The 64,143-nt window shown below is 40.6% G+C and overlaps 2 protein-coding genes across 4 annotated transcripts; one reads left to right on the plus strand and one right to left on the minus strand.

The window, feature by feature from the left end:
- Positions 1-20,163: 20,163 nt before the first annotated feature.
- On the plus strand, positions 20,164-39,738 carry fam110d (family with sequence similarity 110 member D). The gene is made up of 2 exons (XM_084944039.1): positions 20,164-20,342; positions 35,851-39,738. The coding sequence occupies exon 2, from the start codon at positions 36,575-36,577 to the stop codon at positions 37,916-37,918; it is 1,344 nt and encodes a 447-aa protein (XP_084800165.1). The 5' UTR covers positions 20,164-20,342; positions 35,851-36,574; the 3' UTR covers positions 37,919-39,738.
- Positions 39,739-40,265: 527 nt separating this feature from the next.
- On the minus strand, positions 40,266-47,065 carry LOC146378089 (sterile alpha motif domain-containing protein 3-like). 3 transcript variants are annotated; one of them, XM_084944037.1, is made up of 8 exons: positions 46,786-46,943; positions 45,644-45,770; positions 45,316-45,474; positions 45,079-45,166; positions 44,063-44,269; positions 43,628-43,799; positions 43,379-43,458; positions 40,266-43,274 (listed from the first exon to the last, which is right to left on the minus strand). In XM_084944037.1, exons 1-8 carry the CDS (start codon positions 46,901-46,903, stop codon positions 42,978-42,980), a joined length of 1,248 nt encoding a protein of 415 aa, XP_084800163.1. In that variant the 5' UTR covers positions 46,904-46,943; the 3' UTR covers positions 40,266-42,977. The 3 variants fall into 3 exon arrangements, with proteins under 3 accessions (XP_084800163.1, XP_084800164.1, XP_084800162.1); XM_084944036.1 differs by having other exon boundaries at positions 40,270-43,274; positions 45,644-45,839; positions 46,786-47,065; XM_084944038.1 differs by lacking the exons at positions 45,079-45,166; positions 45,316-45,474; positions 45,644-45,770; positions 46,786-46,943 and adding an exon at positions 44,736-45,067.
- Between the last annotated feature and the right edge of the window lie 17,078 nt (positions 47,066-64,143).

Consider the following 64,143-nt stretch of genomic DNA (forward strand, 5'->3'; position numbering starts at 1 on the left):
TACTAGAGTATTATCCACTAAACTGAAGAACAAACTTATTGTAGAGCAAATGCGGTCAGGTTTTGATATTCAGATAATTCCATTAAAAATGCTGCTAAAAGCCCAACAAACATGGTGGAAAGGTCAGTTTCAGTAACTGTAATTAGCCGAGGCCTTGCAGATCAGGGGCAGACCAGGGGCATGACTAGAAGGGCGGACCATCACCCCCCAGGAAATGTACTCATGTACCCACAGTATTTCCTTTAGGAACTTTAAGTATATTTGAATATACAACTTATTAAAACTATTAAGCTACTAAAGTAAGATTATTATTTTTACTTAAAGTAAAAATAAAAACTCTAAATACTTTTAGCACTTTGCAGAATAACTGCCCATTAAAATGTTGTGTTTATATTCTTATGCAGCTCCACTTTTCACATTATATATCTGCAATAGCATGCAGCGCTACACATGAGCTGGAAAATCATGGTTTGTATATCAGTTTTCTAGATTTATTAGATATTTCTGACTGACCACTTCTGCTACATTTTTGGTCTGCTCTGTAAAATCCTGGAAACACCAATTTGATGTTTTAGACACCAAATTGTTACAGCTATGAGTCAAATTAGCCACACCCCTTATTCCAGTATCGGGATGGATGAGTTATAAAACAAAAGATTTTCCATCCCAGGGAGTAAATGAGGCCAGTCTCAAATCGCCACTAGAGGAACTGCAGTACTCGTCACTCTCAGTTTCATTTTTCAGTCCTTGAGGTTGTTGTTTGATGCAGACTGAGTGTAGAAGACAACTGAACACCTAGATACCTGATACTGGGTAGGACTGAGCATATACTAAAGCTTCCTAACACACTAGCATATGTACTGCTGCAAATGTTAGCTTGTAATTGGAACTAAATTAGTGAGTTGATGTAAACATGTAAAGTAAACACTTTTTGCTGATAATGCAAAGACTTCGACAGGAATAAAAGCTAATTTTATATCTTTGGACACTTTTTATGCTATGTCGTATCATACCACAGAAAAGCAGTGTAATGCCTTGGCTTCACTCGCTCCTTTCCCAGAGGCATTTAGTTTTAGTCCTGCCCTACATGACATGCTTTCTGAGTGGGTAGAAAAGGCTGTAATTTACATAGTGATGAGACTTTTTATGACTGAATGTATCTCGCTCATATACAGACTTGGGTTTTTGGGCCACTGCAGCATGATACCATATATTTCTTTCTAAATACCGTTCCTCTTATGTAAACTGTCATTTACTGTTTCTTTGCTAAATATGCCACCATGCTCCATCAGCCTCTTTAATCAGTGCAAAGGTTCTCAGTTTTAAACAGTGCCACTGTAAAGACTCAGCTCCAGAGGTCACTGCCACTGTGTCCTGTGCTGAAACCACATGAAGACAAACACAATGACCGTCAAGTCTATAAAAGGAGCAGCTCATTGTACAGACAGAACCACAAACTTTATCTTTACCCTATTTTCAGTGCAGGAATGACAAAAATATAGCTGTTCATAAAATATGCAGGAAGGTATTGTAGTTCTCTGAAAGTTTCTATTTAAGGGAGCTGTGGGACTTATTGGGGCATGCTCAAACTGAATTATAAACTCACTGATACAATGTGACGACTTGTTTTATGAGCTAGGGAGAATATGGAATAGTGTAACCCTGCCTGTGAACATATATAGTACATAGACAGAGCCAGGAAGAGCCAGCACAGCATAGGCCAAGCCACATCCTTCCTGGCTATCTTTGTCCACTTCACTATAGATCAGAATTCTGCTTCCTGAGCAGTTATTATGTGGGAATCACCACAGAGCATTAATGCATGTTGTCCATTTATTTCAAATAAGATGCATATAAGCAGGAGAGCTCTAAATAGTTGCTTCCATGCTGAAGTAACTGTAATAAAAATTCAAATACAGTGAATGTAATTTCACTTAACTGTAACAGACACAGGAACTGATATCAATGTGATTGTGGTGTTTTTATTGTAGAAAGCATATCATGACCAGAAAGATCAGTCAAGGTCATGACACAGCATTCTCAGAAACACACAGCTTTGGTTTCACTGCATTACAGGCCTAAGAAAAAAAAACTTTCCATGGCCGACAATCATTAACATTATTCACTGTTTAAAAATATAATCAGCCAAAGAATTGTAATTTATCAATTTTTTAAGAGTGTACAGAGTGTTATATGAACTCCATTGCCATATGTAGAGGCCCCTGTACACTAACTTTTCTTGTTCACTTTCCAGTTTGAACATGTATGGTATGGAGGGATTATTGTCATGGGAAAAAAGCTACTTTAAATGATTGTATTCATAAAGAGTGATTTTTAGGGCTTTGACCATCCAGGAGAGGAGCTTAAAAGAGTGATAATGAAATCATCTGCAGCCATCTCTGGTTAATTTGTTATGCTGATGAAATAACAATGAGGGTAGATCTGAAGGGAGACATTGAAATCATTGTCTCAGCACATGAATTAACTAATGCTTTTAAAAACTATCACTAGCAATCCAACATGAGTAACCTACATTTGGTTAACAGCGAACCTAACTTAATAATAAATTTATTATTGTATATATTTTTCTTCTCTTTTTTTGAACCTTTTTCTAGAAAGGGATGGTTGTGCTGGAAAATTCCAGTAGATCAATAGTTAAAAAAAACAAACTCTGACCTCAACAGCCATGCCAGGTTCAAAGTCACCTTACTTCTGCTGCTCAGTTTCAATTCATTCATTATCATGTGTGCATATCTAAATGCACTGAGATGCTGCCATCTAACTGACTGATTACATATTTGCGTTAATGCTTTGAGGAGCGTGAACCATTCACACTAGAGTGCGTTTGCTGTCACATTTTATTTCTAGTGTGAACAACCAGACAAAAAATCGGATTGATAAAAAAAATCGGAACTGAGCATTAAGACCTGCAGTGTGAACGTAGCCTTAGTCTTACAAGAATGGAAAAAGGGTTTTATTGATTGGTCAAAGTGACTGACTTTTCATATTTTGACACGTTAAATGTATGTCTGTGAAGGTTCTCACTCATCCAGGTCATCATAGTCTAAGGAGCTTGGAAAGAAAAGCGTCTGGACTTAAAGAAATCCAAATGCTTTTCTTTCCAAGCTCCTTAGAACACGTTAAAAGTGTTTTGATTATTTTAGCATCTTTTGCACATGTGAATCTGTTATAAGAAATGCCTTAACTGTTTTTAGAAGCGCATTAATGGTGGTCAGAAAAGATGTTCTTGATGTGCAAAGTGCATCGAAGTAATTGAGAAAAACAGCAAGCACAGGTTGATTTAAATGTAAACATGGATCTATATGCTCATCACTGTTATGACCACGTAGACTGAATATCTTCCAAAACCACACATCTAACTCCGCACGAGTCCAAATATGTGCATGTGTTGCTGTATAGACCATGTTCTTACTTATCTACAGCTCTCCAAGCACATGGGTGCATGCATTTCTATTTGCCCGTCTTTTCACATGCGTGCTCACCCCTGCTGCCCTCGAGCAGAACCAAGAATGTCAAGAGGCTGTGGAGGCAGTGGCTGCGTGGGGAGCGTGACTCAGCGTGGACAATGATAAGGAAGGACAGCTTTGCAGCAGCTGGGCACACTGCAACATCAGACACAGGCTCGATTTGAATATTGCATTAGAGCAGGGGAGCTGTTTTCTCTAACCCCCAAGGATCCGGGGCATTCTATTCCAGGCCAATGTCTCATTCTGGGCTAACTCAGCCACAGTTTGCTCATGCTTGTCTGTCTGTATAAATGTGATGACATGTTAGGTAGGTGCTACTGTGAGGAGAGGGAAACTGAGCTCCTGTTTCATTCAGTCTTCCTAAGTAGTGGCTGACCACAGAGTTGTATTCTGGACCAAACCCAAAACCACAGAGCCCCATGTGTAAAGAGCAGAGAGGGGAGGGCATACAGGCATAAACTAGGCTGAATTCTGCAGGATTGCAGAGCAGAAATAAGGATATAAATATCAAAAAAATGAAGACAGTATTAATTCCTGAGGGAGCTACAAAATTAGCAAATTATACCCAGATGCAAAAACTCCCGAATTTAAACTTAGCATGTTTTTTGTGGCCTATAGCATATAATGTTTCTTGCTTTCTCCTTTTAAATGGTAATACAGAGATGCTTCGGGGGGATCTGGCAGCTCAGCTCAGCATCATCTAACAAGACAAAAAAACAAGACCACAAAACACGCGGAGCCCCATACTACAGCAGATTTAACCATCAACCACATCAGGGATCGTAAAGATAAAGTGCTACAGTCACACATGATAAAGCTTCTAAAACAACATTGTGCTGGGTTTCCATCTGAGTCACAGCCACTAACAATGCCCACTGAAGAGTCAGACACGTTGGCAACCATGGGAACAATACAGTAGACAAACAGTTCTCTGTAATCAGCCCTGCCCACTGATGGATTCCAAGTGAAGATGTAATTTGCTACACACTTCTATGTGGAAACAACAGGAACTTAGTCTGGTGCAAAAACAAAAAATAAAGGGGGGAAATGTAGGATTAAAGGGCGAAGAAATAGACTTGTGACTGGAATGCCTACAGGTGACTCAGTCTGGACAGGGAAAGTAGATGATTAATAAACCAGAACCTTAAAGGTATAGCTTGTGTAAAGTGCTAAGCCTTAAAACAAACTGTTGGACTCTGGAGTATAAAAAGCATAATGTTTAGCAAAATCCTGGCCATCCAGATGTGTCCAATCACTGCTGCACTAACACTGAAACCCTTCTTTTGACTTGACCACACTCACAGGGCCCTTTCTGAATGAGCCATTGTCTTGTGTTTGGTCCACAGAGACAAGAAAGAAAGATGGCAGAAAACAACTAACAATTGTTGGTCTTTTGGAATAGGAGCAAAAAGTGGAGTTGGTTGAGTTTCCCCACACCAGCGACTATAAGAAAAAAGGGGGATGGGGCAGAGAAACAAAGAAACATGTCATGATGCTTGTTTGGGAACCGCAGCCCCTAATATCGAAGAGAACAAGGGGATTGTCTGATGTGGCGTGTGTGCATGTGTGTGTTCCTTGGTGGGTATGCATGTGATCTTCATTATATTGTACGGTAACACAAATGTGCACATAATATGCACATTTAGAGTTCTGTGTTTGTGTTAGAAAAAAGATAACCGACACACACGAATGTATTTCTATCCAAAGATGCTTCTCTAATACGATAATGTCCAAACTAAGATCACTCCAGTGTGCATAACATGCTTTACTGAGCTCTCGCCAAAGCTGAATCTCTCCAACTCAAACCCTTTAACTAATATACATACGTGGCCATTAAAGTTATAAGTAGACCTGCTGTGTATGTGTCATAGCAGCGTTTTACAGAATTCACTTCAAACTACAATCAGTAAATATTTGAAGCTGCTCAGAGTGCTTTTATTGGCCACTCGACGAATCAAACTTGACACAGTAAAAGTAGATAAATAACGACTGCTTTGATATATTATTAATCAGTAATTTGTTGATTTTTCCACCCTGTTACAAAGCTCATTTAATAGGTTACCTGAATAATTTACCAGCATGAAATTTTTTATACAAGTTTATGTTATTAAACGATAAATCTTCTACGGAAGCTTCTGGAGTTTATTTGGGTTCATGTGTTGTCCTCACATTACTGCTCGGCTGAATGTAACAAAAGCCTCCACCTAGCACAGTCTAACACCACCAGATATAAAATTAGTGCACAAAGTGGGAGTCTGTGTAGGAGCAGGCTCAGTTTCTCCTTGTTTGCCAGAGTGAGCACTTTAATAATGTTTCCACTTCAGCAAATGCTGTGTTTATGTTTTTTCACTTACATATCTCGATTTTCTTGATTGTTGTATGAAAAATCTCAACGAGAGTTTGATTGATTTTAGCAGAAAAACAAAGGTACCCTTTTAATGTTTTAGTTAAAATTAAAGCCTAACCCGCTGCAACGTTCCTTGTTCTTTGATGCAGAGTTTTACAGTGTTTAACTTAATTGCCTAATGGATCACTGATGGATGCATTTCTGGCATGTCAGTAATTTTGATTGACTTTGGTTGGCTGCAGTTTTCAGTTTTGCTTTGCAGTTTAAGCAGTTTCACAGTATAATTTCATAGCTTCTGTCAAACAGCAAAGTGCAATTGATTCAATATTATCAAACCACTAATTAGTAGGGGTCTTTTTCATTTGTTTAATCTGTCACTGGCATTAGAAAGGTGTTTTTTGTCACGGGTCGGCTGTGTAGCGGAGGCAGAATAGGACCCAAATGCAGACTCAAAGGCGAGATGTGAACTCAAACACACAGCTTTATTTGTTGGGAAAAGGTGATGTTAAACTAAACTGGAAAACCTAAGAATCTGAATACAGGGAGAGACACACAGCCAGGAGGGAGATCATGACGCTGGACAGAAGAAAAAAAAAAGGCTTAAATACACAGGGAAACACGAGGGAACAGGAAACTCGTGGGGAATGCAGCTGGGGCAAATTACACACAACGAGCCAGAGGACGCAAAGCTAAACGTAACACATGAGACATGGTGCCTTCAAAGTAAGAGAAGAAAAGCAAAACATGGTGCACACAGACAGGAGACTACCAAAGTAAAACAGGAAGTAATGGGAACACATGCACAGAGGCATTTTGGTATTTGCTGCTTTATTTGGTGAGAGAAAAATGATTACTATAGGGTGCAAAGTTTGATGAAGAAATATCACACATTGCATTAGCATTATAAAGATGTAAACAACTTTGATTACATCTTCATACTTCACACTCTTACCTAATAACAGCTCATCCAAGCTGTCATTAGGCAATAGGTGTGGTAAACCTTAGACAGACAGGCTTACATATCTCTAAAGTTGATTTTGCATCAGTAGTTATTAAGAAATTTACAGCGTGTTTAACATGCTGTCCTACTTTTTGTTTGTGGAGAATGCACTCGAGCAAACTTTCCCCCTTCACATATCAGAGTCAGTCAGAAGAGTTCTGAATCATCATTCTCAAATCTACCGATGACTGACAGTCCTAAAGCCCGTCTCAAATCAGGCCGACAGGCGTCTGTCAGTTATGAGCACTTCGGCTCCATTAGCGGTAACCTGCATATGCCGACTCAGTCATTACAGAACAAAGTGCAGATACAAAGACAGAGGAGGGCTTGATTCAATCAAACACCTAAACATTATGAAGACCAGACACATTCAACATGTGTCAAGTAGAACGCCAGGGACTGAAGGAAGGGGCGGGACAACACAAACACCCTCTTCTTATCTCTTCTGAGTCCCCTGCCTCGTTTTTTTTCTCCTTTTTTTTGTTTTCCTGCTGACACAGCTGCAAGTCAGTCAGGTTAGACTCCCACTCGGATGAGCCTCATCTGTATGTGGGCGTGCGTTTGTCCAAGTCATAGAGGCTGAAGAGTTAGGGTTTGTAAGAAAGGCATGGACAAATAATTCAAACGAAGCACATTATTGTGATCCATGAAGCAACTTTCCACAGGTTTCCAAAAACACTTGTAACCTTTCAAGGAAACATTTCCTGCTGATTAATAGACATTGTTTTTACTCAGGTTATTGTCCTGAGAGTCAAAAGATAACAAAACTCATGCTGCCTGAAATTCACAAGGAAGTGAAGTAAAAGCATGAATTCCTTATTTTCCAGTAATCGTGATTCACAAAATTTCCTCTAGAATTCCTCTCTTTCACATGCCTTCAGTGCAACAATGACGTATTTCTCCCATCCATGTGCATTTCCTTTCTGAATCCCATTACTTTTTCAAGCTAGATCGATGCTCTCATGAGTAAATTTCCACTCGCCATGTCAACAAGTGGAGGATTAAGGTGTCAAGTAGGTAAATAAAGCCTGATACGTAATAGATACTTAGGACCTTTGGTTTGTGTGTTCTGGGTTGTGTCACTCATTCTCCCAAATGAGGTTGTCTTACTCCAATGAGACAAACCCAGAGAGCGCTGCTGTTTCCTGTTTATAGCCTCTGTGGGTAATGCTTTGTCTCTGGAGACAGCTCAGAAACCTCCAGCTGATAAAAGAAAGAGTAGAAGGGTTAAGAATAACATGAGGACAAACACATTTGGAGTTGCAATGGTGTTTTTTTTTGCCACATCTAATCTCTTATTAGAGATATCAGGACAGTAATCTTGTTGTTCTATCCGAAACATGGTGCTACTTGTATACTAGAAACTTTTTTTAGACTTGTGTGTCTGTTTTGAAGAGTGAGTCCAGCTCCTTATTCACTTTTGAGCGCTTTAAACCAAATCAACGTGAGTGGGAAAGGGGGCAACACAAACATAGGTCAAATCAAGTGTGTTGTTTGTGAACTGGAAACTCACAGTTACGCAAGAAAAATGTGTATTAAGGTTTTAAAAGGCACTGGCATCTTCTGTGGATTTTAATGGAACAAAGTCCAACAACCCAAAACTGCAGAAGACACAGACCAAAGCAGACATGTGACCTTTGAAAACAACCTGTGACCAGAAACACAAGTCAAGCCTCATTCAACATTATTCTGAAGCACAAGGGTCTCCAACCAAGACTTAGCTATAGGCCAGCACACGCTGCTGAGTTTCCCCATAAAACTGGACAGCCCTGGATTTTAGCACAGACAGTCCCAGTGGGAACCAAATTCTTACCTCTCCCTGCTCAAAGATGAACAAAATTAATAACAAAAATAGTGTTTGCCAGACAGTTTTTATGGTGTACCCTTCATCAGCACTATTTGTTGTGATTTAGCTCAGCTGATTTAACCTTCTAAGACCCGAACTCTTTCATGTCATGCATGTTTAATTTCTCTTTACTATTTGGGCTGATTGGCACCTGATGAATGTAAAAACAAAGAATTACCTGATTTTTTTTTTTTTTTACATGATTTTTGTTTCTGAGAAAAATGAGATCCACATAAGAGGACATTCGTTTTAAATTTTGATAGAGCAGTGGCAGTTTAATGTCCTCGTAAGTGGATATCAGGCCCTTTAGAGCAAAATTTTGTATTTTGGTCTAGACAACCCAAAATGTGATTTCCACATATGTGGACGCCAGGTCCTAGGAAGTTAAATTATTTCTAAACTGGATGACAGTATTACTAATATCAAATCTGGCATACTGAACATTTTCCCCCATTCCCTTTCCTTAAGAATGGCTCTTTGACATACGCCCTTCCTCTGAGACCATTTCTGATGAAGTTTCAGTAAAATGTACATTAACTAAAGGGTCAGATGCATCTCTCAGGTCCTGGACGATTTTCTATTTCTTAAGGACATGACTTTCAGATACTGTTCATCTGCTGTAGATATTTTTTTCAGGCCTGTCACTTCTTTTTTTCCCTCTTCTCGTACCAATTTCCTCAATTTCCCTTTTTGCTAAAATATCGCATGCTCTTGACTAATAGCTCTTTGAGAATCACCCTGTTGGTGCAAATACAATTGTATGCCTGCGAAATTGTTATATTAGGCATTTTGGTAGAACTATAGAAATGTTTTTGTGACAAGCTGATGGCAACAAAGTGCCTAAAGATTCAATTTAAATTTGTTCTTTGCCTATTTTATGTGTCTGGTTCATCACTTAAATTAGGTGCCATTTTTACACATGAATGATTCATTGGCCAGTGTTAAGTAGTTAAACAAAAAGAAATAGTCACATATAAACAATGGACAAAAAGTTAGTGAAAAAGCAGCCAATGTCCAAAGAAAGAAAGACCTTCAGAAAGCCCGGAGAACAGAGAAGTTTACAAACTTCATAAACTCAAGACCATCTCAAAATCGAAAAGCAGCCTAAGGGTACATCTTTCACCATTTTACAGTGCGATGATTGCAGACATTCCCCAGCTCTCTGTGAATGGTACTCATGGCCATAGATCAGTGGTCCTGACAATTTGCATATTAATGATAAAGAAACTGACCTCATAGTCAGTGGGCTAGTTTCAGTCACTATGCAAATGTATAAGGCTGGGGAAACCTGCATTCAGCTGAGACTTAAGAAGTCACTTGGATGAGTGACGAAACCTTAACCCACTGAAAACGCCAAGTCCAGATGAACAGAATCAACAAGGGTTTTACCAAGAGCACTTTAGAAACTCACAAGAAAGTCTGGCTACAAGAGTTTTGCAAAGTACTGTTTGCCGTTGTGCAAAGCAGAGAAGCAGGTTTAAACTGCCATTTACAACTAACAGTTTAAAGGCTACTATGACTTTATTTTCTTCAAAAATTAAATATATTGATTTTTTAAACTGTGATTTTTTTTAATAGTTAGCTTCTGCGCTATCATTTTATATACATCCTGAGAAAAAATGGACTGTAATCTATACAAGATAATCTTTACAATATGGTATACTACGCCTCTGGTCAAGGAGCAGTGTTTTGTTAATTTATCACTGCCCTCAAGCACTGACAAACTTCCCTTATTGTTAACAATTGTGTGCTGGGCAATGGTCCCTGTAACGCTCACATAAAGAGTGTCAGTGTGTTAGATCTGGCATCAGAAGCAGTTGTGTCCACTTTAATGGAGGCTCCTTGATTTAATGACCATGTGACATTAGGCATAGGAGTACCCTGAGGTTATCCATGGTTGGAGCCAGACTGTGCGTCTGCCAATCTGGCCTTGTTTTCTCCTTTCAGTCTCACCCCTTAATGCTCACATTATGGGTCAGTGTTCTCTCTGCACCCCTCAGGGAAGCTTGGACTGGTCCATGCACTGCTGATTAGGGGTACTAAAGCTTCCTGCAAGAGGTCTAGTAGATCAAAGAGTAGAGTATGGTGGGCAACTCCATCCAACTCCAAAGACCCGGTCTAATCAAAGTTAAATTCAGGATAAACTTCCAAGTCTTACCACGGGCCAATTTCTGTAGACAATGTGATTTTGATTAAGGCTGATGTTACAGGGATTATCCATTCTCTTTCAAACTAAGACCACCTCTTGTGAATGACAGCCGTGAAATATGGGCCCTCACAGACGGCCAGCATCAGAATGAAATTTGCCCAACAGCAGAATCAAAGATCTGTGAGCATGGTGAGATCTTGCAAGGTTGCACACAGTTTCTGCCGAAAGCCCCACTGGGACACATGAAAAGCTGCCCTCTCTCTACCCACATGTTTGAGTTGAACAAATTAACATGAAACGTTTGTTAGGGTGGGGACACATCTTTAAGGCAACAGTAAATTTGTTTCCCTGGGGCCACAGACTCATTAGTGACAAACAGATATATTCTCTCAGTGGAACTGACATCATATAAAGCTGTAAATTCAGATGGTGTGTTTGATAAATGGCTGTCATTTAAAATCACGATCAACCAACAGAAGACTGCAACATTAAAGAGATCCATATCCATGCCCCTGGCTTTGATCCATGGCTTGTGGTTTCATGGTCATTTGGGCACCGGTTGAATTACAACCAAAGCTTGGCACAGATGCTGGTTGCCTGTTGCTGTCCTCGTCAAAACGACAACAAGCGCTCTGGCACCTGGGTGCAAAGCCTCTGGTCTGGCGGCAAGCTGCTGTGCTCCAACCCTCGTTAACTGGAGCAGCGTTTGGTGAACACATGGCCGATCCAAACAGTTGCAAGCCCTCTCTCATTAAAATTTGAACCTCGTTTAACTATACCACACGTTTCAAATTATATCATTCTGCTTACTTCTCGCTTTCATATCAAAAACCATTTGAGTATGCAGAGCTCTGCTCCAGCTTATGTATTAAAGTTTAAATCAAATCCATCAAAGATCTACTTGTGTGAGCCGGATCAGTAACAAACTAGAGGTCGGAAATTTGTGCCGCATTGTCACAGCTCACGTCCCTACAATGTACGCCCTCTTAGTCTCGTGTTTTGGGACAAGATAGGTGTTGACAAGCAGCTTTTTGTCTACATCCGACCACCTTGATGTTCAAAGAGCCGAGCTGCTCCACAAGGTAAGAGTGAGCCCACGCATGTCACCACAGGCTCAAACCCCTACATGGTAAAAGGAGTGTGTCTCCTGTTGAGGAGCAAGCACAAAGGTAGGGCAGATGTCCATCCCTAAGGGGACAATAGAGGCTTTTGACAGGGCCACTTATGCTCATCAACACCCTTTGCTAAGGGACACATGATGAGACCTCTGTCTTCCTGCTGAATGAGCATAAATCAGAGAGAACTATTGGACCACTGAGAGATAGACAACATCCTGTTTCAGCTGACTTCATCCAAGGGTGAATTACAACAAGAAAAGTTGTTGGAGCATTACTCTCTGTAGGTGAGGCTTTGTTTAGTTTATTCACTGACTGTGGGATTTGGACTCAATCTGCAAACCATCTTTTCCCAGATGACCCCTGTGCTCAGTGTAGCTCATTAGCAAGCATGGAGGAGCCATATATCACCAGAAACAAAAATACATATGGAAACCATTTTATTTTAACCTGGTTAATCTGCTGACGAAGTACAGTCAAGATGGAAGTGGCCTGTTTGAGATGTTGCACAATCCCTAATGTTCCTAATTGGTGGTGTAGATTTAGCATATAGACACAGGTTTATAGGTTTTCATTTGGGAAGAAGATTGCATTTGTTCAGACTGAGGTGATTAGCTTCAGCGAAATCTGCATCTGTTCTGTGTCAACTGTATGGCAGATTTTTGTTTTATTTGGGTGGCTGTTGATGACATCTTACATCTGTAATGAAAACCTTTTGAAGTATGTTTGCTCTGATTGTTTATTACTGGTACAAAATGAGCAAAAATGTATAAAAAGAAACAAAAAACAGCAAATACAGTCATTTGCAAAAGAAAGACCAGAAATAAGGTAAAACATTTTTACAGGATTCGAAATAACGTGCACCCTCACTTCCATAAGAATTAAGATGGTAAGTAGCAGCCAGGTGCTGCTGAACAACTGTACTTGATAAACTGATCATTGGCAGGTGTCACCACCTCTACAAAGCAGAATTTCTGTCAGTTTGTTGGACTGGAAAAGGTCACAATCTTCCCAGAAGTAGATATTCCAGCAAATTCACCCCAATGGTCAGAATGTGCAGTGATGTGGAAAAACCCAAAAGGCTAGCATGTTAAATACAAAAGTACAATTAGAAAGACTTACAAAAGAAAAGCAGGGCTTAGGTTTGCAAAATTACAACAGAGCAAACCACAAGAATCCTTCACCTTTGGACAGATGGCCCCAGATGGAGAGGTTTGGTCGTAATGCACAGTCCTACATCTAGTGAAAACCAAACACAGCATACCATACCAGCACAAACATATTCATACCAATTGTCAAAGCACAGTGTTGGAGGGGCGATGATTTGGGCTTGTTTTGCAGCCACGGGACCTGAGCACCTGCGTTCATGAAGTCTATGAACTCCTCTGTTTACCAAACTATTCTAGATCACGCAACAGGACAATGATCCCAACCAAAAAGACAAAAGCATCAAGGTGTTGCAGATGCTCAGACCTCAACCTGAAAGCACCTTAACAGAACTGTGCTTAAACAAAGGCCTACAAAACTCAACGGAGTGAAGCAACACTGTAAAGAAAAGTTGACCACAAAATTAAAAATGTGGCAAAATTCTTTAGAAACATTAAAAAGCTGCTACGTGAACACATTGCTTTCTAAAGGTGCAACAAATGCAGTAATATTCCATGCCTATCTAATATCAATCCCCTACAGTGGTGGGTTTAAGAGATTGTTTTTAACTTGTAAAATGCAGACATGATTAGCATAATGCTAACTGTACTCATAGTGTATGTAAAAGATGGACATACCTCTTTGGTATATCAAGGCCCGCTCTGAAGCCTGTATTTTAGCATTTTGTCAGCCGCCATGTTGGCGTTTTAATGAAACTAAAGTTACCATATTGTTGCAAGAAGGCGGCATGCTAAGTTAGCTAGTTTAACCAGACAAAGACACCTGCTTATTAGCACTAAATACAAATACATGTAACAGATACATATAAAACACCAGGATTTTACTCACCATGCCTGTTACTAAATGTGTGAATCTAGCCCATGTTTAGCTGTTATGAAGGGACCACAGCTGTATTTGTAGACTGTAAAAATTTCCATTGTAGCGTTAAATGGTAAATGGTAAATGGCCTGTATTTATATAGCGCTTTATTAGTCCCTAAGGACCCCAAAGCGCTTTACATATCCAGTCATCCACCCATTCACACACACATTCACACACTGGTGATGGCAAGCTACATTGTAGCCACAGCCACCCTGGGGCGCACTGACAGAGTATAATCTCAACTCTAAGCAGTTTAACATAAAAGCAGCTTCTACCGATGAAACTACAATTTCTTAGCACCTCCCCTTTGGCTTGATTTTCTACCTGGGGGATTCCTGTTTGGTTTTAGTAAATTCAGTATGTTTGACAGATAAGATGCTTCTATACCACATTACTAACACTACAGTTATCTCATGGGATTCAAGATAGACGGGTTTTGCTGTAAATGCTTTACAGATTATAAAGTTTCTGAGGCAAAGTTGTGATTTTGGATTAGAGTGCCACTTTAATATCAGGAATTATGGGGCTTTTAAACCAGCACACTGTCCTAATTTTCAGTCTTGTTCCAACAAATACCTCGACTTTTACAGTGTTAAGTATTATTGCAGGTGGCAGCGCTGCCATCCAGCCATGACATACTCTCTAGCGCTGCAGCTTAAAGACTCTGACCCGCATGCAAACCTTAAACCCTTACTTTCCAGTGTTTGTTTTCATAGACAGCTTGAATTTGTTAGTTCGAGCTGTTTATGTGGAGACCTTTTGGCTGATTGACCTCTAAGTCTCTCTGCAGCTTTTCATAATGCCACCTCCTCCTGTGGTGCAGCCATTCAACTACAGGAAGGGCATTCTGCCAAAGGCTATGAGTCCCCGAGCCAGCTGGAAATACAGGAGAATGTCTCCCTATGAGACACAACAAATAATAAGCTTTAATATAAGGGAATACTGCACCCTCTCCATCCCTGGCATTCTCATCATACACTTAAGAATTTCCAGTGCAGTGTTATGACTGCCCTCTTTAGTAAACAATATGATAGAGCTCTGAGCTGTCCACACCGTGCCAGCAGATGGCTACGATCCACAACACAGACCTCCACGGCTTGCCAGGATTCAGCCACGACCCAGACATCAATCAGAGCAACGGCACATTGGAGCTAAAGAAAAACAAGACTTCACGTACACCAAGCAGCTGTGGCACTCGATCAACAATTCTGACATGTTTAAGACTTTGTGAACATTGTCCTCTTCTTTTTTTTTACACCGCTGTCCGTCTTCTGTTAGCAAGATTGTGAGCACTAAAACAGAACAATGCTTGTGCATGGTATTCCTCCAACCAGATGTAAACTCCAAACAAAAGGTGTCGTAACTGGCAGAGGAGTGGTGGGGAGAGGGGTAAAGGTCAGCACAGAGAGTTAAATAAACACGAGGAGGACACGACGGTCTGAGCATGTTTAGGTTAACCAGCAGGTCTTAAGACAATACACTCATGAGTAGAAAACAGTGATTGCAAGATCTTATAGTGACTAAAATCTGTGTGTGGCAAAAGACGCTCAGCTGAAACTTCTTAAAAAGTTCTTTAGAGGTCAACAGAGCTGCAGAGTCTGGTGATATTTAAGTTCATTACTGTGCAAGACCCCAAAAGAAACGTACGTCTTAGGAATACACTGAAGATAGCTGTCTGTAAGTTAATCACAGCATGCATGTCTGGCCCATGCACATTTTTACATCTTAGACAATTTAAGCCAAATCATCTGCTCAGTCTCAGAGCTTTAACCCTGTGCCACTTATTGTTTAACTTAACCTGCAGAATGCAAAGTGCTGCTACATCAGCAGGCACCTCAGACAGATCACCTCTGTCCAAATAGCCACATGGCTCACGACGCCCTCGTCACCCACAGAGATGCCACCAAATGGGCCAAGATGGGCCAGGACAGGAAGCTGGCCACTGAGGAGCTTCCTCCCTTTGAAGTGTCATTAATCCTCAGTCCCACATTGTTTATGTGAGAGTGAGTTTGTGCTTTTATGTTTGCGAGGACCCATTTAACTGTTAAAGTGCATCCATTAATGCATCCATATGAAAATTAAAAGGTTGGGTTCAATCAGATGTTCCTTTATTAACCCGCAGGCCATAAAAAGCAGGCAACTTAAATGTAAATAAAGACAAACCTGGCAGTTGTGTTCTGCACATGTGCCACTTTTAACTATGAAGTGATGCTGTACACATACCCCAAAAATCTCACAACTTCACTGTTAATACCTCCTTGATTTTTCATGGGAGTTAAGCCTTCTTATGCTAGATAATACACGCAAGCAGAAGCTCCAAAGAGGGTCCTGAGGAAACGAGTTCAGAGCTGGCTTAAGGAAAGAGGTACATTCAAATAAGAAGACATAAAAAAGCATTTCAGCTGGGCATGACTCTGTCCATCAATCCTTTAAAGTGTGCTAAAGCAGACACGTCAAGAGTCTTGAGCATTAAAGTTTGTGGGAAAGTGCTTTTATAACCTCTTTCAGGCAGATATATGGGGATTTGACCAAATGCAACCTCTGATAAAAGCGCTCCCAAAAGATAGATTTAGTGTACGTTTTCCAGTGTAAACTGAAAAGTATTCAGTGTTATTGAGATAATTTTTTTTCATAAAGAGCCCTTTAGAAGTATTTCAGTCTTTTACAACAATTTTATTGATTTGAGAGGCTTTTTAATATAATTGTTGTTCTTCTGCGTGATATAAATTAGCATAAAGTATCACCTCTAAATTAAAAGAAATTTAAAATAAAGTTAGGCACAGATAGATATAACCACTGTGATGTTACTAACAGTTTAGTGAAGTCCTGTTGAGGCTCAGTGTTTTGGTCATCAGTGTCTCTGTTTTGATGATCGAAGGTTGGCATTGACTGAGAAACCGACACTACCGCGAAAAAAATATCCTACTTTACCATCTTTTTTTACTCTGGTGTGGACAATAATTTACAAAATGAACATCCTGTTGTATTCACAAAGATTATAACTGCTGAGTGAGCCCATAAACTAATCAGGCAAGTGTCTATGGAGCTCACAGAGTAAGGCCTGTTTTCTTATAAAGTGCTATGGAGCCAGACATATTTTTGCTACCACAGCCATTAAACCTTGTTGGCTATTACAAATGATGCAGATTTAACCCAATTATGCATTGGCTTCAGTTTTAAGAAGTTTTATCTTTTACCTACAACCTATAGTATAATCTCAATGCTTTCCTATAATCGTTTACTGACCACTCAATGCTTTTAGAGGGTCCCTGACTGCAGCTTCCTCTGTAAAGAACCATTGTTCAAACTAGTGTTAGTGTAAAGTTTTCCACCCATCGTTACACATTTCACTTGTTTTAAAAGCCTACAGAGACTCTGTCTACCTGAGTTACAACAGTCTTGTTTATTCCCTCATTTGAAATTTATTGAACATATCGAGAGTCTAAGGAGTTAAACTTCACCCACAGATCAGCTGATCTCAGTACCAACCAACTTCATAGCTCAGCTTACGCAGCCCTACGCAGCATATCAACAAATCTCACGTCTTCACACTACCGAGGTTGTTTTAGCCTGCCCACAGCTGTTGCACTCTGCAAGCTGCTTTTCAGCCCACCCCTGTGCTGTGTCAGAGTTAATCAGGCTCAGGTCTGCTGTGACTTGTGCAAAATGTAAATAACTACACATGAAACTATAAATCCTTTTATGAAAACAGCCTTCGATATAGTAGTTGCATCTGAAGAGTATTTCTATTTCCTCTCATGCAGTAGCTCTTCTAGCTGGATGAGCTTCGCTGAAAATAGGTGGTGACACATCTGGTGCAGCAATCAGGATGCATTAACCTTTGAATAAGAATCAGGAGACTGTTGGCGGGTAGTTCTGGTTGTTGTAGTTAAAATAAAAATGTTAAATGTTAAAATTGTCCTAAATGAACAATGCTTGAGTACATAATAATGCTGTTTTAAATGAATGGCTTTTAGAGAACAAGACTTTGGGGGCTCAAATAAAAATAAATAAATAAAAAAGTATGAGTACAACTGAGGATGAGAGACTCTCTCACTTCCACAAAGCTCCACCAAAAATAAAACCCACTTTTTCTCAGTTGAAACCTTACATCTCCTTTTTGAACCTGGACGCAACCCTGTTGTCTCAGTCACCCTCTCAGTACGTGATGTTTCACAGCTTTTGCAGGATTATCGCCTTGAGTTAACAGGGTCTTAAATAACTCACTGGCACCAGGAATCGTACTGGGAATTTGCCACCTGCTGCATCGGCCATCCACAACCACACAGCAGTGGAGAGAGATGGGTGAATGTACTCCTGGGTGCGAGGATAGCGTCAAACAAGGCTGAGGGTCACGCGCCACTTCACGCACCACGCTCAACAGGAAGTGTGGCTTCCTTGAGTCTTTGCCGTGAGGGCAGAGGTCAGAGAACAGGAATGGTAGATCGTGTTACGGCACCCAGATGTGGCAAACAAAAGCTACAGCTCCAATCTCAAGGTGCCCCAAATGTACTGTGCAAGCTTAGCTCTGCAGAAACTGGAACTTGTATTCTGGAAGTGTCTTTCCTTTATAATACAGATGTTTCTTGATCTCGTTTTAAAAGATATAACCTTCTAAGGCTTTGTTGAGCACTTTTGCTATTTTTATGGTTCACATTTGCATATTTTCCTATTTTAAAACATCAGTTTAACACTTACCCTGTAAGCTACATGGAAGCTTGACTGGACGAGTTTTGCTCTGTTGAATGTAAAGTGTAAAGTGTTTGCCAAAGCCAGCACAGCACAAATGACTGGAGGAGAGGAGACTCTGCGTATGATTTATACACTCTGGGTGGAGCCTTTTGCACGTCTGTGTTTCAGAGCCTGTTTATGTTCTCAGTAAAATATTTCCAGTGGCTCTCTGCTACACTGTGCTTCCTCACCGGCCTGTCCGCTCCGTCAAGAGTGATGAGCTCGGGAATGAGAAACAGGTGTGCGTGAAATGTGGAGATCACTCCTTTATCTCTCGCTCTCTTTCCCTCTCGCTTGACCTTTCTGAGCGAGTCATGTTGAGCTGCAGAACAAGCAACAAAAACACAGGAGGAGGGAGGATGATAAGAGGGAAAGAGCAACAGATCGATCAGCTTTTTAATTTGGTATCAACTGATCACAAACTGTCTACAGCCAAAACAACAAATAAATAAGTGGAACACAAGATGTAAAAACAACAAAAAAAAAGCAATGTGAATGCACTGAAAAGTAAATATTTCTGAAAATGTTTAAACTTAAGACAACAGGTCACATGTATTACATGGTAATTGCATGTATGTGTTAATTAGTCAGATCCATCTACAAGACAACAATAATGATTAAAGACTAAATCCAATCAAACGCTGGATTACTGATAACAGTTAACGAGTAGCACAACCAATCATCCTGAATAAAACAACTACTGGCAGTCTTAAGAACTAGTAATGAAAGTGAAGTGATTTAACAGTTTGATGAGATCATCTTAGGACAGGGTGGGGGTTCAGCAGATAACACCTCTCCCTGAAAATCTTTCATGTTCCTACCGCACAGATAACATAACTGTCTGAGTCACACTTCTGAGTCTGACATCAGAGGATTTTTTCTTCACGGTCTGCATGTAATGAACTATTATAACTGCGAATTGCAGAAGGTCACAATGTGAACTTCGTGCATGGCTCCTATTAACATATCGGCATCCACAAATCTGCTAGCATAGTCTCTTTTCATTGCAATATTTGTTAGTGTAAGTCAACTTATTAGCAGTTTGCAGGTAAATTAATAAACCGGTGATATTCTCCCTTATGGAAAATAAACTGTGGCCTAATTCTTAACCAGCCTTCCAAATGAAAGCACATAAATTCAGCAATGGAGGCTTTTTTTACATCTCTGTTTTATAATTCATATACCTATAACGTTGTTTACATGCCAGCCTCCACTCTTCTTGAAAAACACATCAAGCTAAACCTTAAAAGCTATAATTTTATTACTATTTTTCATGTTTCTGCACTTCTTTAATGTGGGTGGTTCTGTAAGTAAAGTTTACTAAAATAACTGCACGATGTCGCTATTTGTCACCATGAGCTTCACTGTAATCCACAACCTGACAGAGCACTGTTCCGCTCAGCTCCCCCAAATCCATTTTCGAACCGCCTCGTCATACCTGCCCACCCCCGCCGCTGTGGGGAGGTCGGGACTCCCTCTTTTACTGCCGCTGCCGTGCGTCTTCCCGTCAGTGAGCCAGCAGACCGCGCAGAGCGAACAGCGCAGCGCCACGCCGACCGTGTGTCCGTCACAGAGCTCCACACCTTCACTGGATTTCAAAGACAACAGCAGCAACAGTGGATAAACTGAGCGAATGTGGTGAGTGCGGACAGAACTACGGCTTCCACCGCTCGGTTTTTAATAACATTTTTGTGCTGACGGTGATTTATGACATGTTGGAAGTTTACCGATCAGGCTGACTCGGACAGGAATCGACCAATCCGTCTAAGTGATTATTTTGTACTCTCAGTGAGTTATTTTAGTAAGCGTGCAGTTACGGGTTAAACAGATGGCAAAGAATAAACAGGCTTTAAATAAGTCGGAATCTATTATTGGTTCCTTATTATTCCTTAACTGAGAATCCAGAGACTCACCTCCCAGATAGCACTTCTGAGGTATTCTTGGATTAAAATAGGTTAAATATTAATAATCCTTAGTCAACAGGGTGTGTGCTTTCCTTTTTATATTTACTACAGGACTTCTTCAAGTCAAGAATTATGTCTGGAAACTTTATGATGTGTTGTTTGGCTTTTTCTGTGATGGACATCTGATTCTAGGTAGCTGTTTGATAAGACCATAAACATTTTTTTTTTAAGTGGCAAGTGCATCCATTGATCATGTGGTCTGTAAGCCCTATATGTGGACGCCCTGGTTTAACTCAACCTTGAAGTCAAGCTGATAATAACTGCAAATACCACCGTCCTGGAGCAGCAGGTCTTTGCTTAGCTTTGATCTGCACTGAATATTTTCATCTGGATGAAATCAGGAAAATTGCCCAAATGAGGATCTGGTTTCCAAGCATCTAATCAGCAAAGACAAATTTTGTAACCCTTATAAGTTAAGGGTTTTTTTTCTCTTGTAACCAGCCAATCATTTGAGACCACGACTAAAACTATAGGAGCTCATTTTAAAGACTAAGACGGTGCTACTTGAGAACTTTCAAAAGAATAGGAAAAAAAAGTTGGGGAGGGGCATTATGCAATCCACCCACTCTAAAGTGAAAAGACGGTCTCTTCCAAGGAGACAATCACGTGCCCTCAGGGTCACCTCCACCTTGACCCACCTCCGCCCTTGCAGCTCCACCTCTCTTCATAAGGGCTCAAGCATCCTGAGTTGGTTTGATCAGCGTGGGGTCAGGAGCATAAACAACTTAACAGTCAGACTAAACAGACCACACATGTCTTGTAAACACATTCGGATTCATAGGTGAGCATGTGCCGGTTAGGCCTGCGATAAGTGGCTGGAGGTTTGATTCGTGCTTTTTGATGCAGCTCAAATGTTGCTCTCGCTCGTACCTTCTCACAAACACGCTCAGAGCTTTTCGTGGCCATAATGCTGCTGCTGAGCACACTGTGAGTTTTCCTCAGCAGATGTGCTAGCCCTCTTCTCTAACTACTTTAAGGATGTTAGTGAAGATTTAAATATGAGACAAATTTTCCACACAGTCTTTGGTGAATCACTTTCCAGGCCTTCTATTCAATAGGTAGATTTAGCTCCGTCTCCTCCCTACCTTTCACTACCTTACACTTTTGTTTGAATCCCCGAATTCCGTGCTGAACCATGCTGAACCGTGCCCAACGGCTACGGTGATTCATAGGTCTTAAACGCTTACTGACGACATCAATCATTCAAACTGCATACACACGATTCAGTGCGCAGCGCAAACATCTCTCTGACTGAATACCTGCTTGCAAAATTACAGTGCAGAGGCAGTCGTAAACAGTCGCAGTTTTGTGCCTGGATTCATGTGGCAGTGTGCTAATTTTCCAGCAGTAATACAGCTGCATCTGTGTTTGATGCTGATCCCAACAGAGCTGACGAGAATACATCCTCCAGTTACAAAGCGGAAAGAGAGCCCAGGGGCGCTGAGCTGCTCACTGCAGTCTCCGTCTGAGGTGTTGACAGGAGCCCTGACATCATTAACATGACTAAATAAAATGTGATTTGGGTCTTTGCCTTCCCGCTTGGCTCGTAGCACCAGCAGGGATATTTATGATGATGGTGTTATTGATGCAATGCTTAGAGGAGCATGTTCACTTTCTGACTTTTGAGAGAGTTTGGTTTGACGTAATGTGCATGTTCACAATATGAGCATTTAAACAGGAGCTGAGATCCAGCATCTCTCTGCAGCATGGGTGAAAAAGTTGAGCCTATATCACAGCACAGTTAGATTCCTCATCTTTAAGTCTTTTATTTTACAACTTTCTCCGTGTTTTGTTTTTAATGAACAGAGTTTTTTTTGTCGAGGCTGCACAAGTGCATAATCTGATTGAGTTTTGACCACATTATAGCTGAATGCAGAGAACAAGCGGAAGCCGCAGGATTTTTCATGGTTTTAGTTCACAATGGGCCACTCATGTGTTTCTTATCAAAATTCAAGGCTCGGTTTTGCTTTCCTGCAGTGCCGGGCTTGAAAACGCAGCCTTTTAAGAGGCCATGTCAAACATTTGTTTTCTTTAAACCCTGTTTTGTTGCATGTAAAGACCCCCGAGTTACGGCGTGAAGCTTGAGTTTCTAATTAGAGGGGAAAATGTGCCCTGCTAATGACATCATCTTCCCCCTGGCACTGCGTTAAGTGACTCTGTGTGTGTGTGTGTTGTTTCACAGCAGCTGGTTTTAGACATTTGACGTTTACAACTGTGTGAGACTTCAAACACTCTCACACAAACCGTCGGGCTTATAATTTAGCTTTTATTGCTCCTTGTCGCCTTGTTTGGGCCGTTGTGGCAAAAGTCTCTGGGAACAGTTTTCAGTAGGAACTGCGTGTAAGAGAGGAAGAGCTTGTCGATAAACTCAGCTTCTAAGTTACATCCAGAGACAAAACAAACCTTTTCAAACAGGCATGAAGTTGTGCATGAAGTTGGCTGAAAGGAGAAGTGAAACCTACCATCTATGTAGCGACCTTCTTCTCTTTTGCAAACTAGTGTGGAATCATATTCACAGAAGTATCAATTTGATGTATTTTTCAGGCTTTTTTGAGTCTTTGCACTTAATTTTTTGACATAATGATTATTATAATCAGTCTTGCCACTCTCCGAGACCTGAGAACATTACATCGCTTCCATCTCCACGGGCTTCCAAACTCAATTTATAATTCATTGTGAGCAACGAAATCATGAAACATGATCTGACAGATCTCCATCTCCTGACGGTCCCCTGTGTGTGCGTGGGTGACAGCTGTGAGAGCGGCCCTTCTCCCCGCTGCTCTCACATCCCTGTAATTGTTCACAGTCCGACTGGGCGCCTCTGTAGCTCTGCCACATCCCATCACACTCAGCCGTGCCACGCTGTGTCCGCTCGACCGTGAGGAAGACGACACGAGTCTGGACATTCCCTCTGACAGAGGAGGAGGCCGCCGATGCAACTGCACGGACTCTTCCAGATGTTTTCTGATTCTGACAGAAGCGAGGGAGGAGAGCAGGGAAGAGGGACAAATCGAAGGCTGTCTTTCCGTGGCACTCGGGGTGCTGTTAGTGGGGAAGCAGGTCGGTTGATCGGTAATGAGAGAAGACAGCTGGCAGGTTCAGCAAAGGTTAACAACTAAGTATAGATGGCAGAGAGGACAAACAGAAGAGCTTAGTGTAAGGTCTTTGTGTGGGAGGCTGTGGGTGATTCTTGCAGTTTTTAAGGAGGAGTTACCTCATTTTAGTGAGTTTGAAATAGATGAGTGTTGGACTCTCATCTGTGGCATCTCACACTGAATATTTCAAACTTATCTGTCCTTTTCGTGGTTTCTTGGGATTGGACGTGCATGTTTTTAGCACGTGACTTTTCTTTTAATGGCCTAGTTTCTCTCTGGGTTTCAGTAGACATCATAAAGCTATAAAAAGATCTCTTTTTTAAAAGTTTTTGTGGCAGTCAGGATTTAGCATTTGCAGTATTTCTAGATTTAGGGGGTATTTTGCTTACGTTTCGAGCTGTGTCAGTCAGATTAAATCAAACTTCACCCACACATTCCTGATACAGCCGTCTTGCTGCATTCGCTTTTTGACTGCTCACCCCTAAATAATTAATGATCACTGTTAAACACTGAATATGGTGGATTTTAAACCAGGGGTTTTCCTGGCTTAAAGCTGAATTGGATGAGCAACCTTCAAGTATCCAATCACCAGAAGTGTTTGAGAAAGTTTACATCATAAGAAGCGGCATGTGGAGCGTTTTATTTCATCTGGAGTTGCAAACTTTTGCGCCCCGCTGTGTTGATTGCAAATCAATGCTGACACATTTAAAGTGGTGGAGAGTGTGTGGGGATGCAGGAGGAGGAAGTAGATGGGCTCGGGGACACCATAGTTACAGATGACCCAGTGTTTGGGGACAAGGCACAGCTGGAGACGCTTTAAGCCTTAACCGACCCCAAACAGTCCTGTCACAAGTACTCACAAGTTAGTGCTAACCTTTTACCGCTAACATCAGCAACATGTGTTTAGAATAATTCTGCAAGGGTTTCGTGAGTGTCCTTTTAGCAACCCTGTGTGTGAAAAGAGGGTGGGGTTACACAGATGCTACTCTGGCTGTCTTTCCTTTTCCTTTAACTTGGAGTTCTGGATTGAGTTGCTGTTCGCTCATTTGTGGCCCCTGTGCTCTCACACGGCTTTAATCAATTCTTGTGCGCTCTTACTCATCTAGCTGTCAGTAAACTCTTTTAGTCAGTCATTGTGGAGAGTATATTTCTGCACTGTTTCAGTCAGCAAAAAGGCAGGTAAACCACTGTTTGATGTAACACCGCTTTTGACTTTTTAGTTGCTGCTAAAGCCTCTTTTGTCGCTTTGGTGAAGCCGACGTATGCCTGGCAGAGGGAAAAATGTGCCGACTTTGTGAAATAAAACATCTGGCAGTTGGCCAGACAAAGCTGTCTCTCAGAGCATTCACACCAGCTGAGAGCTTAATGAGGGTTCACAGTGTGAGAACACTGCTTCATAATTTAAGACTCTGGGAGATTGAGGGACATGTCCAGATTTATGCCTCTCTACTGTACTGTATAAACAGCCTCCGGGCAGGCTTTTATTCGAGGGGGGGGGGCTGTGTTACCCTGAGTTGCACAGTGCATTCCCAGTCCAGGGATGTGCCGCACACACACTCGCACACACACATTAGGTCACAGTGGTTTGTATTGCTGGTCACATAATCCAGACTGGCATGTGGAGGGAGCAGCAGTGGTGGTTATAGTTTACTAAACAATACCGTCCAGCGCTGGGATATGTGCGTACTAACTCTATAAACGTAGCTCTTGCACACACTACGCTACACGGTTTCTTTCCCCCTTGAATGTACACATGTCCCCCACAAAAACAGGTTATGTTTGGATCATAGACAGTATAAAAGATGGATGTAACCATGCTGATGCAACCCAACCCTCGAGGTGAGAGTCTTCACTGTCAATATTTTGGTGTTTTGAAAGTGGACGTGGCAAGCATCCAAGTCAAAGCACGTTTATTGGCTGACAACAAGTTGTTTAAGAGTCCCTTCGGACTCTTAGAACAGCCACAGTTTATGACATGAACATCATCGTGGTTTATTGAGTTGAAGAGAGAAGAGAGTGGAAGGCAAAGCGAAGCTTTTACCGGTGGATCTTTGGCCACAAACTGTGGGTCGTGACCCAAAAAATGAGATGGTGGATACAAGAGGGGGAAATTTGCTTCCTCCGAAGGCTGTCCCTTAGGCCTTTATTATACATTCTGCATGCACTAGGATTCACTTCGGTCAGCTTGAGTTGGAGTGACGTAAATTTTGTCACCAGACAGTGAATGTGAAGGCTGTGTGATGTCCGCCGACGTGCCTTCCTGTCTTTTGTGATGTTTGTGGATTCTTATATGGAGAATTTATAGACTTCAAGAGGATTTCAAAGAAGTATAAGAGAAATGACGACTAGGTCATGGTTTCCCCAGCTGACTGTGTCTAAAACAGAGTATAATCAAGGCTTCAAAGGTAGGGTAAGGAGCTTGGTCATTCTGGATGAGCCACCTACCACTCCATAATGAAAGAAGCAAGTTGAGGTGGTTCTGGCATCTCCTAGGTGAGATCCTTTTAGGCATGTGCAAATGTTAAGAAGCTTCAGGGCAGACCAGGACAGATTGGCTTGGGAGTGCCTTGGGATCAAACCACAAAAGCTGGAGGACAGGGCTGGAGAAAGGGAGGTCTGGGAATCTCTGCTTAGACTGATGTTGACTGATGGTAACTAGTGATTAAGCCCATAAAGTAATCAGGAAAGTGTTTATTGAGGCTACAGAACAAGGGATCCAAGGTCTGTTTTCCCAGAGACTCCAATACAACCAGAAATATTTTTGCAAAAAAGTGTCAATGTCAGTATTTGGGAGTATTGTCACTCCTGATTTCCAACATAATGTATTCCAGTAGTAAAGTTGGAAAAGTGAGAAGAAAAAGGGTGTGTTTTGGTTCTTGGGAAGTTCATGTATCACTAGCAGTACAAGGTAATACTTATTTGCAGTTAAAAACAAAGCTGCTTCACCTTCATGGATAGAGTCTGGTCAGTGCTCTGCATATGGTTTATTTAGCAAATCACAAATACAAAACAGATTAAAAGTTTTACAGTTTTATTACTGTTTATGTTCACTGCAGCCGTCTCGGGTTATTAACTCGGAGTTGGTGGGACTGGTCCGACCTTTTGAGTAGTAACTCCGAGTTGAGGGGGCTTTTCAGATTTAAATTCTGACTGGGAACTCGGAAATTCCGACTTCAACCTAATCTGGAACTCGGCATTAGCGCGAGGGTCAGGGTTTTGTCCACGTGCCTACCAACTTCTCTGTGGAGAATTTACATCACAGTGCACCAACTTCGCATGCTCCCCAGGCGGTCAACTTCAAGTGGAAGTTAAACAGGAATAGCTAATCGGCCGTCGGGCCTCCAGCTGTCAGTGTCCGCAACAGAGTATAATCAAGGCTTAACTCAGTACCTGCACAATTTCCACAATTATTTTGCCTGTCGCTGGATTTCACGGACATTTCATGGTCTCTGCTTACCACATTGCTGCTGCTTCCTTCCTGTGCCCTATATTCACATTTGAGATGTCAGAACAAAGGGCTTTATCAGTCTGACTGCCGGGTGACCTGCCTTTGTAGGACACGTTTTTCATGTGCGTAAATAGATCAATGCTCTGAAAACAGGGGCAGTTAAAAATCAATTCCTTGTTAATAACAAAGGCAAAATGGACTATATAACTGTGCTGTTAGCAAACTGCTCTCCAAATAACTGGTAATTTCCCCATAAATAAAACAGAAGAAGTGCCCATTTACACAATGATTACTTTACTGTACCACTATGTATTGCAAAATGAATCATTTTAATCCAGTGTCTATGTGGATCCCTGCCTGCATTGTCTGGGTATTTCTCTTTGATCATATATTTTCTGTACATTTCTCACAGTGAGGTATCATAAGGCAGCTTAACATTCCTGCATTACTGGCAGGCTCAGGTGTCTCTCTATAGCGTGGATTATTAGATTTCCACGCACTTGGCACCTGGTGGACGGACCACAGGCCTCTAACTTTAGATATTTACACTTATAAACTTTCTAAGTTTTAAAATTGGCATTCGGATGATAAAATAGCGTCCTCGTTCTATCTCGATGGAGAGCAGATTTTAAGATGCCTTTTACTTTCAGAGACTTTGACAGGCAAAGCTTGCGTGCGTTTCTTTTTGCTTTGTTGTAATGTTATAGCTGGAAAAGCAAATAGTGATTCATAAAACTTTATGGTTCAGAGCTATTCGGTAATCACAAGTAACAGAAGCCTTCCTGAGCCCTGTGCTCAAAAGAAAAGGAACTTGCCCTGCCTGTTGATAAAAAAAATAAATAAATATGCACACTTTATCCTGGAGCTGGCCTTATCGGCGTAAGCACTGCTTGGGTGTTACAGCCGTGATAAAGGCTTGGCTTCCAGTATAATGACTGTAATAGGAGGGGGAGATTGCACAATGTTAATTAAATTACTGTAATGTCAGGGTGATAGCTCTCTTACTGATTGCCTCAACTTACAATTACAGTCTCTTCTATTAATTAAGCTACTTATGATCATATTTTGACTGATTAGCCAGTGTAGTATAAACAAATAATGCTTGTTACACTTTGCCCGACTCGTATATGCAATATAATACCTTTGCTTTCAACTGCTAAAATGTTTTTCCAATGCTATAAAGTAGAACTGTGTCAACATTTACAAATAGGCTAATTCATTTTATTGATTATGCTGCAGAGCGCAGAGTTAATCGACTGATAATTAGCACTTATGTTCAAAAGGCTTTGGTTTATTGTGAGTCGTTTGCTGCCTTGGGTAGACCTCTGTGCTTTGATTGTGTGCTTAATTTTCTACTACAAGATTATGTAAAATCAGCAAATAAAGGCTTGACTTTAAGTGTAATGAAGTCATTAGTTAATTATTAGCTGTGCTGTTGGCCAGCTGCGATGATGTAAAATAGCAAGTTGAGATAATTTAGGTATGTACGTATATGTGCAATCTTCCTTTATTAGCTGAATTTTAGCTCATAACTATGCTAATGCTCCTAATACCTGATTATCAGATAAGGTCAAATCTTTTTACAGTCTTCCCTGTTTCGTTTTGGGGGGGTTTGTTTTTTCATTCTTGGCTTTTTTGTATCCAGTTCTCATGTACTTGTACCCACACCCACCATTAGCCTGAGTACATGTTTTTGGCGTGGCTCTCCAATGTTCAGTTGCCCCCACGATGATTAGCATTGAATGACAAAAGAGCCAGAGCAGTGAGTTTAGAGCGCATCTTGTCCAGTTTACAGTTTGAGGTCTATTCAGGTTGGGGGTTTCTTAAGCCATCCCAGGTGGCCTGCTGCTGCTCCTCATGAATGTGGAGAAATCCCTTGCGTAGCCTCGAACCGTAGATCACGTGGCTAATAGCACTGAAGGCCTCACAGGCATGATAAGATTTACAGTTGCCTTTGTTTTTGAGGGGGGCAGTAGCCTATCTATCATGTGTCTTAATCTCTTACATTTTATTGTCATCATGTTGTTTTTTTCCCTTCCTGACTAATGAGGCAGACCAAGTCTGACTTACCTATAGGAGACCATTGTTGGAGCCCGTTAATGATGCGAAGACAGCCCAGTTTGTCTCTTTTGTTTGGAGGAGAGAAGACAACGCCTCCTTTGCTTTGTCCTGGCCCACGACAGACTTCTTGAGTCCTGTGTTTGCAGTGTTCGTTAATGACCGAAGCCTGCGGTCATGAATCGTGGCTCATTAGTGGGAGACACTGTTATCCACACTGTAGAGACACTTATGTGTGCAGATGCTCCATCATGACATAAAGTCTTCTTTGAATGAGCGTTGGTTAACGTTTGAACACTGAGACATTTAAGTCCATTAGGGAGGATTGTTAGTCACTGTCATCCTTAATAGTTGTGCCAGATGTTCATATAAAGAAAGGGAGAAATGCAAGACAGTGAAAGAGAGGGAAGATGCTGGAGATGGCCAGTTGGCTCTTTGTCAGCAGCAGATGCCCCTCATCTGTCCAAAGATTAATTTGACAGGTGCAGAATAGCCTCCCGAGAGCTTCAAAGGTGGTCTTTTTGAATTTATTAACATCTTATCATGTGTTTACTTCACTAAATACATAATTCACAGAGAAACTTCCTTTAACCTTCTGATCCAGGACCAGCTGGGTTTTCTCTGGATTTCCAAGCATTCCTTGATGAAGCTTTCCTTCTAGAGGCTCGCTTGAAGCAAACAAACACTTCCTGGGTCTTTTTGTGTGTTTAGCTTCTGGGGCAGCACTTTCAGAAGAAGAACCACCTGACAATATAACTGATAACAAGGCCTAAATGTGACCCACTTTGTTCTCTCACTGGGTCAAATGCATGTGGCACAAACAGTGCTGCTGATTAAAAAGAAAAACGAACTCCACTGTGCCTTCCCGTGACAGGTCTCTGTCCAAGCATTTTGATGTAGCATGACACAAAACATCTGGTTCCTCTTTAGCTGCATGGGGGCGCCTGGGTAAGCCTCCCCTGCAGGATGGTCCATCCGCTTCACAGAGGGGAAATGCGGGAGAGATGAAAGGCCGAGAGAGGAGAGGCAGATAGACAGACAGAGGAGTTTTATTAAAGAACACATCGATGGAAATTGCACAGACATGGAGAGCTGGTGATGTGAGAATTCACTGATGTTTGGTTTTTGGAGCTCTGCTTTCTGCTGCACGTCCCAGGTATTACTTTTGCATCACACGTTTGATGTTTCTGCAGACTCTTCTAGTTTGTTACAACCTTGTAGTTGGATAAAATAGCTGTAGGCTGTTGTAATTTATGTAATTCATCATTTGTTCACAGTGCCTGAAACATTTGTCCCTACATGTCGGAATCTGGTGGGCAGTGTTTGTAATTTTTGACATTTGGATACGTTTGCAGCCTGACAGAAATTCCCCAAGAGTTTGAACTTCCTTTTCTGGGTTTCATTCTAGCAAAACTAGTTCAGTCAGTTTTTATATGCAGGGCTCTAGACTAACTTTTTGCTATGGGCGTACTGGTACGCCTAACTTTAAAAAGTTAGGCGTACTGGCACAAAAGTTAGGCGCACACAAATTTTATAATAATTTATATAATATAATGTGTTTTTCTGGATACACTGTGCTTTTTCAGCTTTCAAAGATTGATGACACCGTGTCAGAGCACTGGCTATGAATTTCAGAAGGATCAGGCCTTAACTTAACAGAAAAGTTAGCAATAGTTCTTTTCCTATTACAGCTACATCCACTTCTGTCGTGCCTAGGCTGCTCACTAGGGCTGGGTATCATCACTGATTTCTATAATCCATTCGATTCCGGTTTTCAACTTAGCCTCAGACAGTCAGAAATATTATAATTCTGATCATTTATCAGTACTGACTTCATCAGAATTGTGAACATCACAGCAGATGCCTTTGTGTGAAAGTAACTGAGAATAAAACACAGAAAAACATGAAGGAGATTTTCCTGGTCTGGCTTTTTATAGCAGATAACCTTAAAAATATTCTACAATGTTCTGCATATAAAGTTTAAATTTCTTCAGTATTGAATAACAGAAAAAATAGGCTTTCTTGTCCCTGGTCATTTAAGTGAAAAAAAGAAAAAAAAGAAAAAGACAGCAGCCAACAGCGCTGTAAACAACGGTAGACTGGTGGGTAATAAGCGAATGAATAATACAGAAAACAGAGATTGGAGACGGGAAACTGTTCTTGAAGTACAGAGAGAGATAGAGAGAGAGCTAGCTGTGCATGAAGTGTGATTTTAATAGTCGTGGAAGCAAAACAGCAAAATTCATGACGACATTGATCAAATGTGAAGCGCAGGTTGCTGCTTCTTTTGCTGCTGGCTCGGTGAATTTTGGTTGGAGAGAGATAAAACCTGCAGCTCAGAATCAGCGCAAGAAGACGTAATCACAGCGCGGACCGGACGCATCAGAATCGCTAAGCTCCGACAGCGTGTCCGTCTACGGGCCGTCGGGTGAGAAAGCGGAGAAAGACAAAGTTGATTCTGATGCGTCGGTCCGTTCTGTGTTTACGTCTTTGTGTGGAATCCGTGTACCTGCTCTCATCTGCTGTTTGGTTGTTGTTGAAATGGTTTTGTGAGCTTTAATCTGAGAATCTGGCGTTTCTGGCAAAACACAGTTATATTTAAAAGTCGATTCAGGATTTAATGAATTGATATCGCTTTATTCAAGCTACTCACCTCCCACTTTCAACTGGACCATGGCCAATCAGAGAGGTCCCGCCCCTTACTATCTCTGATTGGTTTAGTCCACGATAGGGGCATAATGTGTGTCTGTTGTTGACCACAGGGAAGGTTGCAGATTTTTTTTTTTTTTTTTTTTTTTGCTACCCGAACAGTTGGTCGCACAGGTGCAACCAAATATTTTTTTTTAGTCGCACCACTGAAAAATTTGGTCGCATTTGCGACCAAATTGGTCGCACTCTAGAGCCCTGATATGTACAATCTAAACCATCAAACTCCTGTTGTGTCTCAGCTCACTTTTACGATTGTTGGCTTTTCACCCCGTCTTTAAGTTTCTTCTTATTCTTTTTTTGTTTTTCATGTTGTGATGTTTAACATTCATTGCAAAGCCTGTATGTTTGGAGCCCGCTTTGCTATACATACACATAGTCAGTCCTGATAAATAGAACAAATATATGTCGGCTTAAGATGGGAAAAAGCTTTTGAAGATCACACTGTAAGTAACAGTAAATGGAGCAGGAGATGGAAAGAGATAGAAAGAGAGAAGGAAAATATATGTTTACAAGAAGAGAGTGATGGAGTAGGGAGTGAAATGAAAGGGCAGAGAAGCCCTGTAGCATGTGCAGAGGAGCTGAAGAGTGGGAAGTAACGCAAGAGAGTGCAGGCAAATGAGCTTGGGTAGCAATAGGAAGGAGAAGGTGGGGTGATGTTCACTGTAGAGACGAGAACAGAAGGGACAGGTTTAGAGGTTAATGACAACCTGCAATGAGAGACAAAAGAAGTCGTGAAACACGAGAGAAAATCCCAAGGCTATCTCACGCTTTGCACAAGCTTCAAGATCACAGGAGAAGGTGCTGGGTACTAATTTGGCTCATTATAGTCAAAAGAACTAATGGCAGCTATTGTTCTCCAGCAAATCCCAGTTGAGTCACTGGTGTCCCCTGTGGTTTTGTGCACATGTGTGTTCCTTCTCTCTGGTTTTCCCGATTTCTGTTTTAGTGTTTTATTATATTATGTTCAGATAAATGCCTTAAAAAATGACCTCTGATGCTACTATTCATATAATTACAGTCATAATGGTTTAATGTGGATATCAAGCACAGTCACATCAGTAAGTGATCCCTGTGAGACAAAAGCTCAGGCTTTGACCTCACGCATTTTTTTCACTCTTGGGTCTGTGTGATGTCATTGTGAGTGGTTAGTATGGTCGTCGTCATTAGCCGTGAACAGAAGCCTGCTAAACCTTCTGATTGTGAGGGGCAGCCAATGAGTAGAAAGTTGGCTTGAAGAGAGGGAGATGAGTTTAGAGGGACTGCACTAAGACCCAGTATGAAACAAATAAGGATTATCTTGAACTGTGAAATCATGCAAAGCTACCCTAAGTCCAAGACTGAAGAAATTTAGCTAAAGATGGCCATAAATCCCAACACTTACACCAATGACTGTCTTCTTAGTGCAGTTTTTCATTCATATATTATGTTCCAAACAAACAACAGCAACCGCTGTGACTCACTTAGTCATGTGATGTCCCAGATAGCACTTTGAGCAAGACTTAACCTATGAAAGTGGCTTGTTTTCTTCAGGCTCCTAATGTCACATTCATTGAACGCACACTGGCATCACAAGAGAACACAAAAAGCATTGGAAGTAGAACAAATACAGATACTGCATATTACTGTGGTTTTCAAGGATTAGCTGACATTTACCAGTTCTTGTATTCATATATTGTCCTTGTTTTCTTCATATTTCTTTCTATATTTAACTCCACCCCATCACTAGAAAGTCACTGTTAGCATTAACAACTTAGTTTAGGCTCCTATGGCGATAATCTTCTTTAACACTTGGGTAGCATTAGCCTCTCAATTTTTCATTTTGAACTCAGATGGGGATCAGAAGAAAGAAGAAGAAAGATGCCTAATAAATACCCCATAACTCTAACCACAGACCATAACCTGCATCCTCATTTCCTCCACATTTTCCACCAATTTTTCTTGTTTTTTTTTAGTTTCCACACCTGTTGTGATTTTTCTCAAAACCTACCAAAACAATGGTTGACTTTCCCGAGCTCCCACATACCCGACATCTGGAAAAACTAGCCAGTATGCCATTTCCCCCATCGTCAGGTAATTTATAGCGCCATTTGACAGGGTCCCTCAGGCGTATGGAGACTGAATAAGGGTAGAAGGTTTGGTGAAATTCTAGCTCACCTTCTTAAATATCAACAATTTGATATTAGCAGTTAGAGGCACAAGAGTAAAAAGAAAGAAACATATAAAAAAAATGATTGAAACACAGGAATTGGAAAGTGATGTAATCAGCTTTAATGATGTTTATTTAATGTAAGCTAAGTTGCTTATTTTGTAAAACAAAAATATGAAAATATTTTTTTCACTTATGATTGTTATAATTTACATTAAGAGGTTAAATAAAATAGATGCACATAGAGTAAAAAATTGTTTAAAGTGATATGATTTCAGAAGAATTCAGTTTCAAGAAAATAAGTAATAATAACATGCGAGTGTGCATGTATGACTTTTTCAAGAAACTGCTTCAGTTTTATAAATAGTTGGATAAATTATGTGTGTTATTGTTTTCTTTGTTTCGTGTCACTCTGTTATCGGATTAGTATTAGTCAAAAATATAAGAAAGGAGTGTATGTTGTGATGTTTTTGCTATTGCCAGTGTCATGTGGTTCATCCTGACTGGAGACACGGATCCTCTTTCCTGGTCATTCATTGTTTTAGCTTTTGTGAAGGAAAAGCCAAAATAGCATTTGATGACACTTGAGGGACCTGAGAGAACAGTAAGCGACACGGTATAACACCCTCCTGCTGTCTAACACACCACAAGGGGCATTTGTCTCCCCAGATGGACTTTTAATACATTTTGAGGGAAGTTGAATTGAAAACACGCTCCACCTGTGGCCCCAGAGTATAAATAACAGCTTCAGGTTTTAAAGATGGCTTCTTTGGCTTTCCAGCTTGCACTTGGCAGACACTCGCTGCTTTTCAGACAGTAAGGCTTTCACGGCACCCAAACTCTGCATGCACCCCTCTTTCTTTTACAGGGCAGCCCCTCGCTGCCTTGTGCTGGCACACACACACAAAGAATTGCTTACAGGAAACAAATACCCATGACCGCATGCACTAACACGCACATATATACACATACATAGACATATGATAACTGTGGCGGGATGGTGTAAAGCTATAAATACTCGTCAGGCTGAGGCTGTTATAGGCACGTGCACCCTCCTCCCCGCTTGCTCCACCCATCCTCATATAGCAGGAAAATGTAATATAAAGCAGAGCATAGTAATTTTTTAAAAAAAAGCAACATCTGTCACGGTGCCATGCCTCATTAGTTTTACTGTCTTTACTGAACTTTTGTAGTGGCTTTTAATTTAAATAACAAGCAGCATTACTGCAGCTATAAAAGATCCCTTCAAAGGTGTTCACCAGCTTTATTTTTGCATTAATTTAAAGAAGTAAGCTACAGCAAGCTGTCAGAAACTTTTTTTTTTTTGCCCCTCCAGTTACACATCATGTTATTTGAGTTTAATAGCTGTGACAAAAAGAGGAATTAGTACCGAGACTAGTTTTTTTGTCATGTGTTTTCGGTGATCAATAATAAAGGATGTTGAGTTTGCAGTCATAAACACAGCTGAAACAATTGTTCTAATAGGAGATCATAATGAGTCTCTCTGCCTTCCTGTTCAGAAAACAGATGGAGACGGATATGTCATCATCCTGTCTGGACAGCAAACAGTGCTGTATCCATGTTTCCATTCATTCATCAATGACGGGATATTGTCACTCCCCCCCTCCAGCTTTAAATAATCACAATCTATGATCAGCTTAAGGCACCACTGCCTTTGAAAGTAGCACTGAGAACTAAAACCACTCTCTCTCTCTGCCTCTTCCAGGGGTCCACACAGGTGAAGAATGCGAACTGCTTCTCCGCCATCTGTCCATCAACAAATCAAGTGCATCGGTGCCGGCCACCCTCAAGCCAGCTCAACCACGACGGGCGTCAAACAAAAGTCTTGACCTGGCGTCCCTTAAACGCCCTGTGCAAAGCAAATATTTGAGGCTGGTATATCTAATTTCTCCCGGCAGTCGCCACTGAAAAGATCAACAGTGAAGGGTGTTGTTGGTAGAGAAAAAGAGAGAGGAAAAAGTGGGGGAGGAAGAAGTAACCCTTTCAAACTACACCCTGCCTGCTATTTCTGCTGCACTGTGGGCAGGGAGCATCTCATTTGGGAGAGCTTCAGGCTGACAAAAAAGGACTTCCCTGTTCCCTGCCTATCCAGATGCCTTTATAAATACTGGATAGAGATATCAATTTGCCTGGGTTCTTACACTGCCCAACAAAGAGTCAGTTGGCTATCTATAGAAAAAGTTACAACAATCTTGGATTTTGTGGTTTCCTGAATTGCTACTTGATCTATTATTGTTCAAAAAACATTTAAGAGCTGTGAGTACAGGAATGGGAGCTGCCAGAGTCCTCTATAGTTAGAAACTTTTCTAAACGCTCCCACTAGGCTTGAAATTTCACAGAGCTTACAACAGCTCACTGTGGGACGTCGGGAGCTGTGAGTCAGTTCGGAGGCTGCGCTTTTGATGTCTTTTCCAGTTCGGTGAATTAACATGAAGCCCCTAACGCCAATTGGATCTCCTTCACCTCTGAGGCTTCTCAACAAGGGTCCAGACTACTTGCGTAGGCAGATTGATGGCGGCGGTCACGGCCGCTCAGTCAGTGCCGTGGAGAGACTCGAGGCAGACAAAGCCAAGTATGTTAAAAGCCAGCAGGTGATCAACACCAAGCAAGAGCCTGTACTTGTACCCTGTGCCACCCCACCGCCGCCACCCCGGCGAGCAATCACCATCCCTGGAAGCCTGACGCCTCATCTTCCCCCACGGCGTCCGTCCAACACTCCATTCCCTCCGGTCTGCGGCTCCTTCGCTGCAAGAGACGAAAATGAAAATGATGACTCGAGAAAGGAGAACAGACGGACTTCTGTCGATGTTGAGGCACATAACAGGAGCAATGTGAACAATGCTCCCCCCAGCCCGCGCACACCTGGACTTAACACCTTGGTAGCGCCACACAGCGCTCCCATTCTCCGTAGGAGTACAGGCAAACGCATGCTGAGGCCAGACTCCCTCGTCATCTACCGGCAGAAAAAAGAGTGCAAGAGCCCAAGCAGTACAGCGCTGGGAGAAAACAATAACATGGAGATAAAGGGCTACAGTTTCGTCCGCCGCCTCTTCCAGGGATCCATGAGGGAGAAGAGTAGTGGAGGTGAGAGCAGAATCCAGAAAATGGTCATCGGTGAAGAGAAAGCGTCATCCCGGGATGGCGACTCTCGCATGTCTTGGACCAACGATAAAGATGCGCCTGACGGGGGACCGGGGAGCAGGAGGTCCAGCAAAACTGACCACGAACGCAGCCCAGAGTCTGCCCCCAGCTCCGGGTTAAGCTGCATGCTCGAACAGACTAAGAATGGCTTTACAAATGGCACCGGCGATGGAGTTACCAATGGAAACCACTCAAACAAGCATGACGATGAGAATGACCCGTGGAAACGAGCGTCACCACCGGCACCCAGAAGACAGTTTGGAGAGTTGCGGCGCTCCAAGTCAGACTTACATCTGCGCTGCTCAGTAGCGTTATCAGAGCAGGAGCATTTCTTTGACTTCTGTGGGCTGGACATAGATATGGTAGAGCGTCTGGGTCGCCAGAATTTCCTCTCAGGGGCCAGCTCTATAGACACTCTCTCGTTGGCGCTCCGCAGCGTGGGCGGGGATGGCTGTGGAGGCTCGGAGCCCAGTGAGTTCTCCCGCCACTCAGGAGATGGACTGTTTGAGGAGGAGCTGGCTGAGCAGCTTCCCACTGGCGTGTCAATAATTGAGAGAAATGCTCGTGTCATCAAATGGCTTTACGGGTGTAAAAACGCCGCCCGCGAAGGACCCAAAGAATCAACGGTTTGATAGATGGACGAGGATTCCTGTGCCATTGAGAGCTGTGTAGGTGTTGTGTATTTCACATAAATTTAAAGTACGTTATCCTCTGTGGGCTGCAACAGAGTGCAACATTTGTTTGGTTTTTTTAACTTTTGAGGCTCAAATAGTTTCGTTAATCGAATCTGGCTTCAAATATGATTTGAATTTTTACATTTCAAACGAGAGTCAAAGACCCTGGATTTGTTTCAGTGGTCAACGTTCATTCACAGGATTAGCATTTCATGACACGCATCTACCTTTGCTCCCTTCACTCCAAAGGCACAGCTTCTTTAAATTAGAGAATAACTGCTACTACTTATATCCTGTCAATCTGATTTGTTGTATTTATAGAGCCTGTGGAAGTGTTTTGTGACCTTTACGGCAAATGGAGCTATTTTCCGTCGCATTTTTTCCCCCCATTATCATAAATGTGTATGTGTGTGCGTGTGGAGTGGGCGCTGGATTACTGTCCTCTCCATTTGTAGCTTCTTTTCATTTATTTGCATAACCAGATAAGAACTGATTTGAAATGAGCCCCCTGTGAATCCTCACAAGGCACATAAGTGTGTGTTTGTTTGACACAGTCAACACAGCTTAGCCTCCTTGACATCACCGCTCTTCCTATTGACTAATTTAAAATGGAAAACCACTAAGCTATGTTTTTTCCAACAGGAAAAATGCTGTGTGAGTGTGAAGTGAACCATGAGTACCTCATTCGACTCTGTCCCAGTTTAGTTTGTGTGTCGCTTTTCCTTTTTTTTTTACTCCTTAAACGCAGGCGTTGGAACAAACATGTGAGGCACCCCCATGGGGTTGTTAATGCACTGAACTGGACAGAGTGAGGAAATGACACATAGAAATATAGTTTTGACTCCTTACAGATATTTCATCTCATATAATGTTAATCACTGAGCTGGATTCAAAGAAGCTTCTTTGTCCTGAAAAAAAGGAGCCATGCTTAGCTAGTTTTCATTATTTGAAATTCATTTTTCAACCCTTAGTTAGGATCAGTGTTGAGGATATTTAATGTGACCCACTCACAGATTTCCACACCTATTCAGTGGTCACTGCTGGGTAAGCTTAAGAGTTTCAGGAATGAAAACAGGGATAAACACCCTGTCTGTCCTGTGACTGTGAACTGGATTCAGCAGGCGAATATTTGTGTTTCACTGAAATTTCAAGACTGAATATATATAAAAAAGTAATATATTATAAGAGTAAAAGAACTCAAGCTGACAGGCCTTTCCTGCCAGATGCTTTAGGATGTCATTTCCACCATCTGGCAGCTTACAGATGTTAACTCGGTCAACCCGATTCCCATCACAAAACATGCAAAAGGGGGCTGAAGCCGCCCTGCTCTCCCTGATAACCGCAGATCCTACCTCACCTTCACCTCATCCATTCTTCAGTTATTCCCGCTTTATCTTAATGAAAGGTCATTTCCATTGCTTGCCCTGGACTGCGCCACTGTAATGTGAACTGCTGAGGTATGTGGAGGTTAGACTGAGAGTATTACTGAACTCAAGGGCATGTTATTTTTGTACATGTGATAAAATAACGCAGTTACTTGCGATGTCAATTATTTTCTGTATTTATCATGAGCATGGCACACTCCTGAGAATCTTTCCACCTGGATTTTTTTCAGATCTCCCTGTTAAGAAAAAAATAAAAATTTGTTTGCATGTTTTGCAAAGTGGCGACGTAACTTCTGATTCTCCTTTTTTAATTTCACACACGAGAGGTTCGGCTTTTATTCCAAAGAAGTTTGTGTATGATGTACACAGCAAATAAACACAAAAATGAAACTATCTTCGAGTATGTCATTTCTTGCCACCTTGTTATGGTTTTTTTCTTGGCTAATTTTGGACAGAGTAACCACCAATTGCGGCATAAACACAAGAGAATGTACGAAATGTGATGCCGTCTCGTCCTTGACTCTTTGTTGCTTTCCTCCGCCACATCACATCTCATTTTTCCCCATTATCTCAAATGGCTAGGCGCTAATCCTTTTGGCATTCCCTGCATAGCATACTCTTGAGGGAGCAGCAACAGGTTGTGTTTATAGACAAGGAAGCCTCTGTGTGGCCTGATGCTATGTCTACGCTGTCGGAGCGCAGACTCTCCACCCTGTCTGCAGCCTCCTCCTGACACTTTTTGTGTCTTCTCTGAGTCAGCATTTGTTTTCATGCTCCAACTCACAGTGGTCTGAAATCTTAAGAGGAAAATCTAAAAATATTTTGATTTGACAATGACATCCGTCTCCCTAAATCTAGTCACAGCTTTAAAAAAAGCTTTGCTTTTAAAAGCAAAAACGACTGCCCGCTCACACTTCTTGGAGACGTCTGTGGACCTACACACTCAGAAATTAAAGTACAGAAATGTACCTATAGGGGTACAATGTCTTGTCACTGGGGTGGTACCCTCTAAGGTGCCATTCTGTACCCTAAACTGTGGGTACTGATTTGTACCCTTGTAATTTGTACCTTTTACACGTCAAACCTGTACTTTAAAGAGCAAAGTTGTACCCTTAGTATAAAGTACAAAAAAGAACCCTTAAAAGGAGTACAAAAATGTCTTTCTAAAGGTTCAGTATCTACACACAGATTTCCTATATTTTTCCTCTCAAGATTTGAAAAATTGAAGATACAAAGTCAAAAATACATGTCACATTTATTACCTTCTTAAATACATTGCTTAACTGTTACATACAAACTGTTATCAACAGAGTATGTGTCATAAGCTGCAACATCAATTTCCTGTCCAGGTTTTAGCAACGTCCATTCACTATCAACTCTAACACTGTATGAATGAAAATGGTTGTCATATAACAGAGGAATGAGAATTTTTCCACAAAAGACCCACATTGTGTCAATATTAAATATGTACTTAATTTGCCAGAACAGAGGAATCTTCTCTGAATGCAGTACATCAATGACAAACATCTCTTACACAGTATTTGACACCGTTCACAATTACTTCTGACACACGCTGGAAAGCTTTCTTAGCACTATCAACTTCAGAAAAGCCACAATAGACTGTCAGTGCTTGTTGCAGTTCCAGTGGTAATGACAAAAATGGTGTAGTCACACTTTTTCCAAAAACATTTTCAAATTCACCAAGTAAACTTTTGTTAGAAAACTCCCAGCACTGTCTGAACTGATGTCTGTTGCTCAAAGTTGTAGCAATGTTCATAAAATTTCTACAATTGCGGGACAACGTTTTGAAATACTGGTGCTTACTTTCAAATCTCATACACCATAACAAACGTAGAGGGCCGAACATTTCAATCAGTCTTGCATAGTGGATTAAATAATGACACTTTGGTGTAATTACATCCCCAAATACACTTTTCAGTTTTGTGAGAAACTCATGGACAAGCATCTTCAACAATAAAATATTCTCTTTTCGCACTTTTTTAGCCATTACAATCTCTGTTATTCCACGACATAGAAGAAAAACACGCCAATATTTACAATTAGGTGGCACACGGTCTGCCATCAGAAATGGCAGCAATCTGAACAGGCACCACTTTTGAGATGCTGATCCAACAATACCAACACTCTGAAGTCTCTCTGATAACTGTACTGGTTTGTTTGTTTTGTCATTCTGACCAATGGGCATTTTTTGCAATTCTTCATTGATCTCTCTAATTGTAATATGCTTCTCAGTGTGGGCTTTACAAATCACTAGTTTCATAACTAGAGGAACTACACCTTCCAACAGATCATGCATTACATCAGGTGGTAAAGCTTGCGTAACACTGAAATAACTCAGTCTGTCAAAAGGACATGAACTATTTACACCATATATTGTTTTATCATCCGGAAATTCTTGGATTCGTGCAAGATGATACTGGTGAACCTCTGATGTTCTTAAAACAAAGCTTTCTTCCTCAAAGGATTGTTTCATATCTTCATAAGAAGCCATGCAATACCGACAAATTCTACCAGTGTTAAATGACATAGAAAAACCACCAATCATGTGAGCTGATAAATTATCACAAGATAAAGTTGCAAGAGCAGCATGAATAGTGTGTTCAGTTTTATCAATGGTAAAAGTAAAGCCATTAGTGGAAAGTTTTTCCAAATCATCAAGCAAAGGTTTAAGGATAACATGCCAACCACACCGCTTAACGAAAGAATAGCGTACCAATAACGCTAGATGAATGTGTCTCTGCTGAGAAGTGTACCTTTTGTCCAAATTGCCTACAGTGTAATAAAATGCACCAAGTTTGTGTTTGGATCGTTTAGATCCTAGGGGATTAAGTACTTCAAATTCATCCTCATAAAAATGGAGTCGCAGTGCATTTGGGTTATCCTTGAAGAATTGATGATGTCTGAAGATTTCTCCATCAGAGTAATCTGTTAGAAATTCATCAGTTTCCGAATTGCCACTTGAAAAAATGTGACCCACAGAGTCTCTTAATTTGCAATGAACAGGCTCTGTCATGTTGAGCTTTGATTTGCAATGTTCTTTGACCAAATAAGGAGATCAAATAGCTGTTGAAGCCTTCTCAAAAAATTCATTTGAATGCAGGACATTTTTAAGCTCTGGACACAAAGACGCGTCAAGACCCATTTTCTCTAAATGATATGCTATAAAAGCATCGTAGTTCTCCTTGGAAAAACACATCAGAAAATTTACGTCTTCCACAATTTCTTCCTGAACAGAGACTGGTAAAGAATTTTTCTCTCTGCACTTAAGAATGAACTTGAAAAGAAATTTATCAAAAATTCATCCCAGGATGGAGGAGTTTCAATATTTTCAGTTATGTCATTTGCAAATTCATTTGGGTGTGGACTGCCTACCTCCTGCTCATTTTCATCTAAGTCTTTATGGGGACACAACACCTGTTCTCTGTGTTTCCTATACACATGTCGTCTGAAAGATTCATATTTTTTGAAGGAAGAACAGCAGTCACTGAGTCCACAAGTTATATCAAAATTGGCATCATGGGAATGAATAAGTCCTATGTGCTGAATAAGCTTTGTCAAACTAAAGGTTCTTCTGCCACATTTGGAGCACTGATATGGCTGAGGCATGGTGGTCAATACAGAAGATTTATTTGTCTGGTGACTGTGATTGGCAGAGGCCGGTCCTCACCCTCATCTATTTTCACAATGTACTTTTGGAGAAAAATCAGGGTGTTCTTCAGATGTTTTGGGTAAGCAAGGTTGAAGACAAAATACAAGCAGAAAGAAGAGATGATTCCTTCAAAAATACACGAGCTTCTGCACACTTCACTGCCATCCAACTTCACAATGTTTGGAGCGCTTCTGGAGAACACTGGTTTCCAGTCTTCATGAAGTAGCTGAACAGTTGGATAGGGGGTTTTAGGATGAACCTTTGAAGTCAAAAGAGAAGGTAGAGGAAAGCAATAGCTTAGTCTCTTAACAAAAGATACATTTGTTTTCCTTTTATATAGACTAAATATTTTAATACACACACCTCTCCAAGTATGACAAAGAGATCCAGTTTCTCCTTGAAGACGTATGGCAGGAATAAAAGTGCAGCCCTTGTGTCAAGATCTGCCAAAAAAACAAAAAAACAAAAACAAAAAAAAACACAAGATCACCCATGCATTTTATCTGGCATTTCCAGTTACCTATAAAAATTATATAAAATGGAAGCCTTGAAGTTAAAAAAAAAAAAAAAAAAAAAAAAAAAAAAAAAAAAAAAAAAAAAAAAAGCAAATACCTGGTAGGTCATCAGTGAGAGCCTCCTCTCTTGCATCAAGGTAGAGCTGGTAGAGTGGGGTTTTCCCTCGTGTAAGGTCAATCACCTTTGCTGCAACACATGAGAGCCCTTCACGAAATCGCTGGCTTACATTACCCGTTGTTGGTTGGATCCACCCGAGTTCGTTGCACAGCTACAAGTAAAAAATTCATTTTCAGTACAAAATAACAGTGTATGAAAATGAAATAATCTAAAGTTGATATTAATTATGTATGGTGCTGCATAATCATTTTTTTATAGAATTTAACAACAATACTGTAAGAAGTTACATGAACATACAAAAAAAGGAAAGAGGGACAGATGAAGAAAGCAAGGTCAAGGGCAAATAAAATTTACTACTATAAACATGTTAAATGTGACAGCTATTTCCAAGTTCAATTCAGCTTTCTGACTTACACCAGTAGGCATCCCTAAGAAGGGGTACTTCTTCAACACATCCTCCACAGGCATACCATCTGCAATTTCTTTTTGCCGCCAAGCAAACGTTTGCTGCATACGGTTATGAACCACCGTGGTATCTGGTTGCATCTTCTGATGTTGGCACTGCAAGACCTTTAAGTGGGCGTCTATGGATAATAAATCCTCTCCTTGGACGCATGGTCCCTTGAAAGAAAGCAAGAGTGAGAAGAGAAAGTCAAAACAGATTAGAAACCCAACATAAGACTAAATATACAATTAGAGCTGACACGATCTGTGCATCACAAAGAACTCGTATCGGTTAAAGTTAACCGATACCATGAACCAATATTTAAAATATGGAAACTCTGAAATAATTTCACATAAAATCTTAATTGTTAACTTGAAATTTTAGTTTTGGAGTCATATTTAAAATGTTTTTTTTTTTTTTTTTTTTTAATCTAGTTCACCCTCTTTTAGCGCCTTCCAATTAATAATTTTTTGTGATGTAGAAGTATTAGCACTGGTACTTTGTATTAGCAAGTGCTCTAATCCAAGTATTGGTATTGTTTCGGTTTGAAAAAAGGGGTACAGTTGCATCCCTAATCCTTAGTTTTAGATGTAATAACAGATGCAAGAACATTTTATAGCTCAAGATGTCCCTCACACCAACCTGACAAACATTTCTCTGACTTGTTCGTTGACATTTATTAGGCTGCCCTCTCCTCGTAGAACCAAACTTCTCCTTACAACGCCTCACTGCCGACTAGTGGTGCCCGCTCTGATTTGAATTTACGTCTCAAAGACATATGCCATGTGTGCTTGTTGAACAGAAACATAAGTTACTGTAAAAACAATCTACACAAAATACACCCAACAAAGAATCAGTAAACATACTTCATACAAACCTACTGAGAGGCTACAGATTGTCTTACTAACAAAACAAGATCGAAAAAAGCTTCACTTTTACTTTGTAATCTTGAAGGAACCTTATGCAAATTTTAAATTTAACTTACATAACCATTTCCCTCACGATCCTTGAGGAAAGGATACTTCATTACCAGCGTCTTCACAGCTTGCACATATTCAGAATTTGTGGGATACCTGTAATATCAGAAGAAACAGAGCAACTGCTGACAAACAAACTTTATCAAGTGTCAGTTATTGTTTCTTAGTAATGTAGCGTTTATTTTCAATATGACAGATTCAGCTTTTTCTAAAGCAACAAGCTAACATTACCCTGATTAACTTACATAGTATACTGTGCCACAGCTTCATATAGAACTCTGATTATTGTGTGTCTGTCCCTTGGATTTTTATGGCACAGTTCTTTGTTGTCCAGTTTTAGTTGCAGATTTTTGGGAAATCTTGGAATTTCAAAAGAGGCTGGCAGTCTCAAAGTATTTTCATTGCTGTGAAAACAGTTAAGTGTTTGTTTTTATTGCATGAATTGAAGTATAAAACACTACAGTAACAATACATATGGTAGAAACAATGATCATATTAACTAAATCCTAAAAGTGCATAACGGCCAACATGTATGCTTCAGACATACTAACTTCATTATAAATAAGAAAATACCTTATTGAAGTTGACGAAGTAGATGGTTGCCAGTCTTCTGGAGAGACAGTCTGTAGAGTCAGCGTCACTGAAGATTCCTTCATCCTTGACACAAATTGGTTGAATTTAACCTGCTTTTTGAAGGATCCTTGGAAAAGGTATGCAACCATAGTCTCAGTAAGACCGCAGTCAACTGTGTCACCATCAACCTCATTGTCTGCAAGATGAATGGTAGTACAAACTCTAAATTCCATGTAAGGATATTTATCACCACATTTTTACATGGGTAAAAACCGTATATCACACACATTAAAACCTTTTGTACAACTTCTTTCAGTTCAAAGAAATATTCATTAAAAAAAATCAGTAAATTAAATAAAACAAACCAAATTTTTAGAGTGAATCCTCTCGATATGCAAAGTTTTCATTTTTAAATTTAGATGTTTGTTTGGGACTACTGGACACAGGAGAGCAGAGTCTGAGCATGCTTTTGTGCCCTTTCAAGTTTGGAAGAAAAAAAAGACTAGAATACTGTAATTTGTTAATATTCACTACTAAGGTGACTCCTTTCTCCAGATTTCCGACAGTTTCTGCCGTCTGTTCTTTCAGACCGATTACTTATAGCGATAACACCCGCAGGACCGTATTACAAGCTCAGATTACATGCTGAAAAAGTTCCCACATTGCTTAAAACGCGACTATCAAACCCCAGCCGCGACACCCTTGTTATATTTTAAACAAGTGCGGCGTCAAGATATTTCCTTTAAACGTTATATTCAGCCGCCCATGTGTGTTGACGGCCTTGGAATGGATGTAAAAACGTGATTTTATTAAACCATTAATACACTAACGGTAAACTGCATTCAGCTACCAGGGAATCAAATTTCGCGCCGTTCCGCTGCGCAGGGGTTACCGAACCCATAGACTGTGGCCGAACCACATATATAAGTTCAAACTTATACAAATAATAGTATTTGTACACATTTTTCATTTTTCAGAACTGTGACCTCAACTTTACACATGAAACGTTTGTAAAAACGTTTGTAAAAAGACATAATTTGAGCTAAGAGAGTGCCGAAACTAGCTAAATTGCTAATATACGTTAAGCTAGGCTAAACCAATAATTAGTAATTACGCTACATTTTTCTTTAAATAAAACTTACCTCTGAAACGCTGAGCTTCAGCTTCGGTGACATCTAAGCCCCACTCTTGTATTTTTGTTAAGAGTTCCTCGGTTGAAAGTGAACAGAGCACAACAGGACTTGCAAGTTCGTAATCCATCTCCGTCCGTTGATAAAACAAAATGGCACCTGCTGCATTTACAGAAAGTTCTAGAATCCACCAGCTATTCGTTGAGTTTCTTCTTCTACTTTTTGTTTGATGTTGTGAGGATGGGCTCAACTCGCACTCCGAGTTCAATAAGGGTGCTTTTTTGCAATTCATCCAAATAGTTATACTTTAAAAAAAAACACTCTCTTAAAAAAATGTTTAAATGCATTTTTACTTTTTTTCTTTCAAATAAATTCATTGTTCTTAAAGCAGCTTAAAAATAAGGGGGGTTCAGGGAATACAAAAACAACAACAGCAATGAAAATAATAAAAAATAAAATAAAAACACTAAAATATATGCTTAAATCAATACAGTTGCAAATAAATTACTGTCAAAAAGAATTTAAAAAAAAAACCTCTAATCAAAAAGAGCTTAATCAACCTGTACTTTATCTTTTGAAAGAATGGGTACAAATAAGTACTTTTCACAATTAAGGAACATGTATGTACCTTTCAGACGCTAAAAAAGGTACAGATAGTTACCCCGAAGTCCAATATTTGTCCTTAGACTGTATTAATGTCATTTTTGTACCTTGGGGCACAGTAATGTACCCCTTCCGTACCCTTATTTCTGACTGTGTACTGAAAGAACACCACAAAGCACAATCTAAGTGGATTCTGCAGAGGGTTTTTTTTTTTAATGTAAAACTTTCCCAAAGTCAGAGGAAGTGATTTATGTTTTCATGATGTGAACCCAATGCAGATTCCTGTGCCAAGAGGGGAAAAAAAGCTTTTTGGCTCGTGAACCATGGGATTGCTTTGCAAAACCTGCAAGAACTACTTACACACAGGCCTCAAATGGTGCGGATATGGTGCCATTGTCATTTGCAAACTGCAAATGAACTTCCAAATTCTGCAGTCCAGTGGTGCAGGTAGTAGTAGTGTGTTCAGACTACCAATAAAACAGCAACTAACTACATTTTTCTATATGAAAGCCAGAAATATGAGGCTGCAAATTCACAGTAAACACGTGCAGGTGTGGAAAATAAAGGTTGAGCTGGCCTCAACTTTTTTCATTCCTATAGTGAAGTGAAGCATCAACCACTCTCTGGCCACTTGATTAATTACACTAGTATCCCTTAATTCTTCATGGCATAAATTCAGCAAGGTGACTGAAACATTCCTCAGAGATTTTGGTTCATGATGACATCACAACATCACACAGTTGCTGCAGATCTGTCGGCTTCGTATCCATCATGAGAATCTCCTGTTCCCATGCATCCCATAAGTGAACATGGAGAGAGGTCTGGTGACTGTGGAGGCCATTCAACTACAGTGAACTGTTTGTCTTACTCAAGAAACCAGTTCTGGTTTGAGCTGAGCTTTGTGACACGGTCATATAGGGACGGATATGGTTAGCAACAATACTCAGATATGCTGCGATGTTTATACAGTCCTGATCAAAAGTTTAAGGCCATTTGAAAAATGGCAAAAAATCATATTTTGCTTGGTTGGATCTTAACAAGGTTCCAAGGTTCCAAGTAGAGCTTGCAACAAGAAGAAATAGGAGTGAGACAAAACATGCAAAAATTGAGCATGCAGTTTATTGAAAGCAACGCTTAAACTGAAACAGGCTGTTTTACAGCTGATCAAGGACCACATGCCTTTAAAAGGCTAAATCTGTGCAAAAATGTGTATTCATTGTCATTTTCGGTCAGATAGTCACACTGTCATAACGTTTTGATGGCCAAGGCAAAAAAACATTCCCTTTTTAAATGTGGTCAGGTTGTTGAACTGCACAGCAGGGTCTCTCGCAGCGCACCATCACTGCTGAGGTGAGACACAGTAAGGCAGTCATTTGGAATTTCGTAACCGATCCAGAGGGTTACGGAAAAAGTCAGGTGGAAGACCCTCAATAATTTCCCCAGCACTGAGCCGGAGGATCCAATTGGCTGTCTGTCAAGACACTGGACGATCCTGGACCCAAATTAAGGCTGTTACTGGTGCCGACTGCAGCCCCATAACCATCAGACGCCATCTGAGACTGAAGGGCTTCAAAAACAAAAAACGTCTTCAAACTTTTGAAGAAACAAGGCTCATTTGGTTTTAAGTGTCCGAAAGCGTGCCAAGAAAATATCCCTCACACGTTACACAAACACCAGCAGCCTGAAAACTGTTGATAAAAGGCAGAATGGATCCACACTTTCATGTTGTTTACTGAAAACCTGAATGTTGAACCAGAAATTTGAACTCATCTGACCAGGCAACATTTTTCCAGCCTTCTGTTGTCCAGGTTTGGTGTGAATTGTAGCCTCAGTTTCATGTTCTTAGCTGACAGAAGTGGAACCCTGTGTGGTCTCCTGCTGTCGTAGCCCATCTGTTATGTGCTCCAAGATGCTCTTCTGCACCCCTTGGTTATAAGAAGTTGTTATTTGAGTTACTGTTGCCTTCAGCTCCAAGCAGTCTGTCCATTCTCCTCTGACCTCTGGCATCAATGAGGCATTTTCACCCAGAAAACTGCTGCTCACTGGATAGTTTCTCTTTTTTTGGACAATTCTCTGTAAACCATAGAAATGGTTGTGTGGGAAAATCCCAGCGGATCAGCAGTTTCAGAAATACTTAAACCAGCATGTCTGGCTCCAACAACCATGCCTCATTCAAAGTCACCTTTTTTCCCCGTTCTGATGCTCAATTTGAACTTCAGTAAAAATTACAAAAATGCCGTAAGACAGTTTTTTATACTCAGTGTCCTGTCATTACTCCAAAGTAAAAACATTTTGCTACCTTTAACTCTGTGAGCTCTGAGTCATCATCAGTGTTGACCCCAACCCTACCTCCAGTCTTTTGATCTACTGATTGACAGCCTTGATAGCTTTAGCAGAACAATAAATAACAAACACACACACTGATGATGATGACTTAGACCTCTCGGGGTTAAAGGTAACAAAGTCTATCATTTAGCACCTTAAAGCCTCCACGCTAACTAGTGGTTGTCTCCAGGTACATAATTTACCAATCAGATCTGAGAATCATCTTTCTAGCCAAGTGTCCACAGCATATTTCCCCAAACATAATCTATTCCTTTAAGATATCCAGATAAGCTCTCATCATGTGGGCTGTTTTACTGCAAACTGCTCAATTATTCACTGTCCACTGAGCAGCCCCGGGATTAGTCTGCAGATGACTCATTTAGCAGTTTACAGAAAAGAGTTGACCGAATTCACAAAGAGGCTTTTCCCAACATATATGATTTCTATTGTAGGGAGTTTCCCTTTAAAGAAGCACAACACAGTGTGAGGATATTTAATCAAACAAACATCTGACATGTTCACCGGTTTGCACACACTGAACAAAGCTTTTGCAAGGTTGGCAAGTTACAACAGCAGCACTTACACTGTACAATAAGTGCACACACACTCACACACGCTAATCTAATTTCTTTCTTCTTGTATACCACACTTCCTTTCCCTCTTTCTGTCTTTCCCAAAGCAGAGCAAAACAATAGCCCTCCTGTGTGCCTGCGTCTCTGTCAGCTACGCTGACCGGAGGGCCTGCTGTGACATCCTGTTTTGGGTTCATAGGACAAGGTTTAAACATATGGTCATGTTTTGGGTTTGGCTTTTTTTTTTTTCTCAGTCTGCCTGGAAATAAACAGACAACAGCTGGAAAAGGACTATTTGGGTCTGATTATTACAGGGTTGACAAGGTTTAGGCTGGTCTAGTGCTGAGCAAGCAGAAAGACTGAACTGGTGTACCTGTTAAAGATTTTAGTGTGCTTGCAAAAAAGGGAAAAAAATGCCCAGTAGTTTGAAAAGTGGATGATAAACCAGCAGGAATCCAGCACTCCAGGCTTTGATGCTGCTGCTGATGTGTTTTTTCACTCACTTTAATACAGACACACACTCACAGACACACACACAGTCCGAAGACCTTCCGTATCACACTTTTGCCAACCAGCACATGTGGATCAGCAATCTTTTGACCCATTTATGACTTGATAAACTGGATATTTCACTGAATGAAATCTTTTGAACTCCCCTCAAAACTATTTTTGGTAGTTTAATAAGCTGCAAATGTAGACTTTTAGCTTACCCAGGAAGCCGTTGTTGTTCCTCTGCTCAAAGGCCTCCAGTACCACTAAAGCATAACAGACTTATTTCTCAGACAGTGGATGGAAATCTGATTCCACTTTACCAGGGGTTTTAAACACTTACAAGGCTTTTAAAAAAATCTGGCACTACTCGGTGAAACAAAACACAAGTTTCTTTTCCACTAAAGCTTCTAATTCAGCTCTTTGATAACACCTTAGGTCAAACACTTCTGTGCTCGTGTGGCCTCCAACTGCGATCCATTTGTAGCTGGGATCTTTCTTCTGTGCTCTGAGAAGTAATATTGTGTGTCAGGGTTAGCATGGGTTGTGAAGTGTGTCAAATCTGGCCTAGTTCTTCTGCGCCAGCAGCTTCGGCAGACTGAGGATGTCTACGCTTGAGAGAAGCTTGGTTCATGACTCAGAGACCGAGAAAGTAACAGCACACGCACACAACCCTGGCACACAGTGGTCTGCCAGGAGAGAAGTTAACTATTTCAGCTGTTAGCAAGGCACACCTTCATCACAGATGTGCTAGAAACATCAACAAGCAAAGGTGACCTGTTTGATGCGGTAGTGGTGGTCATCTAAAACCAGAGGTGTCGGTGCAGGAAAACAGCTCTGTCCTACTTCCACACTGATTCTGGCATGTGTGTCAGAGTATAATCCTTTTAGAGTAGAAAGGGTGATAAAAAAAAAAAAATACGATGAAATATTTGCCAACAAGTCTTTTGACTAAAAAGAAGAAGAAAAAATAGACCAGGGATAGGTTACGAATTACTATATATATGAATTTTAAACCATGATTATGATTATGTATTTGTCATTGGTCATTGCTCGCATGAACAGTGGTATCACCATATGTGCACCTTCTTCAAGGCTCATTACAATATAATGCCTTTGTTTTTATGCAAAATGCCTTTTCTTTTCTGTGTCTGTAATAAACAAACAAAATATGAGGATCCACCATGAGCTTGAAGAAACTAAAAATGCCAAATTCCCACAAATTCATATTGTAAAGTCAGGGAAGACAGTTTGGTTTCTTCCCGCTGATGATTTGCAGCATAATTCAAAAGTCTTGGTTCACTTCAGTCTAGACCACTTTAGTCAAAACACTATTGCTATTTTCATCTGTAATGATTTATATATGGCAGTATTGTTCTGGGAGAACATAATTCTGCCCTCTTACCATCTGCATACATGAAAAGACTAAGACAGTGGGTGTAGAACAGAGCACTGACAACAGGTATGGCATCAATTAAGCCAGAAACAGCATAAAAAGAAGGAGCTAGGGTGGAGGTGGGTTGCAAAGCAGCTTGCAGAGGAAGGAGGATCTGTAATTAGGCAAAAGAAAATTAAAGAGTACTTTCTATATATGAAATTAGCAGATACGGGCTGGCACTGAGTGCAGCCGCTTCCAGCTGATGCACGCAGAGTGTGATGTCTAGACATGCCTTCTAAAATTTTGTTGTCAGAAAAGGAAAATTTTGTATTTTTCATCCTCTAATTGCAGTATTACATCCTAAGAAAATGGGAAGACTATAAAATAAATGATTAGATTGATATGAACTGAAAACCACAGTTTAGGCTAAAGCATGGGTTTTTTTACAAAGTCAAATAAATCACATGATTAGAATCCACAGCAGGTGAGGTTCACCAGAACTTGGCCCCACAGTTTGAGCTGACACAAGCTCAGGCTCCTGACTGACACATCTACTGACAAACTAAAATAAAATCCTTATAACAGAGTCCAAGGAATGATTGGAATGATCCAACACAGCAGCAGTCGATTCAGTTATGTAAATCTGTTCCAAGAAAACAGCAGCTGGCTTACATCTGGTAACGAAATCCACCAGGAAATTATTCAAAATATAAACACTTAGTTGTACCTGCCTGTTTTACCTCTTAGCAACTGCATAACTACCCCCAGTAAGGCTGAAATTTTAAGCTAATGCAGTCAGGAGGAGGTAGCAGACTCCACTTTGCTTTGCCCCCATCTCTGTAACAAAAACCATCCCTGAACTAAAGGTATCCCGTAGCACTACTGGGTTATAAATCAGAGGACAGACCCCTTTCATTCCCCTTTGTCAGGCATGACCTCTGCTTCCCAGGAGGTCAGGGAGATGGCCTGAGCATCGGCACTGTGGGAAACCTGACCAGGAGCCACGGACCCTCTACAAATAACCATCTTACGTCAGGAAAAGCTGCAGCAGTACAACAGCAGGACTGCTGGTGGGCCTCTGGTTCAACACCAAATGACATTTACAGAAACAGGAGACAAGAGTTTTATGTGTTTTCTTTTCAGAGAGCAGGGAGGTCAGTTGACCCTCATTGTAGAACAAGAGCAGGGATTGACCACTGCTGACAGTTTCCTAGTTCAAGTGTTATCTAGGTTAAACATTTCATCAGTGAAAGAGTCCTTTTATGTAGAATGTAAACTCAAAAAAAGATACTTTGTAGTTCTCACTCCGTGCATCAACATCTCATATCATCTTATATCTCATATCATATCAACATATCAATAATAACTCACGTCCATGAAATCATTTGTTATTATTCTTTTGTGTATAATGTCATGTAAAAATGTTAAATATGTCACATAATTGCTGTTAATTTGTAGCAAATTCCCTGATGATAAACAAAAACATGAATGTGAACATTCATCCATTATTTTTAGGCTTTTAGGCTGTATTGCTTATTGATGGTTCCTCAATAGATGACCATTATGGGGGCTATCTGCTCTTCTATACACATTTTTTCAAGTTTGTCCATAACATTTATGATGAAAATAAACTTAGATGATAAGAACCACCCCGTTTCATGCACTGGACATTTGCATCTTTTCAACATAAACAAGTGTTTACAGCTTTTTTTTTGTAGTTCAAATTCCTTGGAGACGTTTGCATGTCCCTTTGAGAACAAATCGTTTCAAAACCAAGAAGTAAACAGATTTATAATAAAACTATGAAAGTAAATCAGAGCTACAACGTTACCCACATGACATCTTTGACCAGATGTTGATGCTGGTGAACAGGGCGGCAAAGATGTGCACTAATCAAAGCCGTTTTAATTTTGTACACAAACCATAATTACAGTTCTAAGAATTCATTACATTTAATTAGATTTGAGGTGTAAAGTGTTTTTTTTTAAACTTGTCTCTCTTAACTTTACACTATATTGTGCAATTTCTAATTTTGTTGATACTTTTGCAAACTGCTGAATGCATACATTCATTTAGCAGTAAATATCGCCCCATGTTTTTGTAAGCAGGCACAATTTTTCTAAAAGAGCACTATGAACAGCTGCTCTGTGGCAAGTTAACAGTCAGCATAAATTTGCTGATTCATAAACAGTCCCAGCACAGAATTAAACATATTGCAGTTACCAAACTCTTTGCATCCAAGTAGCACACTGCAACGAGTTCCTTGCTGTGAAAACATTTGTGGCCACATCATGATGAGAAAACACCCCAGTCACACAGTCAGATCTATTCCCAGTCATGTGGGAACAAGACAAGCTGTCAGGCCAACAGCTGGCCCTCGCTCCTCATCTGCATCCATGAAAACATTCTTCTACACTTCTCCTGCTCTGATATCCGACTCCCACGAGGGAACAGAGTTCGTAACCCAAACGCCACGAACCGGTCGCTTTATTGGTCACTTTATTGCATCCCTGTGGTTTTTGATTACTCTCTTTCACTTTCAGTTCTTGATGTTTTTCACCAAGCAGGGTAAAACCATCTCCTGGGACCATATGTTCACAATATGGCCAGTGAAAGGCCCGTCCCTTTTTAAGGTGGCAGCTTTGATGTTTTCCACAGTCAGTGAAATTGGTTTGAGAAAATGTATGTTTAAAAAGACAAATCATCTGCAGATTCAAACGCTCTCCTTCATCTTTTTCTCTCCCTCCTCTCCCTCCTCACACAATCCCCTCTGTTACTAATGTTCTTTGAGCCACTCGGTTTACCTTCAGGTCAAAGCCATGGCTTATAATACATGCTTTCAATCTTTCTATTAAGTGTACTTTGGTAGCATAAATAAGGTGCTACAGGTCAATCCTAGAACCTTTTCACTCCAGCATGACTTCCATTATGTAAGTGGCAATAAAAATATACGTAGTTAATACGTGCTGAAAGTCAGAATTCAATTTAATAGTCATCGACCGATCAGGCACCATCATATCTCGGAAAGGTCATATCACCAAGGTTTTCCAACAGAGTCCTTTGCTCTTACTATAGGCTTAGTTGTGGTTTTTAAAGTTGAACTGGAGTTGAGCAGTATTCTCTAATTAGGCCTAATACTTGTGCTTATGGCACAAAGTCATGTTTTGTGTGCATATTATGAAAAAAATGTCCCTTTTGGAGCTTTTTATTGATCTATTAGTATGGCTAGACAAACAATATCCTACTAACAGCTCAAGAAATTAATTTCCTTTGGCTATTTATTTGTTTAGACATGAACTTTTCTGCCTCAAGCCAAGGTGAGACCCTTTTTTGTGGCACGGATTAACTTTGAGAAGAGCTATAGCACAGACAGGGTGAGTCCAGGCTTAGACTGTAACCTTGAGGCTGTAGTGAGAGAAAAAATAGGCTCATGTCACAGCAGAGGCAGGGGAGCTGCTGAGTAAATCACTGTCTGGTCTTCATGTCTCTTTCTGTACCACAAATTGACTATTTGCTAAACTCAGTTCCTGTTGCCACAAGTGTCAACCTGTTTTGTTTTTGCACAATCCAAAATGTAACTTGCAGTAAAAGAGAAGCACATTTTAAGTTTTTATTTTTGAAGCAACAAGCCTTTGATTTTTCCCCACAAAAACGCAAGGATGATACATATTTCTAACCAACAGCTGTTTATTTTGGTCATAAGGACTGTCAGTTACATATTTCATCATATGACAAGTATTGGGTATCTAAATTAAAGTGTTAGAAAGCTATCTTTCAGACAATTTGGTTGTGCACATGTGATTGTGACTCCAAATAAAGCATCGCTGCAGACAGTTTTTATTGGGCGACAAGCTAAAAATGTAGCAGAACATTGACCACGTTAGCTTTATTTTTCATGAACATAAAATATGAAAAGATAGCCACTTAAGTTAGTTTGTGATTATTATGATGTAGGAGCATCTTGGCAGTAAAATGTCAATTTTGTTTGGACTGAAAGAAACTTTTTTCTTTCTGAAGGTTAGGCTTTAAAGTAATGCTAGGTTGCTACTGAAGCTAGTAAGCTAGTTACAAAAATAATGCTAACACTTGCTAATTATTCATTCAGAACTCCTGTCCTCTGGTGCTTTTAGCTTTTAAACTTTTCAGACTACCATGTATTTGTTATTAGAGTCTAGTGTGGGCACTATATAGCAGAATCTAAACCCTGACATGCAGCTGATACCACGGAAAATAGCTTTTTGGTAAAGTCCTCATTCAAAGCAACTACAGGAGACAGTACACTAAACTTTCAGTGCATATCTCACCAAGCCAGTCTGATGTACAGGAATGGGCATCAAAAAATGCTGCGAACCATTTTGAGAGATGAGAATGAATTTTGACATTTGGCTTATATTTGTGCATATTGTCCCTCTCGCATTATGCACATAACTCAAATCTCCATATGCATGCACCCAGAACAAACAACATTAGCAATTCACTCTCAGCCCGTCAGCTGCAGACAAAGAACGTCTACTGGATGTGCTCTCCAACATCATCAAAGCAAAGCAAAGCACTTGACCTCGCCCTCGTCTTCACCACAGTTCTGGGGTTAGCCTTTCCTAATTTAACCCCAGTCTGGTTGCGAGGGCGAGGGAAGGCCCATCTCTGTGGCGCCATGTTGGGCAGGACCTCCTCTGAGGATTCAGCCAGTGATATCCCTCAAAACCCACAGAGGATTCCTACCTGATCATCCTCAGTGGGACTTAATTGCAGGATCCATGGAGGAGGGAGGACACCTGTCAATCATAAGCAGTATTGGTGGCGTCTCATTGGATTGTAATGCTTGCATGGTAATATTTTGTACGTTACTGTGCAATTATATCGCAGTGGGTTAGATTTTTTCAAAACTTTGTTGAGTGGACATCATCAGAAGTTTTAAGTATTACTGCTTAAAGCATTATTTGCAAGTACAAGCTCCTGCTTCTATAATAATATTACTTGTGAAGATAAATCAAGCTAAAACAAGCTGTTGGAAATAATAGAAAATATATCAAGCTCACTGTGGTAATTCTGACAGCCATCCAATAGTGCCAATCATAACTGGCAGACGACAAACTGGAAAACAAATTATCAGTCAAGAAATTACATGAGAACTGCCAGTTGACCTGGTGAAGTCTAATCTGATCTAATACAAACTGTTTCCTCTAATTACATTCTTCAGTCCATCGGCATGAGCTCTCATGACTTGTTGCCAAGCTTGTGAAGGACTGTGCACAGAGAGGAATGCAGCGCTGTGACGCGCAAACTGCAGAGTATCCGAGTTATGTAAAGACGGTCATTACATTGTTTTCCCCATCATTTTATTACTAAGCACAAAAAGATTAAAGAAAATCTCTGCAACAGTTTATGCTTTTTCTGTAGCAAATTTTAGTCATTAACAAGAAATAATAAGAGGATCCTGCCACAAAGTTACTAATTAGTCCTAATCCTGTCTAAATTACATACTGGGTGTGGCGTTCAGTTTCAGCTCAAACAAGCAGAGGAAATTACTGGCCTGAAGTGATTTTGCTTTTGTTTTTATACTAACACAGAGGATATGCTGCTTTCTTTTGTGAAGCTTTATGCTCTAAAGCGCTTCAGGCTCAGTGCAGGATTGCATAAAGCTCTGTAACATCATCAGATGTCAGACTGCAAGAGTGAAGGGCACAGGTGAGCTTCCACTGAAAAGTCTATTGTCTTTGATATGGTGCGTGTATCTGAGACCCAGCTTTGGGACTAGGTCATGAACTTTGACAGCCATATCAGTTCCTCCTGGGAAAAGAGTGATCCAGGTGTCTAACTGGCCGATTAGTGTGCCACCCCCACTGGTGTAAAGGTCCTCAAAGAAGCAGTTTCTCACCATATTAAAAAAGCTGAGTGGTGTTGAGGTTCAGGATTAGGCCTTTGATTCTTTACAAGATTTCTCTGTTAGTAAAACACCAAGTGCAGAGAAACCTTTCACCTCCCTCAGTAAATTTACTTGATAAAACATAAGAGCAAACAAAATACCAGCACTCACGTATGCATATATTTCTTAATGTTTTTTATTGAGCTTGAATAGCACAATGTTTTCTTCCACATTCAAACACTCATGCACACGATATCTGACTGTAAAAGTCGAGTTCTACTGTACCATCCTGAGGCATCTGAAGGAGCACATTCAGCAGAGCCAACCATTCATTATACACTGAAAACATGGGAACTTTCTGGCTGCACAAGCATTGTCTTTTTCACTTTCACTCGCCAGGTTAGCATCACCCTCTTCCCCAAAATGAAATTCAAGAAGAAGCAGACATAGCAGAGGTGAGTGTGTGTGAGCTAAACCGGTCCAGAGGTGCACAAGGCGATAATACTGGAGAAATCAGCCAGTTATTCATTTTACTGGTGAGGTCTCTGAACATTGATCTCATATGTTGATAGTTTTGTTGCATCGTGTTCTTACAAAACATGCTTGCTGTTGCAAATTAGAAGCACTAGTGCATGCTCATGCTGCAGTAGGATTGTAGTCTGTTATTAGAGGCTTGATAGGCAACATGATGACATCATAATATTTAATGCATGGCAAAGGTTTTGTGGATATAAATAAGATGTTGTTTTTATGAACTCCAAATTATAAAACGTTTTTAAGGTGTTATATGTGCGTGAATACTACAATTTTAGCCTACTGTAAGGTGGACAGTTTCTAAGGAACATGATGGCTTTATAATATCTGATTTAGATGAGAACCTCCAGGGGCCTACAATGTACATGTGTGCTAGTTTTGATGTTTTCTTGGCAAATGAGCAGGATGGGACTCAAACTTAATGATAAAAAACATGGACAAATCTGTGTCAGTTAGATAAGATGCAAAAGTGTAGAAGCATTTTCTCAGTTTCATGAAATATAACTGGATACAAGATAAGAATAATAATAAGAAGAAGAAGAACTTTATTGATCCCGAGGGAAATTCTTTTGTCATGTACATGCTCAAAGCAGCAGGAGAGACAGAGAAACAGATGAATAAGATATACAATATATACAATAAGAATAGTAGTATACAGTAATATACAGTAGGATAGTGCAAGACACAGTATCAAATAACTCTAACGAAGTAATATATATAACTATATCCTGGAGAATAAATAACTTAACTATCAAGATAGTTGAAACTGCTCGATTTAACTGTCCACACAAACTTACAACACGCTCCAGTGCTCGTAAATCCCAACTGCCCACAACAGCCTTGTCCCACAATAGCTGTATCTCCTGACAGTCTCCATCAACTTCTTATCAAGTGGCACTGTCTCCTTCTCCAGTCTTCTACTCAGACAGCCTGACACCCCAGATTCCCATGTCAGAAATAGAGATGGGCCGAAGGAGGACAACGACTCGAGGAGAAGCAAACATGCAAAAGAGCACAGGAATTTCTGTTTGCAGCGGAGGGGGCAAAAGTCGGAGCGGCCAAAGAGAGACGGAGTGGGATTTAATGACATGTTGATGACAGGCTGGAGGGGAGTATGCAATGCTCCTGCAGGAGCGGAGAAAGAGAAGGGTGTAAGATGAGCCATACTGGCTTGTATAGCTGTGAATAGAGGTCTGCTCTTTTACACTACGACAGAGTGTGTCTTCATACCTGCACTGATCGTACATGACGAGAAACAGGGGCAGTGAAATCTCCAGCTGTGCATCAATGTGTAATTTCCGCCTTGGCTAGTTATGGGTCACAGGTTCCCCGAGGCTCGATTTGCTCGAGCATGGATGAATGATCAGTCTGTGGTGCATGAGGGTTATTCCTAATGTGGTGGGGAAACAAGAACCATTTTTTCTATATAAATGTATTAAAAGCCATATGTCCACCTATCCATCCACCCATGTGCACCTGTGACAGAAACCACTGTGGCCAGGATGATGACGAAAATAAGAGGCATTTTTAAACTGTTAAACGGAAGATTATTTGCTTACTTGTTGAGCACTAGTTGACAAGTCAGACGCTGATTACTTTATAGTTTCATGGAGACTGAAAATTAAGCAGAACAGAATGTAAACATCATTAGTTACAATTTTATAGCTTGTTTTTAGTGAGGTTCTGTCTGCATGTGGCCACTAATCATGTGACGTCAGGCATTTTGAACATGCGATGATCATGATTACAATGCAGGGTCAAGTGAATAAAGCCCAAGTCCCAGAGGCCTGCCCCCCGGCAACCACCAGTTGGTAAGGAAATTCCGTGTTCCCCAGCTGGTTGACAAAAATCTCCTTGAAATTACTTTAGTTGCTACCAAATTGCCACCATATGCACAGAAGATGGCAACTCATCCATAAACACTCACCAGCGATAGGGAAACTGTGAAAGTGCAACTCAAACATAAAATAAAACATAAATAAAAAACGTTTGCCTTCAAAGTAAAAGTTGGACCTTTTAAAATGTCCTACCTGATAGTGCAGATAAGTGAGCATCTTCCACGCAAACCGCAGCAATTGTTCAATGACCAAAGCAATCACAAGGAGGTTTTTGGCGCAGCATCTTCTTTGCAGCTGATTTCACCTGGAGGAGCCACTCCCCTCTCAGTTGAGGAATAGCAATGTGCCCACGGCATCGCACGAGAAATCTTTATCATTTAAAAAACAAAGCAAACGTTGTAGTTTAATAGGAGGGATGTTTTCTACTACCTGTTCTTAGAGAACAGTGATTTCCTGTGCTTCACACAGGTAGCTAGCATCTACTGTCTAAACCTTTATATTTACCCAATAGAGTGCTTCTTTGAATCTCATGTTTCCACCTAATGCATCCAACTGAGGTTCGCTCTTGTTTTATTTTCAGCTTCCTTCACTCTTTAATTTTTTTCTATCCTCTTTTTCTTTTATCAGTAAGAAATTTTACAGTTACTTCTGTTGTTCCACTATCCATCATTTCATCCACCTGGGAAAGTTAACAGTCTCTCCTCTTTTTGTTTTTTTGTTTTTTTGATATCATATCCAGTGAGAGGCAGAACTGCAGAGTGAAAGAAACGCTTACAGGGAAGCAGTGCTTCTATACTGCCAACACTGTGAAACTTTTTTGGATTTTTCAGTAACAATTTTGAAACACAAAGCTTTTGGGGTCTTCTATAATTTAACAACAAATGTATTTGAAGGATGCTGCGATTAAATATGAATACTCATTCAAAACCAGGTGAATATTTCTGAGTGCCAAGACTGATTAAAGTATTTTAAAAAGCATATTTTACTATAAAGATATCAGAAGTTTTACATTGTTTTTTTTTTTTAACACAATATCTTTTTTAAAAAAAAAAACACTACATGAGACGACATTTTTTGTGCCCATCAGCCTCTAAAATTAAGAATTCAGAATGCATTTTTCAGATGCCTTCTTAGCGTCTTGTTGGAGTCTGCTGGTTCTCACGGTGAGCTGCGTGTGTGTGTGTCTGGTGTGTGTTTGTATGTGTGTGTGTTTAGGCTTAGCTGCAGGTCGGGAGCAAAAGCAAAGAACAACAGCCATAACAGCTGTAGAAACAGTAACTCGAGCCCGACAGAGACTTTGTGGAGGGCCAAAGAATCAATTTGCATTCCAGCAACTATACAATACAATATAAAGATATAACACAAACCATCACTTTTACTGCGCGTGAGTGACCGCTACAGCCAGTGACCCGTGGCATCGAGCTGACAAACCAACTTTCAAAATCAGCACGACACGGTGGATCGTGGGCCTCCTGCATATCGCTCCCTTAAAAATAACTCGGCAAACTATAATTTCAGAAGAGAAACATCGCAGCTGCCGAGTTATATTTTCTGTGCCGTGTGTGGAAATCCCACGGCTCAAGTTCTTCGGGCTCAGCACTCCTCCTGCTAGGTGGCCACTTTTATCTGAAAATAATCAATGGAGCCAACAAGTACAAACATGACCCAAGAAATAAACACACATATTGGCTGAAAATGTATTGACGATCCTGTAAGCCCCGAGCTCTTGTTAGAAAGTATGAATGAGAGCAGAAAAATCGATCTATTTTCAGGCAGGCCTGCCTTTGGAGATGGGTGATCAGATTTCAGCAGAGATACAGATGGATGATGGGTGCCAGGACGTATGCATGCATGTGTGTGGTTGCGTGTCTGTGCCTGCGTGAGTTTTACTGGGTCGTGGTGTGGCTGCGGGGGTGTATGGGGGGGTAGCTTTGCAGAGAGATTACCCAGTTTGCTGGGAAATAGAGGGGGCAGGAGGCAGATTTTATTTTCTAAGGGGGTCCCAAATCCATTCCTAAAGAGTCACAAGATTATAAAGCCTAGATTGAGCTAGTAGATTACAGGGACGAGACACCATGTGAACGTCTGTGATGTGAGGTGAGGGACTGTGGTTCTCTAAATAATATACCTCCACTAGGCCCCTTCCTTCACACTATAAAACTGATTATCCTGGCAGGTGGGGGGTATTGTTATTGGCCTTAGGTGGCTGTATCATTTATAACATCTGCTTTATAATTTCTTAAAAATTTGTATGTATTTTGATGGCTCATTTATACTTTAAACCTTTTTGGCATTTTGTTCGGTTTAACTGTTTCCGAAATATTTAGGAGAATCCCAAAAAGTTGATTCTGTTCATCCTGGATGTTTTTTTGGAATCAACTTCTTGAGATTTCTTTACCAGGATGAAAGTGCATAGTTTCTTGGGATTAACATCTTGTTTCTGAATGACACAAGTCGCTCCACACTAACAGTTTAGGCAGGTCAGCTTTTTTAAAACACACAGACATCCACACATTATCACTTGAGGATTAACAAGGCCACTGAAACAGAGGTCATAACAACCCTGCAGAGAGCTGAGTCTAACTTCAAAAAAGTCAAGTCGCCACCTTATCTATGCAGACACACTGCAAACAGTGGAGATTAACCCTGAAAACTGCTTTGTCTGCCTGTTTGTTTGGTGGATCTCCTCCTTTTAGCTGATAAACCTATCAGGGTGATGTCTGGTGCAAAGTTACAGCTAATCTGTCAAAGTTTTCTCCCTGAAAATGACCTCTGTGCAGTGATTCTGAAATGTCCACTTACTTAAATATACTAATGGCTATTACTTTGGGGCATTAGTGTAATTTCTGTAAACAAGAAGGGCCATTAGGGAGCAGATAAGCAGCCTTGGAGGACGTTTTATATTGTGACCGCTGCTGGCTGCGATTTCATGTTAAATCGACAGGAATAAATGAGCAGTGCTTTTGCAAATCAAAAAAGAGAAAAGAACTATTGCACGGTTAATTTAGAAGTGGAGCAGGTTTTGTAAACAAGAAAATAATTGTCGCATTTACTCACACCAAAATGGATGGTGTGTATTCCTTTTTCATAAAACAATGGAGAAGGAAAAATCTCCCCTAGACTACACTGTATATACAGTAAGTGTTCATGTGCCTCCCTCACATAAGCCACAATTTTGCCTCAAGCAGGTGTGCTGTGGTAAGCTGCTGAAAGAGACCAGTCATTGTTTTTGCGAGAACATCTTTGGTCCCGTAGTTCGACTTCCAGATGTGCCCGCTGTGCCGCGTGTGACTCACCTCGTTTGTTGAGACACTCGACACAACAGCGTCATACCTGAGCGCTACCAGACATTTCTGTCTGCCTGTGAGGGCTTTCATAAGCGCTATGTCTATTTTGCTTTTACAACCCTTTTCATAATTTTGCTGATAAATCTTCTCTTCCCCCCTGTGTCTGATCTTAGATTTTCTTGGCCCATGTTTCTTTTACTGATTAACCTCATTTCATAATCTCAGTATAACATTTGAGACCGTGAGCTGTAATCTTGAAGACAAACTTCTTAGGCTCTGGCACAGTCCGGTCACTTTGGCTGGCTGATTTATGGACTGGTGTTGGCCAAGCGAGGTCACAAAGGGACGGACGATGGAAACGCAACAGCTTACAACATAATCACATGGTAGTTTGTTCCAAAGTCATCAGACTGTGCTACATATTAAAACTTGTTCCACTGACCTCATGTGATGCTGTTCTAAGTCTGTTAGCAAATCC

The sequence above is a fragment of the Perissodus microlepis genome, chromosome 11 (assembly GCF_051167445.1).
Source record: "Perissodus microlepis isolate ML-2025 ecotype Zambia chromosome 11, ASM5116744v1, whole genome shotgun sequence".
In the NCBI taxonomy this organism is placed as follows: domain Eukaryota; kingdom Metazoa; phylum Chordata; class Actinopteri; order Cichliformes; family Cichlidae; genus Perissodus; species Perissodus microlepis.

Bases quoted from the DNA above. Each gene is read 5' to 3' on its own strand.
- fam110d (XM_084944039.1), top strand. From the start codon at position 36,575: ATGAAGCCCCTAACGCCAATTGGATCTCCTTCACCTCTGAGGCTTCTC.
- LOC146378089 (XM_084944036.1), bottom strand. From the start codon at position 47,065: ATGAATTGCAAAAAAGCACCCTTATTGAACTCGGAGTGCGAGTTGAGC. The intron at 44,270-45,078 runs GTAAGTTAAATT...CTTTCTTTCAAG, and splicing joins ATCGTGAGGGAAATGGTTAT to GGACCATGCGTCCAAGGAGA. The intron at 43,459-43,627 runs GTATTTGCTTTT...TTTTTTTGGCAG, and splicing joins TCTCACTGATGACCTACCAG to ATCTTGACACAAGGGCTGCA.